Source organism: Haliotis rufescens, unplaced genomic scaffold (assembly GCF_023055435.1).
Source record: "Haliotis rufescens isolate VD_foot unplaced genomic scaffold, xgHalRufe1.0.p SCAF_47, whole genome shotgun sequence".
In the NCBI taxonomy this organism is placed as follows: Eukaryota; Metazoa; Mollusca; class Gastropoda; order Lepetellida; family Haliotidae; genus Haliotis; species Haliotis rufescens.
Window position 1 is genome coordinate 971271 of NW_025964190.1, and position 71557 is coordinate 1042827.

The 71557-nt window shown below is 40.6% G+C and overlaps 6 protein-coding genes across 11 annotated transcripts; all 6 read right to left on the reverse strand.

Moving 5' to 3' along the window:
• Positions 1–832: 832 nt before the first annotated feature.
• On the reverse strand, positions 833–5324 carry LOC124121501 (uncharacterized S-adenosylmethionine-dependent methyltransferase Rv2258c-like). 3 transcript variants are annotated; one of them, XM_046484511.2, is made up of 5 exons: positions 5205–5324; positions 4621–4828; positions 3210–3403; positions 2082–2204; positions 833–1736 (listed from the first exon to the last, which is right to left on the reverse strand). In XM_046484511.2, exons 2-5 carry the CDS (start codon positions 4779–4781, stop codon positions 1174–1176), a joined length of 1041 nt encoding a protein of 346 aa, XP_046340467.1. In that variant the 5' UTR covers positions 4782–4828; positions 5205–5324; the 3' UTR covers positions 833–1173. The 3 variants fall into 3 exon arrangements, with proteins under 3 accessions (XP_046340467.1, XP_046340469.1, XP_046340468.1); XM_046484513.2 differs by having other exon boundaries at positions 4621–4812; positions 5205–5309; XM_046484512.2 differs by having other exon boundaries at positions 4621–4851; positions 5205–5309.
• Positions 5325–12225: 6901 nt separating this feature from the next.
• Positions 12226–18097, reverse strand: LOC125372747 (laccase-2-like). The gene is made up of 5 exons (XM_048383321.1): positions 18092–18097; positions 17287–17568; positions 14818–15003; positions 14507–14654; positions 12226–12901 (listed from the first exon to the last, which is right to left on the reverse strand). The coding sequence occupies exons 1-5, from the start codon at positions 18095–18097 to the stop codon at positions 12645–12647; spliced, it is 879 nt and encodes a 292-aa protein (XP_048239278.1). The 3' UTR covers positions 12226–12644.
• Positions 18098–26452: 8355 nt separating this feature from the next.
• On the reverse strand, positions 26453–30813 carry LOC125372758 (uncharacterized S-adenosylmethionine-dependent methyltransferase Rv2258c-like). 2 transcript variants are annotated; one of them, XM_048383353.1, is made up of 5 exons: positions 30777–30813; positions 30279–30486; positions 28852–29045; positions 27724–27846; positions 26453–27355 (listed from the first exon to the last, which is right to left on the reverse strand). In XM_048383353.1, the coding sequence occupies exons 2-5, from the start codon at positions 30437–30439 to the stop codon at positions 26793–26795; spliced, it is 1041 nt and encodes a 346-aa protein (XP_048239310.1). In that variant the 5' UTR covers positions 30440–30486; positions 30777–30813; the 3' UTR covers positions 26453–26792. The 2 variants fall into 2 exon arrangements, with proteins under 2 accessions (XP_048239310.1, XP_048239309.1); XM_048383352.1 differs by lacking the exon at positions 30777–30813 and having other exon boundaries at positions 26454–27355; positions 30279–30754.
• A 7382-nt stretch (positions 30814–38195) lies between these two features.
• Positions 38196–43631, reverse strand: LOC125372748 (laccase-23-like). The gene is made up of 5 exons (XM_048383322.1): positions 43626–43631; positions 42983–43264; positions 40511–40696; positions 40200–40347; positions 38196–38871 (listed from the first exon to the last, which is right to left on the reverse strand). Exons 1-5 carry the CDS (start codon positions 43629–43631, stop codon positions 38615–38617), a joined length of 879 nt encoding a protein of 292 aa, XP_048239279.1. The 3' UTR covers positions 38196–38614.
• Positions 43632–51917: 8286 nt separating this feature from the next.
• Positions 51918–56409, reverse strand: LOC124121500 (uncharacterized S-adenosylmethionine-dependent methyltransferase Rv2258c-like). Of its 3 annotated transcripts, none has more exons than XM_048383342.1 (5): positions 56290–56409; positions 55706–55913; positions 54295–54488; positions 53167–53289; positions 51918–52821 (listed from the first exon to the last, which is right to left on the reverse strand). In XM_048383342.1, exons 2-5 carry the CDS (start codon positions 55864–55866, stop codon positions 52259–52261), a joined length of 1041 nt encoding a protein of 346 aa, XP_048239299.1. In that variant the 5' UTR covers positions 55867–55913; positions 56290–56409; the 3' UTR covers positions 51918–52258. The 3 variants fall into 3 exon arrangements, with proteins under 3 accessions (XP_048239299.1, XP_048239300.1, XP_048239298.1); XM_048383343.1 differs by having other exon boundaries at positions 55706–55897; positions 56290–56394; XM_048383341.1 differs by having other exon boundaries at positions 55706–55936; positions 56290–56394.
• An 8419-nt stretch (positions 56410–64828) lies between these two features.
• Positions 64829–69276, reverse strand: LOC125372755 (uncharacterized S-adenosylmethionine-dependent methyltransferase Rv2258c-like). The gene is made up of 5 exons (XM_048383345.1): positions 69172–69276; positions 68588–68779; positions 67195–67388; positions 66066–66188; positions 64829–65697 (listed from the first exon to the last, which is right to left on the reverse strand). The coding sequence occupies exons 2-5, from the start codon at positions 68746–68748 to the stop codon at positions 65135–65137; spliced, it is 1041 nt and encodes a 346-aa protein (XP_048239302.1). The 5' UTR covers positions 68749–68779; positions 69172–69276; the 3' UTR covers positions 64829–65134.
• Between the last annotated feature and the right edge of the window lie 2281 nt (positions 69277–71557).

Sequence of the window (71557 nt, forward strand, 5' to 3'; positions counted from 1 at the left end):
AATGTTGCATATTATAAAAAAGCTCATTGTCCATATCTCTAAAACTCGATGTTAAAAAGAAAGTACTTGAATAACGATACTGATAAAACATGTACTTGTTGTTCATATTTAATGCTTTTTCTCTCCATGTCAGATGACACTTTCCTTGAAGACAAAACTCCTAACATAAAAACTGTTATACCAAATAACACTTCATATAACATTAGGCGCCACAACTACACTGTGAATTGCAGATGAAAAGAGTAAAAGCAAACGGAATGAAAGTTGTGGAGCATCGGTCTTTCACTTTGGAATTTCATCAATGGCGAATGTATCAGTCAAAGTAAACATTTACAGTAAACTACATTTATAACGAACAGGTTTATAACAAACTGATGGATACAACAAACTTGTCTTTTCGGTCCCGGCCATTTGTTGTATATACGTTGCATATATGCTTAAAACGAAGGAAGGTTATAACGAACTAAAATTAGCGGTTCCTTTGAGTTCTTTATAACCGTAGTTTACTGTACCAATATTGAGGTGATCAATCGGCATGTGATATTTGTAATTTTCTGTCTTAACCAGACCAACAAAATATGGCAGAGTCGTGTGGCCATACCTCATAGGTCCAACATCAAAGAAAGTTAAAGGTTTGCATCCATGTGGATATTAGTGAGTGAGTGAGTGAGTTGGGTTTGACGCCGCTTTTAACAGTATTCCAGTTATATCACAGCGTGTCAGCTTAATGTTGGAGGAAAGCCCGAAGGGATGCAGGTCTCAGACGTTTACCACTTCGGTGAAACCCACGAGCACGGGTATGGTGCTGACAAACCTAGAAACATATTTGGGTTGAACCGGGATTCGAACCCACAATCATAGGTTTCTGACGTGTCCAAGGGACGCAACTCTGCACAGCGAAACGCGGCGCCTCAGGCGACTGGGTCACCCGTGCCCCCCGAGGATATTAGATGCTTATTACCCGGAGTTACAAGAATTTCAAACTCGTTGTCTATCAGGTCCTCACATGCATTATTAATACTTAATCTTTTTACACAATCTCAAATAATTATGATATCCTGATATACTAGTATTAAATGCTGCACTGATCTATCTGAAAAAAACTTTCCTTGAACCTCTTCTAAATAGCTTAAAGTTTTAAAGATTTATGTCACTGTACAATACAACTGAAATCTACTTCTGACAGACAAAGTGTATCTCATGCTCATCTGTGTGACTCACAGACTCGTTGATGATGGTGAAACCGGCTTTAGCAACCATCTCTCTTGCCAAAGATGCACCCCATGTAGCCCCAAGTGCTGCAGAGTCAGGCCTGCGCAAGCTTTCCGGAATACACAAGAATGTGCTCGCCGAGTAGTAGAACATAGCTGAAGCATTAGCAATGTTGCCAGTTATGCCTCCCTCTATTCCAACCTCAATCATGCTGAAAATACCCCCTGGTTTCAGACACTGGTAAATCTCGTTTAAGGCTTTCTGTGGATATGTTAAGTCATGAATAACTAGACGGGTAAGTATCCAATCAAAACTCTCCTTGTAGCTTTCAGATATAGTTTCAATATTGTCTGTGTCATAAGTGACATTCTGAAGGCCCTGGTTGCTTGCTTCCTCTCTGGCTTGAACCAATGGCACGCTTGCTACATCAGAACCAAGGAAGGTGCTGTTCTTGAATCGCGAAGCTAATTTGTTTAAAATTATCCCAGTTGCACAACCAAATTCCGCAACCTTGATTCCGGATTCTGTATTAAAAAACAAACAAGTTAAGTAAGACATAAGACAGAAACCTTGAAATACTTCAGAATTAGCACTCAAAAGTAAAATATCAAACACAATTCCTACCATCAACATATAGTCGAGTTGTATCAATATTAAATCATGTTAAGTTAAAACATATCAGTGCGATATGCCTTCATTTGGTTTCCCTTGTAAAGTACATAGTTAGAAGATAGGTACGTGGCACAAAAGCATATAACCTTTGAGCTCTTATAAATTTATTAATAAACTATTGCATAATTGTGATCAAAATTGGTCGTTAACGCGGGAATTGTTGTATTGTGCGCCTACTCGTCTATTCGTTTACCCACCTAACTTTGGCAGCAACAGAGGAATGGCAGACAGGATATCTGTATCAATCATATCTTTCTTGACTACGACCAAAATGTCTGTCAATGTTTCAAAAAGCCCAGGGGTTTGACTGTAGACTATTCCTGTAAATATAAGAAAACCATACCAACGCCAACGCAACTGAGAGAAAGCGTCAGGTACACAAGATCACTTCGTTATACAAAAACATGCGTAGAGATAAAAGCTGAAAGTATGTATGAATTTGCACAGTTTATCAAATAGGGATGATACCAAGTGTTCGCGAAAATTTGAGTGTATCCTCCCCTACCAGTGGCACCCATCACAAACACATGCAAAGGCAAATGAATTGTTCACCTGACCCCTGAAGATCCGGGGTAAAATAGGTATTCAGCAACCCATGCTTGCCGTAAGAGGCGACTAACGGGATCGGGTGGTCAGGCTCGCTGACTTGGTTGATGCATGTCATCGTATCCCAATTGCGTGGCTCGATGCTCATTATATCAATCACTGAATTGTCTGGTCCACACTCGATTATTGAGACATTTGAGATACAAAGGTAACTGAAACTGTACATTTGACATCCTTTATTTGACAAGGAAATGGGGACACAGAAATGAACCTTATAAGTCATATACCATCTTTGTATCTGCGTCACATCCTTTAAGGTGTGATTAAACATTGTTTAATGAATTGTATTGAATTGAATAAGGAAGATCATGCATAGATGGACAATATGTCAATGAGTGAAACTTGGTTATTTGTTCCTGATAAAGGACTAGATATTATTATTTTGTCATATTATTGATTCTAAGAGTACCTTTTCTAACAACAGTTACCATTGTTTCATAAAGTTGAATCACTTTCTACATGATGATTAACTTATGATCAACTTCAAAGCATAAATACCCCTGTTTTTCATGATCAATACCATATCGGATTCCTCATTGGAAGAACTGATAATACTTATGTTCCAGACGTGTGTGTCAATTGAAAACTCTACTTGAACGTAACTGTGTTTCTGCATGTTCACTCTCAACAGGATTACAACTCATGTCGAGAAATAGGAATGTAAATAAGTGTCTGAGTATTATATTGATGAAATCCATGTGAATGTACAATGTCCTTACCACCAGTGTTCCGTTGTTGAGCACAGTCCTTGATACTGGCATGTCTCAAACCAAACTGTGGCAAAAATCTGGAAAACACGGATATTGCATTGAATGTGGCCTTGCGGTCATCTGGAACATGGAACTGGGTGGACGAGTCGTCCACGCTGATGACCTCCCCGACAGCGAGTGAACCAAGTATCTCACGCACATACCTGTGGAAATATAATATAATTATAATTAAAACATTTATTTATCAAAAACTTGTTCAAAGCTCATAATGATACGAGGGCTGGTCAAAACGTTCTACGCCTGACTAACTTGCAACTATGGGCCATAACAAAGTGAACTAGTCGAGATAGAACATTATTTGAGTATTGAAACTAGTATTCACAAACATTTACAGACGAATAAGATATCTGCTCGTTGGGTACCAAAAGGTTTCTAAATTCTGATCTAAAGGAAAAGGAACTGACATTGACAGAGAAAATTAAAAGCTAATTGGGGAGGGTTTCGTCAAATTCCAAAAGATTAGTAACGGGGGATGAAACATATGTCTACCACTATGATGGCGCCATTCCACTTCTCTGGCACCAAAGAAATTCAAGTCTTCATGATCAGTGAAGAAAGTTATGGCCACTGTATTCTGAGATGCACAGGGTGTGATCCTTGTTAATTACCTTAGAAAGTCAAAAGACGATTACCGGTGGTCACTATGCTGATTTGCATTTATCGCCTGAGAGATTCTGTCAAAAAAAAGCAGTGAGGAATACTGACTGCTGGAGTTCTACTACTTCATGACAATGCATGCCTCTTCTTACACCTCTCGACTTGCAAAGGCTTCTGTGCGACAGGATGGTTTCGAAGAACCTTCTCATCCTCCATACTCGCCAACCTGGCACCAATGATTTCTAATCTATGACGACAACAACGACCGCAAAGCTGTCGTGAATCGGTTTCTTTAGGGTGGTTTCAGAAAACATCTTCCTGACTGGAATTAAAAAGCTTCACTATCGATTTGAGAAGTCTTTTGAAAACCTGGGAGATTATGTTGAAAAACACAATTAACCAAATCTCCTCACAATTATTGCTTTTGTTTGTTAGGCTTACAACTTTTTGACCAGCCCACGTATATAACTCTTACAATATAAACTCAATCGAGTGGACGGTCCCCATTGGTATGGAGCAATGTCACTTTGTTTGTAGGAGAAGTTCTGGGCAGTATTCAGGTTCTTAAACTTTCAGGGTCCCGGACGTAAATGGCGGCATAACAGAATATGTATGAGATGCCCTCCGCGTCTCCCCCCCCCCCCCCTCCTTATCAATCTATGCCTGCTATGTCTATCTACAGAATATGTATGAGATGGGTCCCCTCTATCAATCTATGTCTATCAATGTTCTTACCAGTTCTTCATCATGAAACGGTATTTACCTTTCTCTGAGGTTCAGCTTGTCAGCCACCTGCTGTGATGTGAGAGGGACTTTGGCTTCCATCAACATCTTCACCACGCCCAACTCCCTTGCCAGGGACAAGCTTAACATGACACCACCGGCGCCGAAATAGTTCATCATCTTCTTGTGGTAGTCCGACATCGTCTCAAGTGTAGTAGTACTTGAGTTTAGCCTGCCAGCAAGTGTAACTAGAACAATTCCCACACTAAACCTATCACAAAATAGGCCAGTTACAGCAATGTGATATTTTATTGTAAGTTTGTGAAGCATTTTTAATGTCAAATTTCGCTTTCAAATCTGTCGTAAGCTGTTCTTACAGTTAAGATCTCGCAGCGTCTCGCAACAAACATCTCCGCACACAAACACGCTTCCTTTCGCACTCACGAACAGTTCAGTCTTTGCTTCACACAACGTTTTAGCTGAGGGGACTATTTGACCTACTCCTCTTTGATATCCACAAAGACACAATAAGAAAACTGTCGTTTCTGTCAAGCCTGTGGTTTATCTCACAATGGTTTGCTAGCCATACTTCACAGACATTCTGTTCACTTCTCTAACGCTCACCTGAATTTCTGTCAAATGTAGGTTCACTGTTAAATCTTCCACTAACACAGCACCAGCACACGTCTGTGTGCTACTTGACGCTCTCTATTTAGGTCAAGTGGGTCAAGTCTCCCAGGCGATGTGTGTTTTCTGCTGTTAAGTAATAAGAAAACCACTTGTAAATCTATCGTTGACATAAGGTTTCATTAAAAAAATATTCAGTATATACACGCATTAGTGAAAATTAACTTTGATAGGTGTTTTGTTGTTGAGATTTAACCATCTTGCAGCTGTCTGTTATAGTTTTCGTATTCACTCACATGAAATCAAGACGAAAATAGATTTAAGTACCGAAATAATGAATGTTTTTTCATTAAATATTTTGTTTACCTCAATGCACAATAAGAGTGAAAGTATTGTTTTAAGAATAGCAACAAATAACACTAAACTGTGCCCAAACAAGTCCATGGTCAACCAGTGTTTGGGGCTCAGGGACGTCTGCTACATAAAATTGGGATATTTCTTAAAAACTTTTAATGAACGTCTTGGTCTTCATTACACGATGGCCTCCGAAGATTAGTATTTCGAGTTATATCCCGTTACTTTCTTGACAACTTATGTCATAGCAGTTCATTCTGTGTGCACCTTTTTATATACTAGTACCTACATTACCCTTCGCTGAATACCTCTGCCCCGTACTCCCACCCCCTGTCATAAATGGCCGGGCCCTTAGCTGCAACGAGAGGTCATACCCAATACCCTAAAGTCAAATACCCCGATTAAGACTCGCTAAGTTTCAGTGAAAGTCCTTGACATCCAGTCCCAACGATTTTTTTCAGTGCTTGTGGCATGCCGATATTTAATGCTAAAGTACAGCCGCCCACCAACTGTAATCTTGGGGTGATTACCCACACATCGCAGATACAGGGTGCAACCGGTGTAAAATGATAAGGGTTAATGGGGGAGCTATGAAGTTGAACCAATGAACCAATTATTGGTTGGAGTGAGCTGTTCACACCGCACCTGTTAGGAGGGCCGACCCTTCATGACCTTATTACTACACTACTGCCCAAAAGTTCATTCCCCTTACACGCATGGGTAATGCGTGACGCAACCCGTGTGCACCGCGTTGGTCACTCGTACAGAACCTGTCCGCTTCGCGGCTGACACCCGTGTGCGACGCGTTGAACACTGGTGTGCACCCCCTTCGCCACCCGTGTGCAACGCGTGACACTCTCATTTCATAAGGCACAAACGTTTGACTAAAGGAGGACCCATGTTAAGTTGAAACTAGAATTAGTAACAAGTAGAACATTTTTTTATATCCTGACGAAAAATGTTCAGACACATTTTATGATATATACTTGCTGGTGTCTCCTTTTTAGATGTGATTTTGTAGGAAAATATGAGTAGCGTTGTGATCAATCAGTTCTTATCTATAAGACCATTGGCTTCTTCATGATCGTTTGCTTTTGTGAGAACGAATGATCCTGGAAAATTTGTCATTATCATATATTGAAAAGTTTGTGTGATTTGATATTAAATGTCTGTAGTGCGACTTCCAGTGATTATATTTATGAGGTTTGGCGGAGCATTGTTTTCATTGGACACTAATCACCTTGTGATGGCTGGGTCTCCTTGTCTCAGCTCAGTAGCCGTGAGAAAGTGCAGCAGTTACTTATTGAGAGTAGGTTATATCATGGAGGATACATTTGAGGGAGAGGGTTCTACTATTGCCTTGCCGCAGGAAGAGACTAGCAGATGTGCGCGCGTGGTTGTGAATAAGGTAACTGTGGCGTAGTGGCCACCGACAGAGGTATAAATAGAGGTAAAATATGAAAGTATAATACTTACCCGACCTGCATTTACTTATCTCTCTGTCGTTATCAATGTTAACACCTGTCTGTTTTAAAGTGTATGTACGTATACTAGAACATCGTACTGATTACGGAATGGTACATCATCTTAACACATTTACTATTATGTGCTGCATATACCACGATATTTTGATTTTGTAGTCAAAAAGAATTGTTACCCCGATTATTACTGTATGATGGTTCACTCCTGTTCAGACGTGACATTCTGACAATTAGGTCATGTGTAATAGTCATCACAATCTCACCGGTTGTGGAGAAGTCTTGCGATAGTTGAGACTGATAGGCTGAGATATAAAGCAACTTATTTTCACATAGACGCTAACGCTTGCCATTTCATAATCCATTATCTTGGTGTTGTGGTATAACTATTGTATTGACAAGACCGCTTGTGTGGTGTGGTGTTTGTTTATTTGTTGTTTAACGCCGCACTCAGCAGTATTCCAGCTGTATGACGGCGATCTGTAAATAATTGAGTCTGGACCACACAATCCAGTGATTGACATTTTGAGCATCGATCCACGCAATTTGCATACGATGACATGCATGAACCAGGTCAGCGAGCTTGACCACCTGATCCTGTTTGTCGCCTCTTACGACAAGCATAGTCGCCTTTTACGGCAAGCATAGGTTGCTCTGTTCTACACTGGAATCTTCACGGGTCTGATATTGGATAAAGAATGAGTTAAAATTTAACGTTGCATCGTCATAAATACATCTATATAGCGGTTAGAACAAGTTGATATACTATACAACTGAGTCATGAATACAAAGAGATATTTGAATACAGATTTGTCAAACATGTCATGACAATAATATTTACAACTGTTTACAACAAGGACCATAAGCTTCCTGCACAATATCCCAGCAGGATTTACGTCATCACCTTTAGCTACTTGTGGTTGTACTCAATTCTAGCCAATTCTAAAAAGTACTCAACAATTAGTTGGCTGGTTGATGAGCGCTATGTTATGATAGGAATAAGGGGGCAATACGTTTACAGTACTTTAACCTCCTTGACAGAGCTTTGAATAATCTTTGTTGATGCAAGCATCACACCAATTTTATAAACAAGCAATTAGTGACACACATGCATATTTTTTTTCATTCATGATACAGAACAATTTCTTTCAAGTTGCTGAGAATGAGATGCCCGCTTACACGGGAATTCATTTTTCAGATTTACTGTTGGGTAATTTGAATCACTTTGCAAGTCCACACAGTGAAGCAAAGTAGGCTTGACGGTGAACCTTTCATCACAAGGAATACACTCGGATGGTTCGTCCTCTTCTGTTTTAAGCAGATATTCGCGGGTAAACCGACTGTGGCCAATACGACATCGTTGCAAAACGACCACATCATGTCTAGACGGACAAACCAAGTAGGTATGACTGAGTGTTGGTTTAAATTCGTGAAGTTTATTGATTCCTACCTGACTGTCCCACCTTTTTTTGCATTAGATCACGAGAATAACTCCTTATGGTTGGTTTGAAATCACTGTATGGGATAAGAAGTGGAGATAGCGGTTCGTCAAGATCGGCTTTAGCTGCAGCATCGGCTATTGAGTTAACTATTTTTTCAACATGACGAGCAAAAGACGGAAGGAAGACCATTAAAAGATCAGACTCTCTTACAACAAAGTTCTGTTCACATGTCAGACATGACTTGTTGGAACAAGACACCTCATCCAGTCCGTCATGATAATTTGTTATACTTTTACAATTATATTCTTAATGGACTCAGTGCCGATATTGTGTCTTAACGTCAGTCTCTCGTTTCTGAGTAAAGAAATCAGTAACATTCACAACGTGATCGGATTTGTACACTTGTCAAAGATTTTAAGTGTTTATGCCAGCGTGTGACCGATGCATTGTGATTGTATGGGCGCTTTCGTATGTGGCCTTTTTTCAAAATATTACTTGTTATCACCTTGAATGCTTACCTAAGAAAACATTGACAGTGAAATCGATCAGCCAGATGATATCCAGTCTCGGTTATCTGCCGAAGCAAATTCCATTGGGCATGAAACTCAAAGTAGTGATGAAAGTTATATGAAATCAACTGGATAGGTCCTTACTATTTCATACGTGTTTCGATGATCCGCTAAAACCGAACAAATGTAGGACGAAATTAACATTTTGAGTCAAACGGCAAAGTAATTTAAAAAACATTTTTGAGAATTGTTTCGTAAATATTCATAAAAGATTACCCGAAAAGGTATTTCTTTTAACTGATACATTTCCATGACAGCCAAAGACCCTATGGTTATAGACAAACAAATCTCGAACATTTTTTATTCTTTCCAATCACCTGTTTGTATTAAGTAATCGCGATACAAGCCGGTAGTTGTGGACCCTCTTGCCAATCCCAGCAAACATTCCGAGTAATATAAAAAAGCTGGAAACAAGGAAGGAAGCTGAGAAATATCTCGCAGGCATCCATAATGTTAATGGGTCATGGCTGTGTGGACACTCAATCCCCTTTCTCCCAAGGAGGAAAGCTGAGAAATATTTTCGCCAACATCCATAATGTTAAAGGGTCATGGCTGTCCGGAATCGCAGTCTTCTTTGTAAATAGGTATGTCTTTCTCAGACCGTTCATTGTCAGTTGAGCAGTCTGTCGTAGATACGTAAATAATAAAATAGTTTTCAGCCATTAGTCTTTGTTCTGTGATACAAAATAGAAAATCAAATTCAATAAGAAGAGCGTAAAGGGCCACCTGATATTTCACACTTCTAAGAAATTTATGAAAATATAATGTCACCTTTATCTTTGTCGCTCACTGAACCCTTCTATTCATTCAAAATTCAAATAACTGACTCCTTTACAAGTCATTAGTTAGGGTTCATTGGGACTACACCACGTTATAAAGCACAGGTTCTGCATCAATCACAACATTCTACAAAATGATGTTTCTTGGCTTGGAGCTGGTGTTCCTTTTGTCAGCTGGTATTCCTTATATTAGGATGTATGGTAATACTGAAGAATCACCAAACCACCCTACCCCGTACAATCTACAAGACACACTGGATCGTCAGTGTCGACTTCTGATAACTGAAAGCTGTAAACTTGGACCATGGATAATACAAATGTGCCAAGGCAATATGCCACACATAAATGCAAAGAACAAAGAACGACCAAAGACAACAACACTTCCAAGAACGAAATGGACAGAAGAGGATAAACGATCGGTGTTCAATTCCTCTTCACTTCGGCAGGACACACATCACTTCACGACCCTTGACACTGCGGCCTCAAATGGCAGCTCCATAAACTGCCAGTGTCAGGGTAACAATTGTTCAGGGCCAAAGTTCATGATTGTTTTGTTCAAAGGGCGATCTGTGTACTTCAAGGCGTATGATAGTTTGACAAACACATTTTATAAGTGGGCTTCGTTAACTATACGTAAAGCTGACGCTCAAGCTGGAGTGCAGGTGGACTCTTCTAGGTGTCACATCTATTTAGTGTTAAAGGGGAGATCAGAACTGTGGCAATATGGGATAAAAAATGGACGAGTAGTTTCCAAAGGAAGAATTTATTCAGATGTTACAGCTTTTGCTCTTGATCGAATCAGGAACGAAATGTTTATTCTGACGCGTCGCCGTCATCAGTTCGAGTTGATAACAATGCCTCTACAGGAGCCAAAGAAGCGAAAGACCCTAACTGCACATACCCTAGATCAGAAGGTTCCCATTATGTGGTGTGACGCAGACATCACGAGTGTGTACTGGTGGTGCCCTTCTGTTCTCTGCAGATACGACCACAGCACGAACAGAGTCACAACACTGGATTTTGTCCGGTCTCGTAGACGTCATGTCATGGCAGTTGGCTCAGGGAAAGTATACTTCATGAACAATGGCTTACAAATATATGACATAATCATCAATAAAGTCCACAGAGTGAAGCAAATGTATACCATGAAAAGATATTCCTTCCTAGACGTGACAAAAGGAACTGTTATCTTTACCCGTGAAATACAGCAGCACATAAAAGTCATGTTATATAAGAAAGGACACCGTAAAATGATGCATATGAGAAAGGGTCTTAAAGGTTTAGATCACTTTGAGGTAACAGTTGGATAAGAAGCCTGGTATATTTTAGAACATTAACAATTATACTGTGTTTTAAAACCACCTGATTTTAACTCCACAGACATAGTTGTCAGGTTTGATAAATGGCAAGTCATCCCAAAGCCCAAGCGTATGATGAGGTTGCTTGGATTGATTTAAAACATTATTGTTTTCCAGAAAAATACTGGAACATCATTATGTCCCCAGGTTTTGCAAAAATGCGAATTGTCTGCTGGACATTCTGAATGTCCTTAACTGTGAAACTGTTGTATTTTGTGTGTGTTGAACAAGTGTCTGAGTCAATATCCCGTCTCTAATCATATTGGTTAGAGGGATGGGAGAACAGAACGTAAGTAATAAAAAACACCAAGCATCAAAGACCTGCATTATTGTCATCCCTATTAAGCTGACATGCCCTGTACAACTGAAATATTGTTCAAACCCACGTTAACTCACTCACCTACTGGCTTACCCTATCGTTACCCCAGAGTCACAAACTATTTATCATCCTTCGAGAATATTGTCACATACTGCTTTCTAAATGTGTAGTTCGATAGTTTCCAGCTGTGTGTGCCTCTTCCTGGCCACTTTGAGGAAAATAGAAAATAATATCTATATATGACGCCTTTGGCTAATATCTTCAAGTTAACTTAATAGCCAAGTGAAACCAGATGAGCTGAGGTGAGTTAAAATGGGGTCTAAGGTTGCCTTCAAGATTATTGCACTTATATAACGTGTGTGTGGCGACTTGTACAACTCGGGACTCTTAACATGTATATCCCACTGTGCCACATCTATAATTACAACGACTTGGGACGTCCTGTCCTGACTTCCACCCATGGCATACACAGTCGAACCTCGTTGTGTCGAACTTGGATATGTCGATTTCGCTGTTGTGTCGAACTCATTTCGGAGTTCCAAGTATTAAAAAAACACATGAAATGTCTGGAACCAAAGATTACTCGAACTTTATTCCAGGCTCGAACGATTTCGACACAACGAGGTTCGGCTGTTCTTATGTCCCTTCATCATCAGCAAAGAGACAAACACTCGGCCACTTCAGACGGACAGGTACATTATCGTAACTAAACACGGATGTAGTGATATGAAATATTTTATTAGAAATATATATTTGTGATATAAAGACGCTATATTGATGATGTATTGCCGATGTGAAGAGGTACATTGTGACTCTCATTCCTTTATGTATTTATGTGTTCAGTGTATGATCAAAACAAGACTTTCTCGTAACCTATCACGATTCTAAGACAACCTTTTTGATATGATCTGCTGCACATCGAGCACTGGATTTAAAATCTCTTTCCTCTTACATCGAGTGCTCGGATTCAACCATCAATACTTTGTCCACATGATTACTTAGCTGAACATCTTTAGTAATGTAGCAAACAAAAAATGTTGGTGTCAATAAAATTTTGATCTTCTCCAAAAAGACATGCACCAATGTCTATGCACGACACGACGCCCCGTTGAGTGTAATTATATGAATATCGTTCTATTCACATGGATTTGATGCACAAGATGCTTAAAATGGCAGCATACATCAACAGCCAGGACTCTCTGTGGTTGCGTCCTGCTCCATTGACGGGGCACCGGGGCTTCTCCTCCAAATCGACCTCCTCTTTGTACTGCCAGTTCCCACACTTGGGGAAGTGTTCGGGGGGTCGGGGCATCTGGTTCAACTCCCCAACCTGCACGATGAGGCCCATCCCGATTGACTGATGGAAGTCAATGTGGCAGTGCATCAGCCAGAAACCTGATAATATTAAAAGCAAGAGTGAGTGAGTGTATGTTTAAGTGAGTGTTTAAGTGAGTGAGCGAGTGAGTCAGTCAGTCAGTCTTGTTTTAGGCCGAACTCAGCAATATTCCAGCTATATTACGGCAGTCTGTAAATAACCCTGTCTGGATCACACAAATCAGTGACTGACATCTTGAACATCGATCTACGCAAATGAGATACGATGACGTGCATCAACCAAGTCACCAAGCTTGATCACCCGATCCCGTTAGTCGCCTCTTACGACAAGCATAGTCGCCTTTTACGGCACGCCTGGGTTACTGAACACTTCCATAAACCTGGTATCACTATCCAGTATATATGTAAATGAGGGTACTAAGCATGAACTATATTCAATACATCTAAATGATGCGATGGCAAATTTGTCAAAAACCTTTACATAACATTCCACAAAAGTCAATTTTTGAGTCCCGATTGATGAGAGCTCAAGTAAGCCAACGTCGCCGCAAGTCCCTCTGGCACGGTAAAAAAATTTGGACCCTACATAGCAAAAAACGAGTTCTGAACACTGAAGTGACATAAAAAGATATTTCAAATACATAGCTTATGCAAAATCGCTTGTAGGAACATATGTGGTTTGTCATTCAGGAATATTTCAGTTCTGTCGCGGCTGTTTGAAAATAAATCAGGTACTCAGAAACTAATCAGAACCCCTGTAATCTACATTTAATCTGAAGATCGTGTACCATCAACTCCCGTAATCCGCATTTATTCTGATGATCGTGTACCATCAACTCGCGTAATCCACATTTAGTCTGATGATCGTGTACCATCAACTCGCGTAATCCACATTTAGTCTGATGATCGTGTACCATCAACTCGCGTAATCCACATTTAGTCTGATGATCGTGTACCATCAACTCGCGTAATCCACATTTAGTCTGATGATCGTGTACCATCAACTCGCGTAATCCACATTTAGTCTGATGATCGTGTACCATCAACTCGCGTAATCCGCATTTAGTCTGATGATCGTGTACCATCAACTCGCGTAATCCACATTTAGTCTGGTGATCATGTACTACCAACTCGCGTAATCCACATTTAGTCTGATGATCATGTACTACCAACTCGCGTAATCCACATTTAGTCTGATGATCGTGTACTACCAACTCGCGTAATCCACATTTAGTCTGATGATCGTGTACCATCAACTCGCGTAATCCGCATTTACTCTGATGATCGTGTACCACCATGAATCACATATTAAGATTTCAAACCTTCAGTCTGATCATGTGCATTTGTTTGTCTGTTTAACGCCGCACTCAGCAATTTTCCAGCTATATGAAGGCTGTCCGTAAATCGAGTCTGGACCAGACAATCAAGTGATTGATATCCTGAGTATCGGTCTACTCATTTGTGATATGATGACATGCATCAACTTGCTCAGCGAGCCTGACCACCCGATCCCGTTAGTCGCCTCTTACGACAAGCAAAGTCGCCTTTCAATCATAGGGTTTTCATGGCAAAACATGATGATCGTGTCACCTACTCGGGTTATCATGTTGAATAGTGTTGTCAGGAAACATGCCTACGTAATCATCGTACAAAGTGATGACCTACCCGGGTTATCAGCATGAAACCTGATGATTGTGTAACCCCCATCAGCAACCGTGACAGTATCTTTAGCTATGGGTGTTTCTAGATTCCTCTCTATCAGACCAGCTTCATCCATCATTTTTATCTCTTCTAAAGAGGTTGATTGGTTGACCTGGTAAATAAGAACTTTTTACTAGGAGAGCATCGCAATGTTTGACAGTGAGAAACGTTTACAGTGTACTCGACGTTAAAAGTCAACGCTTTAACTAGGCTACTCAGACAATCTCATTTACAAATGGTGCAATGGATATGACTAGTAATAAGTGACGCCTCACCCTGTCCATCGCAACTACCCGGAAGTGATGGCCATGCAGATGTATCGGGTGGTTGGCGTTGAAGGTCACGCCCTCATCAATGAGCACCATCTCCACGGTGTCGTCCAGGTCGACCTTGATGACGTGGATACACTCACAGTATTGATGCGTGCAGTTCCTGGTGTTGTGGGAGCCGCAGAACATGTCCTGAGAGGAGAAGGTATCTGGTCATGCGTGTTTGAATATCTGCATAGCCTTTTGTTTCAGTGTTGATCTCACTTACCGCCTCCGTGGTCTAGTGGTAGAGCGTCCGCCAAGAGAGCGGAAGTTCCGGGGTGCGATCCCCGGCCGCGTCAAACCAAAAGACGTTATAAGATGGCACTTGTTGTTACCCTGCCTGGTGCGCGGCATGAAGGGGCTAATCGAGGACTGGTGGGTGTCTTAGTGGGGTATTTATGTTAAACTGTGGCATGGTATCTTAGTGCGAGAGCACTATAAAATTGGCATTGGTCCGGCCCACGTGTAATCAGCCAATCTAACACACACACACACACACACACACACACACACACACACACACACACACACACACACACACACACACACACACACACACACACACGAGTATGGTTTTACGCCGCTTTTAGCAATATTCCAGCAATATCACGGCGGGGGACACCAGAAATGGGCTTCACACATTGTACCCATGTCGGGAATCGAACCTGGGTCTTCGGCGTGACGAGCGAACGCTTTAACCACTAGGCTACCCGACCGCCCCTATGTATGCACGTAGCTAAAAGGGGGCAATAATCTTGAATGTGACATCAAACCCCATTTCACCTAACATCCTTCTTAGCAGGAAAAAACACTACCAACACAATTGCACTGAAAAGGTTATGTTTTTGTTTGTCCTATTTCCAGATTATGTGGTTTTATTTCATTAATTAACAAAGTGACATATTTCTCTCTTTTTTGCCGGGGGCTGCTAGCGGGTATAAACAGCAGTATTTCAGCTGCATGTCGCCCCCTTGTCTTGGAATTTGTTCAATTACATTTCATCAGTTCATAAATTGCATGAAACCTCTGCATTTACAGCGTAAGTATGACCTCGTTTTACGGTTCCACGGTCGCGACGTTTGACCCCACTTCACCCGATGTTATTAACCCAGTACAGTACCCATCCATTCGTCAAATGCGAGTAATTTAGTAAGTATTGTATTCCATTTTGTTCATTAATAGATCTCAACATCCTGACTAGATATCGGTTTATTATGATTCCATCTTTGACGAATATCGTCAGAATGTAAAAGGAAGTTAAAACTAGTTTCCATGACTGGTTGGTATCAATTATGACTTTGTTGATTGCCCATTTGTCATAGACAAAAAAGAGGTACAATGATTGTTATGTTGGTACAAGAAACAGCTGAACTTGTTTCTAAACATCTCAGCTGAACCATCATGTTTACACACAAATTGCCTCCGATTCACAGATGGCAGAAAACGTTGTTGGCGACGGAGCGGCGAGCGGTATGCCAGGGCAACAATTCTTGACCATTATCGATATTGGGGCGGTAGTGTCACGGTGTAGGGCGGTATATATCACACATGGAAGGCGACTAATTTGTTTTTTGTGAATGGACATTTGACTGGCCAGCAATATGTTGACGAAATTGGAACTGCAAGATGACATTGCTAGACCACATCGTGCCCGACGAGAAGGCACATGAACATTGGACTGGGCCGCTATTTCCCCAATAGATAATCTGAGAGATGTTCTCGGGCGGAGAGTGTACGCCAGAGACCTAGCTAGTAGTCAAGCTTTGGATAGCTCTTCAGGCGGATGACGGCCAATACCATGGCCAATCATACGACAGTTAATCAACAGTTTGCCGCCAAGGTGTCGTGCATGTATCACCCAACATGGTGGACACAACAGATATTGATCTCCACGCCCGAAATAAATTGTGAAGACATATATGGTCATTACACCTTCAAAATCATTTAATCAGTTCCCTTATTATATCTAAGAGGATGTGCGTGCATATTAGTTGATTACTCCCGCCACAAAGAGCGCCGAGGTTATAGAGAGGGGGATGTAAATCGGTTGCAAGATAAATGGAAAACGGTTATAACGAATTAAGTTATAATTTATATAATTAACAAAATACATTTCTCTAATCTTCCATATTGTGGAGGTTACATTTCTCAGGACAGCAACATATGTTCCACTGATATATATCATGACGCTTCATCAAGCTGTTGTTTTTTTGTTGTTGTTTTTTTGGGGGGGCGGTCGGGTAGCCTAATGGTTAAAGTGTTCGATGGTCACGCCGAAGACCCAGGTTCGATTACCGACACGGGTACAATGAAGCCCCCCGCCGTGATACTGCTGGAATATTGCTAAAAGCGGCGTAAAACCATTCTCACTCACTCACTCACTGTTTTGGGGGTAAGGTTAACTCCGGTTAACACATGCTTGTTTGAACTCACCTTGGGAATATCATCATACGGAGACAACGGGGGTGACGGAGGTGCAATGTTGGTGATGTGGTTCATCTGTGGCAAATATAGTCTCTTGTTCCGGTTGACGGCAGCCAAGGGGTATAACTCTTCGTGATTGAAAACGTAGTTGTCTACCTTGTTGAAGTCCATTGCAAAGTAGAACTTCTTATCGGGCACCTGTTTCATGTGAAGGGGGTCTGCCAGGGTGGTGTTCAGCCACGACACGGGGGTCAGGTCAGGGGTGCCCTTCTTGTTCCAGGGGTTCAAAAGCTTTAACAAGGATTAGTTAGTGTTACAACACACAAGCTGCCCGACAAAAGACAGTACACATTTGAAAACTACCAAAATATTACAAACGCTATCAAAAGGTTGATGTCTGAAAACAGACACAGCAAACTAAAGGTCCAAAACACAACTATGATACCCGTATCAAAATACATCAGCATCTAATAAGAAATGACTGTGGGTGTGCTATTAGGTAAAGATATATAGATACGCATCTGGAAACGTGCCACAGAGATTGGCAAATGAGGAATGTAAAACATGACTCTGACGGATTGTTATGACCTTGTGAAGCCAACTCTCTTAGTCTGTAGGTCTACCTGGCTGGGTCACCTGTCATGCATATCACCTCCATGCTTAACTTCCCTCCCTCCGCCCCCTCTCATAGTCTGTAGGTCCACTGGGCTGGGTCACCTGTCATGCATATCACGTTCATGCTTAACTTCCCTCCCTCCGCCCCCTCTCTTAGTCTGTAGGTCCACTAGGCTGTGTTTCCTGTCATGCAAATCACCTCCATCCTTACCTTCCCTCCCTCCGCCCACTCTCATAGTCTGTAGGTCCACTAGGCTGTGTCTAATGTCGTGTATATCACGTCCATGCTTACCTTCCCTCTGCCTACTCACCTCGTATGCAGGTCCACTTGGCTGTGTCTAATGTCGGGTATATCACGTCCATGCTTGCCTTCCCTCTGCCTACTCACTTCGTATGTAGGCCCACAAGGTTGTGTTTCCTGTCGTGTATATCACCTCCATGCTTACCTTCCATCTGCCTACTCACTTCCTATGTAGGTCCACTTGGCTGTGTCTAATGTCGTGTATATCACCTCCATACTTACCTTCCCTCTGCCTAGTCACTTCGTATGTAGGCCCACAAGGTTGTGTTTCCTGTCATGTATATCACCTCCATGCTTACCTTCCCTCTGCCTACTCACTTCCTATGTAGGTCCACTTGGCTGTGTCTAATGTCGTGTACATAACCTCCATGCCTACCTTCCCTCTGCCTACTCACTTCGTATGTAGGTCCACTTGGCTGTGTCTAATGTCATGTATATCACCTCCATGCCTGTTACAGGTGACCGAGATTGACCACCCGATGTTCAAGTCGCCTCTTACGGGTGACCGAGATTTTAACCCGATCTATAGTGTGGCCTCTTACAGGTGAGCGAGACTGACCATCCGATCCTCGCCTCTTACAGCTGACCGAGACTGACCACCCGACCCACGCCTCTTACAGGTAACCGAGACTGACCAACCGAACCATGCCTGTTACAGATGACCGAGACTGACCACCCGATGTTCAAGTCGCCTCTTACGGGTGACCGAGACTTAAACCCGATCTATAGTGTGGCCTCTTACAGGTGAGCGAGACTGACCATCCGATCCACGCCTCTTACAGGTAACCGAGACTGACCACCCGGCCCACGCCTCTTACAGGTAATCGAGACTGACCAACCGAACCATGCCTCTTACAGATGACCGAGACTGACGAACCGATCCGCGCCTCCTACAGGTAACCGAGACTGACCACCCGATCAACGGCTCTAACAGGCAACTGAGACTGACCACCCGATGTTCAAGTCGCCTCTTACGGGTGACCGAGACTTAAACCCGATCTATAGTGTCGCCTCTTACAGGTAACCGAGACTGACCAACCGATCCACGTCTCTTAGAGGTAAGCGAGACTGACCACCCGATCCACGCCTCTTATTGGTGACCGAGACTGACCAACCGATCCACGCCTCTTAAAGGTATTCGAGACTGGCCGACCGAGCTGATCAGTCTCCTCTGACGACAAAAATAAATTTCTGGCCAGGGGTCCTATTCTAGCCCTATATTTCGTAACTACTTCCCTTCTCAACCCCAACTGCCATATTTATTCTGATACATCATACAGCGATGGCTGTTCTCTTGTTCTATAGTGTCTGTATCATTATCGCCGCTCGTACAAGGCATTACTGAAAACACGGTCGCTTTTGTTTGTAAATTAACAATCTCTACTGTCTTATCGTGTCTACATCAAAGGACGCACGGAATCCAATTGCCTGATTTTAAACGACATATGTTTGTTTTTTAAATGTCCACCTATAGGGTTGGAGAAACATGAAAGACATTGATTAAGTTTAATGCTTCTTTTGATATAAAAAAATAGGTAACTTTAATTAAATACCATGATAGATTACGAGTTTACGATGTTTTTGTATTTAACTGTGAAATAGGTTTGTAGTAGGTTGATCAAAGTCATTAGGAATGATTTATATTTCGTGAAATGTGATTTTTTATTGTTTCTACTTGACCCATTCCCAATCAAACCTCGGATGTTTCTGGTTGAAATCAATAATTTATAGATGAGTGAAAATAATTATGTATTTTTTATTTCAATTTCACAAATACTCTTACCGACATTGACATGAAGAGTGTGTCAATGTGGCCATTCAAAGTCAAATTTCGGAAGGCAAACTTTTTACAGAACAGAACAAAAACAAGAACAAAAACATTAAAGTTAAACAATAAATTGTCGGTAGGTAAAACAATACAAGACCTCATCTAACAACTGAACATCTGAATCATATTGATATATTGTTCGTTGTTTACGTGTTGTTTTACGCCGTACTCAACAATATTCCTTCCAGAGGAAGGCGGCCTGTAATGATGGGAATGATCCGTCGGTGCCAACCATATGACTGACCACCCGATCCATGATGCTATCTTAATGACAAGCAGTATCATTTAATTTTTTTTTTGATTGTTGTTTAACGCCGCACTCAGCAACATTCCAGCTATATGACGGCGGTCTGTAAATAATCGAGTCTGGACCAGACAATCCAGGGGTTGACATCATGAGCATCGTACCACGCAATTGGGATCGATGACATGCATCAACCAAGTCAGCGAGCCTGACCACCCGATCCCGTTAGTCGCCTCTTACGACAAGCATAGTCGCTTTTTACGACAAGCATGGGTTGCTGAAGATCTATCCTACCCCGGATCTTCACGGGTTTCATTTCAAATTGGTGCCTCTGAACCAAGTTGCTGAGAGCTTGGGAATGTGTATTGCTTCTGTCATCGTGTGGGTAACAAATTTATTTTAAATGAAATAGAGCTTGTCGTGTATGGTTCTCGTGGATTTGCGCTATGGAGTTATTGAGGGCGAGTTCATCAACAGGCCGAGAATATACACATGATTGTAGCCTGTTCCAAATGAATCAATAAATTTTATATATATCTCAGATGTTTACCACTTTGATGAAACCCATGAACACGAGTGTGGTTCTGGCAAACCTAGACACATTATCGGGGCGAACCGGGATTCGAACCCACAATCATAGGTTTCTTGCGTGCCCAAGGAATGCAATACTGAGTGAGCAACAAGGAGCAGGTCTAAGGGTTTGTTTTTCTCTTCAGATATCATTGTCCACTCCACGCCTGTGGGGACACGGGTGGCCCAGTCGTCTAAGGCGCCGCGATTCGCTGTGCAGAGTTGCGTCCCTTGGGCACGCCAGAAACCTATGATTGTGGGTTCGAATCCCGGTTCGCCCTGATTATGTTTCTAGGTTTGTCAGCACCATACCCGTGCTCGTGGGTTTCACCGAAGTGGTAAACGTCTGAGACCTGCATCACTTCGAGCTTTCCTCCCACATTAAGCTGACACGCCGGGATATTACTGGAATACTGTTAAAAGCGGCGTTAAACCAAACTCACTCACTCGCTGACGCCTGTACATGAACATACAACTGCAACGCAAGAGCGATGAGAGCGATGAATCAGACTCTCTTACAACAAAGTTCTGTTCACATATCACACATCACTTGTTCGAACAAGACACCTCATTCAGTCCGTCATGAACATTTGTAATACTCTTTACAATTATATTCTTAATGAACTCGGTGCCGATACTGTCTTAACGTTAGTCTCTCGTTTCTGAGAAAAGAAATCCGTAACAGCGACAACGTCATCGGACTGGTTCACTTGCCAAAGATTTTAAGTGATTATGTTTGTGTGCCGCCGATGCATTGTGATTTTATGAGCGCTTCCATATATATGGCCTTTTTTTCAAAATATTAGTTGTTATTGTCTTTAATGCATACCAATGAAAACCTTGACAGTGAAATCAATCTGCCAGATGATATCCAGTCTCAGTTATCTGCCGAAGAAGATTCCACTGGGCATAAAACTGAAAGTAGTGATAATAGTTATATGAATGGATGACTAAAATCAGAAATTCAACTCATTGAAAACAGTCAAGGCAAATTTTGATAGGTCCCTACTATTTCATACCTGTTTCGATGATTCGCCAACCCTGAACAGATATAGAACAAAATTATCATTTTGAGTCTGTTATGAAGAAATACCCTTCAGAGTATACAAAACGGCCAAATAATTTAAAAACATTTTGAAAAGTATTTCGTAACTATTCATTAAATATCACTCTAAAAAGTTTTTCTTTTTACTGATGCATTTTCATGACAGCCAAAGACCCTATGGTTATTGAAGACAAACAAACATCGAAACGTTTTTATTCTTTCCAATCACCTGTTTGTATTCAGTAATCGCGATACAAGCCGGTAGTTGTGGACCCTCTTGCCAATCCCAGCAACAATTCTGATTCATATAAAAAAGCTGGAAACAAAGGAAGGAAGCTGAGAAACATCTCGTAGACATCCATAATGTTAATGGGTCATGGCTGTGTGGACACTCAGTCTCCTTTCTCCCAAGGAAGAAAGCTGAGAATTATTTTCGCCGACATCCATAATGTTAAAGGGTCATGACTGTCTGGAATCGCAGTCCTCTTTTTAAATAGATATGCGTTTCTCAGACCGTTCATTGTCAGTTGAGCAGCCTGTCGTAGATACGTAAATAATAGAACGGTTTTCAGCTATTGTTTTTTGTTCTGTGATACAAAATAGAAAATCAAATTCTATAAGGAGAGCGTAAACTGCCACCTGATATTTCACACTTCTAAGACATTTATGAAAATATAATGTCACCTTTAACATTGTCGCTGACTGAACCCTTCTATCCATTCAAAATTAAAATTACTGACTCTTTTTCAGGTCATTAGTTCGAGTTCATTGGGACTACACCACGTTATAAAGCACAGGTTCTGTATCAATCTCAACATTGAACAAAATGATGTTTCTTGGCTTGGAGCTGGTGTTCCTTTTGTCAGCTTGTATTCCTTATATTAGGATGTATGGTAATACTGAAGACTCACCAAACCAACCTACCCCACACAATCTACAAGACACACTGGATCGTCAGTGTCGACTAATGAGATCTGAAAGCTGTAAGCATGGACCATGGATACTACAAATTTGCCAACGCAATGCGTCACACGTACATCTAAAGAACAAAGAACGACCAAAGACAACAACACTCCCAAGAACGAAATGGACAGAAGAGGATAAACGATCGGTGTTCAATTCCTCTTCACTTCGGCAGGACATACTTCAATCAACGACCCTTGACACTGCGGCCTCAAATGGCAGCTCCATAAACTGCCAGTGTCAGGGTAACAATTGTTCAGAGCCAAAGTTCATGATTGTTTTGTTCAAAGGGCAATCTGTGTACTTCAAGGCGTATGATAGTTCGAAAAACACGTTTTATAAGTGGGCTTCGTTAACTATCCGTATTGCTGACGCTCGAGCTAGAATGCAGGTGGATTATTCTAGGTGTTACATCTATGTAGTGTTAAAGGGGAGATCAGTTTTGTTGCAATATGGAATAAGAAATGGACGAGCAGTTTCCAAAAGAAGAATTTGTTCAGATGTTACAGCTTTCGCTCTTGATCGAATCAGGAACGACTTGTTTATTCTGAAGCGCCGCCGTCATCGGTTCGAGTTGACAACAGTGCCTCTACAGGAGCCAAAGAAACGAATGACAATACCAGCACAGACCCTAGATCAGAGGGTTCCCATTTTGTGGTGTGACGCAGACATCACGAGTGTGTACTGGTGGTGCCCTTCTGTGCTCTGCAGATACGACCACAGCACGAACAGAGTCACAACACTGGATTTTGTCCGGTCTCATAGACATCATGTCATGGCAGTTGGCTCAGGGAAAGTATACTTCATGAACAATGGCTTACAAATATATGACATAATCATCAATAAAGTCCACAGAGTGAAGCAAATGTATGCCATGAAAAGATATTCCTTCCTAGAAGTGACACAAGGAACTGTTATCTTTACCCGTGAAATACAGCAGCACATAAAAGTCATGTTATATAAGAAAGGACACCGTAAAATGATGCATATGAGAAAGGGTCTTAAAGGTTTAGATCACTTTGAGGTAACAGTTGGATAAGAAGCCTGGTATATTTTAGAACATTAACAATTATACTGTGTTTTAAAACCACCTGATTTTAACTCCACAGACATAGTTGTCAGGTTTGATAAATGGCAAGTCATCCCAAAGCCCAAGCGTATGATGTGGTTGCTTGGATTGTTTTAAAACATTATTGTTTTCCAGAAAAATACTGGAACATCATTATGTCCTCAGGTTTTGCAAAAATGCGAATTGTCTGCTGGACATTCTGAATGTCCTTAACTGTGAAACTGTTGTATTTTGTGTGTGTTGAACCAGTGTCTGAGTAAATATCCCGTCTCTAATCATATTGGTTAGAGGGATGGGAGAACAGAACCTAAGTAATAAAAAGCTTTAAACGCCAACGACCTGCATTATTGTCATCCTTATTAAGCTGACATGCCCTGTATAACTGAAATATTGTTCAAACCCACGTCAACTCACTCACTCACTCACTCGCTTACGCTTTCCTTGCTCCAGAGTCACAAACTATGTATAATCCTTTGAGAATATTGTAACATACTGCTTCCTAAATGTGTAGTTCCATAGTTTCCAGCTATGTGTGCCTCTTCCAGGCCACCTTGTGAAAAATGGAAACTATTTTCTATATATGACGCCTTTGGCTACTGTCTAATATCTACAGGTTAACTTAATAGCTAAGTGAAATCAGATGAACTGAGGTGAGTTGAAATGGGGTTAAAGGTTGCCTTCAAGATTATTGCACTTATATAATATGGGTGTGTTGCGGCTTGTACTACTCCGGACTCATGCGGCAGCTTAATATGTATATCCCACTGTGTCATATCTCTAATTTACACCGACTCGGGACGTCCTGTCCTGGACTAACACCATGGCATATACAATTGAACCTCGTTGTGTCGAACTTGGATATGTCGAATTCGCTGTTGTGTCAAACTCATTTCGGAGTCCTCAGAATTAAAATATATCATATAATTCCCCTGATGTCTGGAACGAAAGATAACCCGAACTTTATTCCAGGTCCCAACGATTTCGACACACCGAGGTTCGTCTGTTTTTATGTCCCTTCACCATCAGCAAAGAGACAAACACTCGGCCTCTTCAGACTCACATGTTCAATATCGTAATTAAATACGGATGGAGTGATATAAACTATTTTATTAGAAATAATTATTTGTGATAAAAAGACGCCATGTTGATGATTAAATCTGGTTGGAATATAGTACTTCGAATAATGTCTCACATACCCTTTCGGGGCTTTTTAACAACAAACAAACAATTTATTTATTGCCTCATTAAATGGAGATCTAAACAAACAGAAGGAACTGGAGTTTGTCAGGGAAACATATTTCAACTCCAAACAGCAATGCGTAAAACATACAAAGGAATATACAACGAGGGTAGTTCGTGGCTTCACATAAACCATAAATATTAGTCACACATCAGTAAAACCTCCTTTGAATTTCAGCCATGCACCAGCTTTGTAATCGCTGCCCTGTAGCTGGCGTAGACAGGCAGTCAACACGTCTTAACTGGAAACAACTCTACAGAAGTGATTTGAGTTTTGGGAAGAAATGCTGGGGGCACTCATAAGTAATTCAAATCTACAACTGCACCTCCTGCCTTGCGTAACGTGTGCATTCACACTGGCTAATAGGTCATATATTGAAAAGTAAGGAGCGTTGAAACATCTGATCTGATCACTCATTATCATTTATTCTGTTATTTTGATTACGTCACACAATGTTACATTCAATGTTGCATATTATAAAAAAGCTCATTGTCCATATCTCTAAAACTCGATGTTAAAAAGAAAGTACTTGAATAACGATACTGATAAAACATGTACTTAGTTGTTCATATTTAATGCTTTTTCTCTCCATGTCAGATGACACTTTCCTTGAAGACAAAACTCTTAACATGAAAACTGTTATACCAAATGACACTTCATATAACATTAGGCGCCACAACTACACTGTGAATTGCAGATGAAAAGAGTAAAAGCAAACGGAATGAAAGTTGTGGAGCATCGGTCTTTCACTTTGGAATTTCATCAATGGCGAATGTATCAGTCAAAGTAAACATTTACAGTAAACTACATTTATAACGAACAGGTTTATAACAAACTGATGGATACAACAAACTTGTCTTTTCGGTCCCGGCCATTTGTTGTATATACGTTGCATATATGCTTAAAACGAAGGAAGGTTATAACGAACTAAAATTAGCGGTTCCTTTGAGTTCTTTATAACCGTAGTTTACTGTACAAATATTGAGGTGATCAATCGGCATGTGATATTTGTAATTTTCTGTCTTAACCAGACCAACAAAATATGGCAGAGTCGTGTGGCCATACCTCAAAGGTCCAACATCAAAGAAAGTTAAAAGTTTGCATCCATGTGGATATTAGTGAGTGAGTGAGTGAGTTGGGTTTAACGCCGCTTTTAACAGTATTCCAGTTATATCACGGCGTGTCAGCTTAATGTGGGAGGAAAGCCCGAAGGGATGCAGGTCTCAGACGTTTACCACTTCGGTGAAACCCACGAGCACGGGTATGGTGCTGACAAACCTAGAAACATAATTGGGGCGAACCGGGATTCGAACCAACAATCATAGGTTTCTGACGTGTCCAAGGGACGCAACTCTGCACAGCGAAACGCGGCGCCTTAGGTGACTGGGTCACCCGTGCCCCCTGAAGATATTAGATGTTTATTACCCGAAGTTACAAGAATTTCAGACACGTTGTCTATCAGGTCCTCACATGTATTATCAATACTTAATCTTTTTACACGATCTCAAATAATTATGATATCCTGATATACTAGTATTAAATGCTGCACTGAACTATCTGAAAAAAAACTTTCCTGGAACTAAACTCCTTAATAGCTGAAAGTTTTACAGATTTATGTCACTGTACAATACAACTGAAATCTACTTCTGACAGACAAAGTGTATCTCATGCTCATCTGTGTGACTCACAGACTCGTTGATGATGGTGAAACCGGCTTTAGCAACCATCTCTCTTGCCAAAGATGCACCCCATGTAGCCCCAAGTGCTGCAGAGTCAGGCCTGCGCAAGCTTTCCGGAATACACAAGAATGTGCTCGCCGAGTAGTAGAACATAGCTGAAGCATTAGCAATGTTGCCAGTTATGCCTCCCTCTATTCCAACCTCAATCATGCTGAAAATACCCCCTGGTTTCAGACACTGGTAAATCTCGTTTAAGGCTTTCTGTGGATATGTTAAGTCATGAATAACTAGACGGGTTAGTATCCAATCAAAACTCTCCTTGTAGCTTTCAGATATAGTTTCAATATTGTCTGTGTCATAAGTGACATTCTGAAGGCCCTGGTTGCTTGCTTCCTCTCTGGCTTGAACCAATGGCACGCTTGCTACATCAGAACCAAGGAAGGTGCTGTTCTTGAATCGCGAAGCTAATTTGTTTAAAATTATCCCAGTTGCACAACCAAATTCCGCAACCTTGATTCCGGATTCTGTATTAAAAAACAAACAAGTTAAGTAAGACATAAGACAGAAACCTTGAAATACTTTAGAATTAGCACTCACAAGTAAAGTATCAAACACAATTCCTAACATCAACATATAGTCGAGTTGTATCAATATTAAATCATGTTAAGTTAAAACATATCAGTGCGATACCTGCGTCCATTTTATGCATATATGCCTTTATTTGGTTTCCCTTGTAAAGTGCATAGTTAGAAGATAGGTACGTGGCACAAAAGCATATAACCTTTGAGCTCTTATAAATTTATTAATAAACTATTGCATAATTGTGATCAAAATTGGTCGTTAACGCGGGAATTGTTGTATTGTGCTCCAACTCGTCTATTCGTTTACCCACCTAACTTCGGCAGGAACAGAGGAATGGCAGACAGGATATCTGTATCAATCATATCTTTCTTGACTACGACCAAAATGTCTGTCAACGTTTCAAAAAGCCCAGGGGTTTGACTGTAGACTATTCCTGTAAATATAAGAAAACCATACCAACGCCAACGCAACTGAGAGAAAGCGTCAGGTACACAAGATCACTTCGTTATACAAAAACATGCGCAGAGATAAAAGCTGAAAGTATGTATGAATTTGCACAGTTTATCAAATAGTGATGATACCAAGTGTTCGCGAAAATTTGAGTGTATCCTCCCCTACCAGTGGCACCCATCACAAACACATGCAAAGGCAAATGAATTGTTCACCTGACCCGTGAAGATCCGGGGTAAAATAGGTATTCAGCAACCCATGCTTGCCGTAAGAGGCGACTAACGGGATCGGGTGGTCAGGCTCGCTGACTTGGTTGATGCATGTTATCGTATCCCAATTGCGTGGATCGATGCTCATTATATCAATTACTGAATTGTCTGGTCCACACTCGATTATTGAGACATTTGAGATACAAAGGTAACTGAAACTGTACATTTGACATCCTTTATTTGACAAGGAAATGGGGACACAGAAATGAACCTTATAAGTCATATACCATCTTTGTATCTGCCTCACATCCTTTAAGGTGTGATTAAACAGTGTTTAATGAATTGTATTGAATTGAATAAGGAAGATCATGCATAGATGGACAATATGTCAATGAGTGAAACTTGGTTATTTGTTCCTGATAAAGGACTAGATATTATTATTTTGTCATATTATTGATTCTAAGAGTACCTTTTCTAACAACAGTTACCATTGTTTCATAAAGTTGAATCACTTTCTACATGATGATTAACTTATGATCAACTTCAAAGCATAAATACCCCTGTTTTTCATGATCAATACCATATCGGATTCCTCATTTGAAGAACTGATAATACTTATGTTCCAGACATGTGTGTCAATTGAAAACTCTACTTGAACGTAACTGTGATTCTGCATGTTCACTCTCAACAGGATTACAACTTATGTCGAGAAATAGGAATGTAAATAAGTGTCTGAGTATTATATTGATGAAATCCATGTGAATGTACAATGTCCTTACCACCAGTGTTCCGTTGTTGAGCACAGTCCTTGATACTGGCATGTCTCAAACCAAACTGTGGCAAAAATCTGGAAAACACAGATATTGCATTGAATGTGGCCTTGCGGTCATCTGGAACATGGAACTGGGTGGACGAGTCGTCCACGCTGATGACCTCCCCGACAGCGAGTGAACCAAGTATCTCACGCACATACCTGTGGAAATATATAATTATTATTAAAACATTTATTTATCAAAAACTTGTTCAAAGCTCATAATAATACGAGGGCTGGTAAAAACGTTCTACGCCTGACTAACTTGCAACTATGGGCCATAACAAAGTGAACTAGTCGAGATAGAACATTATTTGAGTATTGAAACTAGTATTCACAAACATTTACAGACGAATAAGATATCTGCTCGTTGGGTACCAAAAGGTTTCTAAATTCTGATCTAAAGGAAAAGGAACTGACATTGACAGAGAAAATTAAAAGCTAATTGGGGAGGGTTTCGTCAAATTCCAAAAGATTAGTAACGGGGGATGAAACATAGGTCTACCACTATGATGGCGCCATTCCACTTCTCTGGCACCAAAGAAATTCAAGTCTTCATGATCAGTGAAGACAGTTATGGCCACTGTATTCTGAGATGCACAGGGTGTGATCCTTGTTAATTACCTTAGAAAGTCAAAAGACGATTACCGGTGGTCACTATGCTGATTTGCATTTATCGCCTGAGAGATTCTGTCAAAAAAAAGCAGTGAGGAATGCTGACTGCTGGAGTTCTACTACTTCATGACAATGCCTCTTCTTACACCTCTCGACTTGCAAAGGCTTCTGTGCGACAGGATGGTTTCGAAGAACCTTCTCATCCTCCATACTCGCCAACCTGGCACCAATGATTTCTAATCTATGACGACAACAACGACCGCAAAGCTGTCGTGAATCGGTTTCTTTAGGGTGGTTTCAGAAAACATCTTCCTGACTGGAATTAAAAAGCTTCACTATCGATTTGAGAAGTCTATTGAAAACCTGGGAGATTATGTTGAAAAATACAATTAACAAAATCTCCTCACAATTATTGCTTTTGTTTGTTAGGCTTACAACTTTTTGACCAGCCCACGTATATCACTCTTACAATATAAACTCAATCGACTGGACGGTCCCCATTGGTATGGAGCAATGTCAATTTGTTTGTAGGAGAAGTTCTGGGCAGTATTCAGGTTCTTAAACTTTCAGGGTCCCGGACTTCTTGAGTAAAACGTAAATGGCGGCATAACAGAATATGTATGAGATGCCCTCCGCGTCTCCCCCCCCCCCCCCCCCCCCCCCTCCTTATCAATATATGCCTGCTATGTCTATCTACAGAATATGTATGAGATGGGTCCCCTCTATCAATCTATGTCTATCAATGTTCTTACCAGTTCTTCATCATGAAACGGTATTTACCTTTCTCTGAGGTTCAGCTTGTCAGCCACCTGCTTTGATGTTAGAGGGACTTTGGCTTCCATCAAAATCTGCACCACGCCCAACTCCCTTGCCAGGGACAAGCTCAACATAACACCACCGGCGCCGAAATAGTTCATCATCTTCTTGTGGTAGTCCGACATCGTCTCAAGTGTAGTAGTGCTTGAGTTTAGCCTGCCAGCAAGTGTAACTAGAACAATTCCCACACTAAACCTGTCGCAAGCTGTTCTTACAGTTAAGATCTCGCAGCGTCTCGCAACAAACATCTCCGCACACAAACACGCTTCCTTTCGCACTCACGAACAGTTCAGTCTTTGCTTCACACAACGTTTTAGCTGACGGGACTATTTGACCTACTCCTCTTTGATATCCACAAAGACACAATAAGAAAACTGTCGTTTCTGTCAAGCCTGTGGTTTATCTCACAATGGTTTGCTAGCCATACTTCACAGACATTCTGTTCACTTCACTAACGCTCACCTGAATTTCTGTCAAATGTAGGTTCACTGTTAAATCTTCCACTTACACAGCACCAGCACACGTCTGTGTGCTACTTGACGCTCTCTATTTAGGTCAAGTGGGTCAAGTCTCCCAGGCGATTGTGTAATGTTTTCTGCTGTTGAGTAATAAGAAAACCACTTGTAAATCTATCGTTGACATAAGGTTTCATTAAAAAAAATATTCAGTATATACACGCATTAGTGAAAATTTACTTTGATAGGTGTTTTGTTGTTGAGATTTAACCGTCTTGCAGCTGTCTGTTTTCGTATTCACTCACCTGAAATCAAGACGAAAATAGATTTAAGTATCAAAATAATGAATGTTTTTTCATTAAATATTTTGTTTACCTCAATGCACAATAAGAGTGAAAGTATTGTTTTAAGAATAGCAACAAATAAAACTAAACAGTGCCCAAACAAGTCCATGGTCAACCATTGTTTGGGGCTCAGGGGCGTCTGCTTCATAAAATTGGGATATTTCTTAACAACTTTTAATGAACGACTTGGTCTTCATTACACGGGGGCCTCCGAAGATTAGTATTTCGAGTTATATCCCGTTACTTTCTTGACAACTTATGTCATAGCAGTTCATTCTGTGTGCACCATTTTATATACTTGTACCTACATTACCCATCGCTGAATACGTCTGCCCCGTACTCCCACCCCCTGTCATAAATGGCCGGGCCCTTAGCTGCAACGAGAGGTCATACCCAATACCCTAAAGTCAAATACCCCGATTAAGACTCGCTAAGTTTCAGTGAAAGTCCTTGACATCCAGTCCCAACGATTTTTTTCAGTGCTTGTGGCATGCCGATATTTAATGCTAAAGTACAGCCGCCCACCAACTGTAATCTTGGGGTGATTACCCACACATCGCAGGTACAGGGTGCAACCGGTGTAAAATGATAAGGGTTAATGGGGGAGCTATGAAGTTGAACCAATGAACCAATTATTGGTTGGAGTGAGCTGTTCACACCGCACCTGTTAGGAGGGCCGACCCTTCATGAACTTATTACTACACTACTGCCCAAAAGTTCATTCCCCTTACACGCATGGGCAATGCGTGACGCAACCCGTGTGCACCGCGTTGGTCACTCGTACAGAACCTGTCTGCTTCGCGGCTGACACCCGTGTGCAACGCGTGACACTCTCATTTCATAAGGCACAAACGTTTGACTAAAGGAGGACCCATGTTAAGTTGAAACTAGAATTAGTAACAAGTAGAATATTTTTTTATATCCTGACGAAAAATGTTCAGACACATTTTATGATATATACTTGCTGGTGTCTCCTTTTTAGATGTGATTTTGTAGGAAAATATGAGTAGCGTTGTGATCAATCAGTTCTTATCTATAAGACCATTGGCTTCTTCATGATCGTTTGCTTTTGTGAGAACAAATGATCCTGGAAAATTTGTCATTATCATATATTGAAAAGTTTGTGAGATTTGATATTAAATGTCTGTAGTGCGACTTCCAGTGATTATATTTATGAGGTTTGGCGGAGCATTGTTTTCATTGGACACTAATAACTTTATGATGGCTGGGTCTCTTTGTCTCAGCTCAGTAGCCGTGATAAAGTGCAGCAGTTACTTATTGAGAGTAGGTTATATCATGGAGGATACATTTGAGGGAGAGGGTTCTACTATTGCCTTGCCGCAGGAAGAGACTAGCAGATGTGCGCGCGTGGTTGTGAATAAGGTAACTGTGGCGTAGTGGCCACCGACAGAGGTATAAATAGAGGTAAAATATGAAAGTATATATATATATATATATATATATGCTGGAACCCATTGACAAAACACGGACAAATCATAATTTGTGACATCAAGTACTATTTTTCATTTTTCAATTTTTATATGAAAAATAAAATACATTATTTGATATAATATTTGTTTTACTGATATCTGAAACTCGATTTTGCCATATCAATAAATATTTCATTATTATTAATTTGTGATATAAATTCATTCTTTGGAATCAACAAACGAACTACAGATGTCATAAAATGAGGAATAAATAGTAAAGAACGGCGACTTATATATAGTTCCTTTTGGGTTGTTTTGAGTAACCCGATTGCATCGAGTTATAGTGTTAATTGCTTGTCTGTTTCTGCACCAATATTTCTTTCATCTTATGAAAATCTGTTAAAACAATATCAACTTAAAATTTACTATTAACTGTAACCAAGGAAATAATACTTACCCGACCTGCATTTACTTATCTCTCTGTCGTTATCAATGTTAACACCTGTCTGTTTTAAAGTGTATGTACGTATACTAGAACATCGTACTGATTACGGAATGGTACATCATCTTAACACATTTACTATTATGTGCTGCATATACCACGATATTTTGATTTTGTAGTCAAAAAGAATTGTTACCCCGATTATTACTGTATGATGGTTCACTCCTGTTCAGACGTGACATTCTGACAATTAGGTCATGTGTAATAGTCATCACAATCTCACCGGTTGTGGAGAAGTCTTGCCATAGTTGAGACTGATAGGCTGAGATATAAAGCAATTTATTTTCACATAGACGCTAACGCTTGCCATTTCATAATCCATTATCTTGGTGTTGTGGTATAACTTTTGTATTGACAAGACCGCTTGTGTGGTGTGGTGTTTGTTTATTTGTTGTTTAACGCCGCACTCAGCAGTATTCCAGCTGTATGACGGCGATCTGTAAATAATTGAGTCTGGACCACACAATCCAGTGATTGACATTTTGAGCATCGATCCACGCAATTTGCATACGATGACATGCATGAACCAGGTCAGCGAGCTTGACCATCTGATCCTGTTTGTCGCCTCTTACGACAAGCATAGTCGCCTTTTACGGCAAGCATAGGTTGCTCTGTTCTACACTGGAATCTTCACGGGTCTGATATTGGATAAAGAATGAGTTAAAATTTAACGTTGCATCGTCATAAATACATCTATATAGCGGTTAGAACAAGTTGATATACTATACAACTGAGTCATGAATACAAAGAGATATTTGAATACAGATTTGTCAAACATGTCATGACAATAATATTTACAACTGTTTACAACAAGGACCATAAGCTTCCTGCACAATATCCCAGCAGGATTTACATCATCACCTTTAGGTACTTGTGGTTGTACTCAATTCTAGCCAATTCTAAAAAGTACTCAACAATTAGTTGGCTGGTTGATGAGCGCTATGTTATGATAGGAATAAGGGGGCAATACGTTTACAGTACTTTAACCTCCTTGACAGAGCTTTGAATAATCTTTGTTGATGCAAGCATCACACCAATTTTATAAACAAGCAAATAGTGACACACATGCATATTTTATTTCATTCATGATACAGAACAATTTCTTTCAAGTTGCTGAGAATGAGATGCCCGCTTACACGGGAATTCTTTTTTCAGATTTACTGTTGGGTAATTTGAATCACTTTGCAAGTTCACACAGTGAAGCAAAGTAGGCTTGACGGTGAACCTTTCATCACAAGGAATACACTTGGATGGTTCGTCCTCTTCTGTTTTAAGCAGATATTCGCGGGTAAACCGACTTTGGCCAATACGACATCGTTGCAAAACGACCACATCATGTCTAGACGGACAAACCAAGTAATTATGACTGAGTGTAGGTTTAAATTCGTGAAGTTTATTGATTCCTACCTGACTGTCCCACCTTTTTTTGCATTAGATCACGAGAATAACTCCTTATGGTTGGTTTGAAATCACTGTATGGGATAAGAAGTGGAGATAGCGGTTCGTCAAGATCGGCTTTAGCTGCAGCATCGGCTATTGAGTTAACTATTTTTTCAACATGACGAGCAAAAGACGATGTCACATTAGCCAGAAGGAAGAACATTAAAAGATCAGACTCTCTTACAACAAAGTTCTGTTCACATATCAGACATGACTTGTTGGAACAAGACACCTCATCCAGTCCGTCATGATAATTTATTATACTTTTACAATAATATTCTTAATGGACTCAGTGCCAATATTGTGTCTTAACGTCAGTCTCTCGTTTCTGAGTAAAGAAATCAGTAACATTCACAACGTGATCGGATTTGTACACTTGTCAAAGATTTTAAGTGTTTATGCCAGCGTGTGACCGATGCATTGTGATTGTATGGGCGCTTTGGTATGTGGCCTTTTTTCAAAATATTACTTGTTATCACCTTGAATGCTTACCTAAGAAAACATTGACAGTGAAATCGATCAGCCAGATGATATCCAGTCTCGGTTATCTGCCGAAGCAAATTCCATTGGGCATGAAACTCAAAGTAGTGATAAAAGTTATATGAAATCAACTGGATAGGTCCTTACTATTTCATACGTGTTTCGATGATCCGCTAAAACCGAACAAATGTAGAACGAAATTAACATTTTGAGTCAAACGGCAAAGTAATTTAAAAAACATTTTTGAGAATTGTTTCGTAAATATTCATAAAAGATTACCCGAAAAGGTATTTCTTTTAACTGATACATTTCCATGAAAGCCAAAGACCCTATGGTTATAGACAAACAAATCTCGAACAATTTTTATTCTTTCCAATCACCTGTTTGTATTCAGTAATCGCGATACAAGCCGGTAGTTGTGGACCCTCTTGCCAATCCCAGCAAACATTCCGAGTAATATAAAAAAGCTGGAAACAAAGGAAGGAAGCTGAGAAATATCTCGCAGGCATCCATAATGTTAATGGGTCATGGCTGTGTGGACACTCAATCTCCTTTCTCCCAAGGAGGAAAGCTGAGAAATATTTTCGGCGACATCCATAATGTTAAAGGGTCATGGCTGTCCGGAATCGCAGTCTTCTTTGTAAATAGGTATGTCTTTCTCAGACCGTTCATTGTCAGTTGAGCAGTCTGTCGTAGAAACGTAAATAATAAAACAGTTTTCAGCCATTAGTCTTTGTTCTGTGATACAAAATAGAAAATCAAATTCAATAAGAAGAGCGTAAAGGGCCACCTTATATTTCACACTTCTAAGAAATTTATGAAAATATAATGTCACCTTTATCTTTGTCGCTCACTGAACCCTTCTATTCATTCAAAATTCAAATAACTGACTCCTTTTCAAGTCATTAGTTCGGGTTCATTGGGACTACACCACGTCATAAAGCACAGGTTCTGCATCAATCACAACATTCTACAAAATGATGTTTCTTGGCTACGAGCTGGTGTTCCTTTTGTCAGCTGGTATTCCTTATATTTGGATGTATGGTAATACTGAAGAATCACCAAACCAACCTACCCCGTACAATCTACAAGACACACTGGATCGTCAGTGTCGACTTCTGATAACTGAAAGCTGTAAACTTGGACCATGGATAATACAAATGTGCCAAGGCAATATGCCACACATACATGCAAATAACAATGAACGACCAAAAACAACAACAATTCCAAGAACGAAATGGACAGAAGAGGATAAACGATCGGTGTTCAATTCCTCTTCACTTCGGCAGGACACACATCACTTCACGACCCTTGACACTGCGGCCTCAAAAGGCAGCTCCATAAACTGCCAGTGTCAGGGTAACAATTGTTCAGAGCCAAAGTTCATGATTGTTTTGTTCAAAGGGCAATCTGTGTACTTCAAGGCGTATGATAGTTTGACAAACACATTTTATAAGTGGGCTTCGTTAACTATACGTAAAGCTGACGCTCAAGCTGGAATGCAGGTGGACTCTTCTAGGTGTTACATCTATGTAGTGTTAAAGGAGAGATCAGATCTGTGGCAATTGGGGATAAAAAATGGACGAGTAGTTTCCAAAGGAAGAATTTATTCAGATGTTACAGCTTTTGCTCTTGATCGAATCAGGGACGAAATGTTTATTCTGACGCGTCGCCGTCATCAGTTCGAGTTGATAACAATGCCTCTACAGGAGCCAAAGAAACGAAAGACCCTAACTGCACATACCCTAGATCAGAAGGTTCCCATTATGTGGTGTGACGCAGACATCACGAGTGTGTACTGGTGGTGCCCTTCTGTGCTCTGCAGATACGACCACAGCACCAACAGAGTCACAACACTGGCTTTTGTCCGGTCTCGTAGACGCCATTTCATGGCAGTTGGCTCAGGGAAAGTATACTTCATGAACTTTGGCTTAAAAATATATGACGTAATCATCAATAAAGTCCACACAGTGAAGCAAATGTATGCCATGAAAATATATTCCTTCCTAGAAGTGACACAAGGAACTGTTATCTTTGCCCTTGAAATACGACAGCACATAAAAGTCATGTTATATAAGAAAGGACACCAAAAAATGACGTACATGAGAAAGGGTCTTAAAGGTTTAGATCACTTTGAGGTAACAGTTGGATAAGAAGCCTGGTATATTTTGGAATATTAACAATTGTACTGTGTTTTACAACCTCTTGATTTTAACTTCACAGACATAGTTGTCAGGTTTGATAAATGGCAAGTCATTCCAAAGCCCAAGCGTATGATGTGGTTTCTTTGATTGTTTTAAAACATTATTGTTTTCCAGAGAAATACTGGAACATCATTATGTCCTCAGGTTTTGCAAACATGCGAATTGGCTGCTGGATGCCCTTAACTGTGAAACTGTTGTGTTTTGTGTGTGTTGAACAAGTGTCTGAGTCAATATCCCGTCTCTAATCATATTGGTTAGAGGGATGGGAGAACAGAACGTAAGTAATAAAAAGCACCAAGCATCAAAGACCTGCATTATTGTCATCCCTATTAAGCTGACATGCCCTGTACAACTGAAATATTGTTCAAACCCACGTTAACTCACTCACCTACTGGCTTACCCTATCGTTACCCCAGAGTCACAAACTATTTATCATCCTTCGAGAATATTGTCACATACTGCTTTCTAAATGTGTAGTTCGATAGTTTCCAGCTGTGTGTGCCTCTTCCTGGCCACTTTGAGGAAAATAGAAAATAATATCTATATATGACGCCTTTGGCTAATATCTTCAAGTTAACTTAATAGCCAAGTGAAACCAGATGAGCTGAGTTGAGTTAAAATGGGGTCTAAGGTTGCCTTCAAGATTATTGCACTTATATAACGTGTGTGTGGCGACTTGTACAACTCGGGACTCTTAACATGTATATCCCACTGTGCCACATCTATAATTACAACGACTTGGGACGTCCTGTCCTGACTTCCACCCATGGCATACACAGTCGAACCTCGTTGTGTCGAACTTGGATATGTCGATTTCGCTGTTGTGTCGAACTCATTTCGGAGTTCCAAGTATTAAAAAAACACATGAAATGTCTGGAACCAAAGGTTACTCGAACTTTATTCCAGGCTCGAACGATTTCGACACAACGAGGTTCGGCTGTTCTTATGTCCCTTCATCATCAGCAAAGAGACAAACACTCGGCCACTTCAGACGGACAGGTACATTATCGTAACTAAACACGGATGTAGTGATATGAAATATTTTATTAGAAATATATATTTGTGATATAAAGACGCTATATTGATGATGTATTGCCGATGTGAAGAGGTACATTGTGACTCTCATTCCTTTATGTATTTATGTGTTCAGTGTATGATCAAAACAAGACTTTCTCGTAACCTATCACGATTCTAAGACAACCTTTTTGATATGATCTGCTGCACATCGAGCACTGGATTTAAAATCTCTTTCCTCTTACATCGAGTGCTCGGATTCAACCATCAATACTTTGTCCACATGATCACTTAGCTGAACATCTTTAGTAATGTAGCAAACAAAAAATGTCGGTGTCAATAAAATTTTGATCTTCTCCAAAAAGACATGCACCAATGTCTATGCACGACACGACGCCCCGTTGAGTGTAATTATATGAATATCGTTCATTTCACATGGATTTGATGCACAAGATGCTTAAAATGGCAGCATACATCAACAGCCAGGACTCTCTGTGGTTGCGTCCTGCTCCATTGACGGGGCACCGGGGCTTCTCCTCCACATCGACCTCCTCTTTGTACTGCCAGTTCCCACACTTGGGGAAGTGTTTGGGGGGTCGGGGCATCTGGTTCAACTCCCCAACCTGCACGATGAGGCCCATCCCGATTGACTGATGGAAGTCAATGTGGCAGTGCATCAGCCAGAAACCTGATAATATTAAAAGCAAGAGTGAGTGAGTGTATGTTTAAGTGAGTGTTTAAGTGAGTGAGCGAGTGAGTGAGTCAGTCAGTCTTGTTTTAGGCCGAACTCAGCAATATTCCAGCTATATTACGGCAGTCTGTAAATAACCCTGTCTGGATCACACAAATCAGTGACTGACATCTTGAACATCGATCTACGCAAATGAGATACGATGACGTGCATCAACCAAGTCACCAAGCTTGATCACCCGATCCCGTTAGTCGCCTCTTACGACAAGCATAGTCGCCTTTTACGGCACGCCTGGGTTACTGAACACTTCCATAAACCTGGTATCACTATCCAGTATATATGTAAATGAGGGTGCTAAGCATGAACTATATTCAATACATCTAAATGATGCGATGGCAAATTTGTCAAAAACCTTTACATAACATTCCACAAAAGTCAATTTTTGAGTCCCGATTGATGAGAGCTCAAGTAAGCCAACGTCGCCGTGTACCATCAACTCGCGTAATCCACATTTAGTCTGATGATCGTGTACCATCAACTCGCGTAATCCACATTTAGTCTGATGATCGTGTACCATCAACTCGCGTAATCCACATTTAGTCTGATGATCATGTACCATCAACTCGCGTAATCCACATTTAGTCTGATGATCATGTACTACCAACTCGCGTAATCCACATTTAGTCTGATGATCGTGTACCATCAACTCGCGTAATCCACATTTAGTCTGATGATCATGTACCATCAACTCGCGTAATCCACATTTAGTCTGATGATCATGTACTACCAACTCGCGTAATCCACATTTAGTCTGATGATCATGTACCATCAACTCGCGTAATCCACATTTAGTCTGATGATCATGTACTACCAACTCGCGTAATCCACATTTAGTCTGATGATCGTGTACCATCAACTCGCGTAATCCGCATTTACTCTGATGATCGTGCACCACCATGAATCACATATTAAGATTTCAAACCTTCAGTCTGATCATGTGCATTTGTTTGTCTGTTTAACGCCGCACTCAGCAATTTTCAAGCTATATGAAGGCTGTCCGTAAATCGAGTCTGGACCAGACAATCAAGTGATTGATATCCTGAGTATCGGTCTACTCATTTGTGATATGATGACATGCATCAACTTGCTCAGCGAGCCTGACCACCCGATCCCGTTAGTCGCCTCTTACGACAAGCAAAGCCGCCTTTCAATCATAGGGTTTTCATGGCAAAACATGATGATCGTGTCACCTACTCGGGTTATCATGTTGAATAGTGTTGTCAGGAAACATGCCTACGTAATCATCGTACAAAGTGATGACCTACCCGGGTTATCAGCATGAAACCTGATGATTGTGTAACCCCCATCAGCAACCGTGACAGTATCTTTAGCTATGGGTGTTTCTAGATTCCTCTCTATCAGACCAGCTTCATCCATCATTTTTATCTCTTCTAAAGAGGTTGATTGGTTGACCTGGTAAATAAGAACTTTTTACTAGGAGAGCATCGCAATGTTTGACAGTGAGAAACGTTTACAGTGTACTCGACGTTAAAAGTCAACGCTTTAACTAGGCTACTCAGACAATCTCATTTACAAATGGTGCAATGGATATGACTAGTAATAAGTGACGCCTCACCCTGTCCATCGCAACTACCCGGAAGTGATGGCCATGCAGATGTATCGGGTGGTTGGCGTTGAAGGTCACGCCCTCATCAATGAGCACCATCTCCACGGTGTCGTCCAGGTCGACCTTGATGACGTGGATACACTCACAGTATTGATGCGTGCAGTTCCTGGTGTTGTGGGAGCCGCAGAACATGTCCTGAGAGGAGAAGGTATCTGGTCATGCGTGTTTGAATATCTGCATAGCCTTTTGTTTCAGTGTTGATCTCACTTACCGCCTCCGTGGTCTAGTGGTAGAGCGTCCGCCAAGAGAGCGGAAGTTCCGGGGTACGATCCCCGGCCGCGTCAAACCAAAAGACGTTATAAGATGGCACTTGTTGTTACCCTGCCTGGTGCGCGGCATGAAGGGGCTAATCGAGGACTGGTGGGTGTCTTAGTGGGGTATTTATGTTAAACTGTGGCATGGTATCTTAGTGCGAGAGAACTATAAAATTGGCATTGGTCCGGCCCACGTGTAATCAGCCAATCTAACACACACACACACACACACACACACACACACACACACACACACACACACGAGTATGGTTTTACGCCGCTTTTAGCAATATTCCAGCAATATCACGGCGGGGGACACCAGAAATGGGCTTCACACATTGTACCCATGTCGGGAATCGAACCTGGGTCTTCGGCGTGACGAGCGAACGCTTTAACCACTAGGCTACCCGACCGCCCCTATGTATGCACGTAGCTAAAAAGGGGGCAATAATCTTGAATGTGACATCAAACCCCATTTCACCTAACATCCTTCTTAGCAGGAAAAACCACTACCAACACAATTGCACTGAAAAGGTTATGTTTTTGTTTGTCCTATTTCCAGATTATGTGGTTTTATTTCATTAATTAACAAAGTGACATATTTCTCTCTTTTTTGCCGGGGGCTGCTAGCGGCTATTGGGTATAAACAGCAGTATTTCAGCTGCATGTCGCCCCCTTGTCTTGGAATTTGTTCAATTACATTTCATCAGTTCATAAATTGCATGAAACCGCTGCATTTACAGCGGAAGTATGACCTCGTTTTACGGTTCCACGGTCGCGACGTTTGACCCCACTTCACCCGATGTTATTAACCCAGTACAGTACCCATCCATTCGTCAAATGCGAGTAATTTAGTAATTATTGTATTCCATGTTGTTCATTAATAGATCTCAACATCCTGACTAGATATCGGTTTATTATGATTCCATCTTTGACGAATATCGTCAGAATGTAAAAGGAAGTTAAAACTAGTTTCCATGACTGGTTGGTATCAATTATGACTTTGTTGATTGCCCATTTGTCATAGACAAAAAAGAGGTACAATGATTGTTATGTTGGTACAAGAAACAGCTGAACTTGTTTCTAAACATCTCAGCTGAACCATCATGTTTACACACAAATTGCCTCCGATTCACAGATGGCAGAAAACGTTGTTGGCGACGGAGCGGCGAGCGGTATGCCAGGGCAACCATTCTTGACCATGATCGATATTGGGGCGGTAGTGTCATGGTGTGGGGCGGTATATATCACACATGGAAGGCGACTAATTTGGTTGTTGTGAATGGACATTTGACTGGCCAGCAATATGTTGACGAAATTGGAACTGCAAGATAACATTGCTGGACCACATCGTGCCCGGGTCGTCACCGATTATTACCGACGAGAAGGCAAACGAACATTGGACTGGGCCGCTAGGTCCCCTTATGTACATGTCCCCAATAGATGATCTGAGAGATGTTCTCGCCAGAGACCCAGCTAGTAGCCCAGCTTTGGATAGCTCTTCAGGCGGAATGACGGCCTATACCATGGCCAATCATACGACAGTTAATCAAAGGTGTCGTGCATGTATCACCCAACATGGTGGACACAACAGATATTGATCTCCACGCCCGAAATAAATTGTGAAGACATATATGGTCATTACACCTTCAAAATCATTTAATCAGTTCCCTTATTATATCTAAGAGGATGTGCGTGCATATTAGTTGATTACTCCCGCCACAAAGAGCGCCGAAGTTATAGGAAGGGGGATGTAAATCGGTTGCAAGATAAATGGAAAACGGTTATAACGAATTAAGTAATAATTTATATAATTTACAAAATACATTTCTCTAATCTTCCATATTGTGGAGGTTACATTTCTCAGGACATCAACATATGTTCCACTGATATATATCATGACGCTTCATCAAGCTGTTTTTTTTGTTTTTTGTTGTTGTTTTCTTTTTCTTTTGGGGGGGGGGGGGGGGGGGGGTAGCCTAATGGTTAAAGCGTTCGCTGGTCACGCCGAAGACCCAGGTTCGATTACCGACACGGGTACAATGAAGCCCCCCGCCGTGATACTGCTGGAATATTGCTAAAAGCGGCGTAAAACCATACTCACTCACTCACTCACTGTTTTGGGGGTAAGGTTAACTCCGGTTAACACATGCTTGTTTGAACTCACCTTGGGAATATCATCATACTGAGACAACGGGGGTGACGGTGGTGCAATGTTGGTGATGTGGTTCATCTGTGGCAAATATAGTCTCTTGTTCCGGTTGACGGCAGCCAAGGGGTATAACTCTTCGTGATTGAAAACGTAGTTGTCTACCTTGTTGAAGTCCATTGCAAAGTAGAACTTCTTATCGGGCACCTGTTTCATGTGAAGGGGGTCTGCCAGGGTGGTGTTCAGCCACGACACGGGGGTCAGGTCAGGGGTGCCCTTCTTGTTCCAGGGGTTCAAAAGCTTTAACAAGGATTAGTTAGTGTTACAACACACAAGCTGCCCGACAAAAGACAGTACACATTTGAAAACTACCAAAATATTACAAACGCTATCAAAAGGTTGATGTCTGAAAACAGACACAGCAAACTAAAGGTCCAAAACACAACTATGATACCCGTATCAAAATACATCAGCATCTAATAAGAAATGACTGTGGGTGTGCTATTAGGTAAAGATATATAGATACGCATCTGGAAACGTGCCACAGAGATTGGCAAATGAGGAATGTAAAACATGACTCTGACGGATTGTTATGACCTTGTGAAGCCAACTCTCTTAGTCTGTAGGTCTACCTGGCTGGGTCACCTGTCATGCATATTACCTCCATGCTTAACTTCCCTCCCTCCGCCCCCTCTCATAGTCTGTCGATCCACTGGGCTGGGTCACCTGTCATGCATATCACGTTCATGCTTAACTTCCCTCCCTCCGAGGGTGGTCTGGTAGCCTAGTGGTTAAAGCGTTCGCTCGTCACGCCGAAGACCCGGGTTCGATTCCCGACATGGGTAAAATGTGTGAAGCCCATTTCTGGTGTCCCCCGCCGTGATGTTGCTGGAATATTGCTAAAAGCGGCGTTAAACCATACTCACTCACTCCCTCCCTCCGCCCCCTCTCTTAGTCTGTAGGTCCACTAGGCTGTGTTTCCTGTCATGCAAATCACCTCCATCCTTACCTTCCCTCCCTCCGCCCACTCTCATAGTCTGTAGGTCCACTAGGCTGTGTCTAATGTCGTGTATATCACGTCCATGCTTACCTTCCCTCTGCCTACTCACCTCGTATGCAGGTCCACTTGGCTGTGTCTAATGTCGTGTATATCACGTCCATGCTTGCCTTCCCTCTGCCTACTCACTTCGTATGTAGGCCCACAAGGTTGTGTTTCCTGTCGTGTATATCACCTTCATGCTTACCTTCCATCTGCCTACTCACTTCCTATGTAGGTCCACTTGGCTGTGTCTAATGTCGTGTATATCACCTCCATACTTACCTTCCCTCTGCCTACTCACTTCGTATGTAGGCCCTCAAGGTTGTGTTTCCTGTCATGTATATCACCTCCATGCTTACCTTCCCTCTGCCTACTCACTTCCTATGTAGGTCCACTTGGCTGTGTCTAATGTCGTGTACATAACCTCCATGCCTACCTTCCCTCTGCCTACTCACTTCGTATGTAGGTCCACTTGGCTGTGTCTAATGTCATGTATATCACCTCCATGCCTGTTACAGGTGACCGAGATTGACCACCCGATGTTCAAGTCGCCTCTTACGGGTGACCGAGATTTTAACCCGATCTATAGTGTGGCCTCTTACAGGTGAGCGAGACTGACCATCCGATCCTCGCCTCTTACAGCTGACCGAGACTGACCACCCGACCCACGCCTCTTACAGGTAACCGAGACTGACCAACCGATCCACGTCTCTTAGAGGTAAGCGAGACTGACCACCCGATCCACGCCTCTTATTGGTGACCGAGACTGACCAACCGATCCACGCCTCTTAAAGGTATTCGAGACTGGCCGACCGAGCTGATCAGTCTCCTCTGACGACAAAAATAAATTTCTGGCCAGGGGTCCTATTCTAGCCCTATATTTCGTAACTACTTCCCTTCTCAACCCCAACTGCCATATTTATTCTGATACATCATACAGCGATGGCTGTTCTCTTGTTCTATAGTGTCTGTATCATTATCGCCGCTCGTACAAGGCATTACTAAAAACACGGTCGCTTTTGTTTGTAAATTAACGATCTCTACTGTCTTATCGTGTCTACATCAAAGGACGCACGGAATCCAATTGCCTGATTTTAAACGACATATGTTTGTTTTTTAAATGTCCACCTATAGGGTTGGAGAAACATGAAAGACATTGATTAAGTTTAATGCTTCTTTTGATATAAAAAAATAGGTAACTTTAATTAAATACCATGATAGATTACGAGTTTACGATGTTTTTGTATTTAACTGTGAAATAGGTTTGTAGTAGGTTGATCAAAGTCATTAGGAATGATTTATATTTCGTGAAATGTGATTTTTTATTGTTTCTACTTGACCCATTCCCAATCAAACCTCGGATGTTTCTGGTTGAAATCAATAATTTATAGATGAGTGAAAATAATTATGTATTTTTTATTTCAATTTCACAAATACTCTTACCGACATTGACATGAAGAGTGTGTCAATGTGGCCATTCAAAGTCAAATTTCGGAAGGCAAACTTTTTACAGAACAGAACAAAAACAAGAACAAAAACATTAAAGTTAAACAATAAATTGTCGGTAGGTAAAACAATACAAGACCTCATCTAACAACTGAACATCTGAATCATATTGATATATTGTTCGTTGTTTACGTGTTGTTTTACGCCGTACTCAACAATATTCCTTCCAGAGGAAGGCGGCCTGTAATGATGGGAATGATCCGTCGGTGCCAACCATATGACTGACCACCCGATCCATGATGCTATCTTAATGACAAGCAGTATCATTTAATTTTTTTTTTGATTGTTGTTTAACGCCGCACTCAGCAACATTCCAGCTATATGACGGCGGTCTGTAAATAATCGAGTCTGGACCAGACAATCCAGGGGTTGACATCATGAGCATCGTACCACGCAATTGGGATCGATGACATGCATCAACCAAGTCAGCGAGCCTGACCACCCGATCCCGTTAGTCGCCTCTTACGACAAGCATAGTCGCTTTTTACGACAAGCATGGGTTGCTGAAGATCTATCCTACCCCGGATCTTCACGGGTTTCATTTCAAATTGGTGCCTCTGAACCAAGTTGCTGAGAGCTTGGGAATGTGTATTGCTTCTGTCATCGTGTGGGTAACAAATTTATTTTAAATGAAATAGAGCTTCTCGTGTATGGTTCTCGTGGATTTGCGCTATGGAGTTATTGAGGGCGAGTTCATCAACAAGCCGAGAATATACACATGATTGTAGCCTGTTCCAAATGAATCAATAAATTTTATATATATCTCAGATGTTTACCACTTTGATGAAACCCATGAACACGAGTGTGGTTCTGGCAAACCTAGACACATTATCGGGGCGAACCGGGATTCGAACCCACAATCATAGGTTTCTTGCGTGCCCAAGGAATGCAATACTGTGTGAGCATCAAGGAGCAGGTCTAAGGGTTTGTTTTTCTCTTCAGATATCATTGTCCACTCCACGCCTGTGGGGACACGGGTGGCCCAGTCGTCTAAGGCGCCGCGATTCGCTGTGCAGAGTTGCGTCCCTTGGGCACGCCAGAAACCTATGATTGTGGGTTCGAATCCCGGTTCGCCCTGATTATGTTTCTAGGTTTGTCAGCACCATACCCGTGCTCGTGGGTTTCACCGAAGTGGTAAACGTCTGAGACCTGCATCACTTCGAGCTTTCCTCCCACATTAAGCTGACACGCCGGGATATTACTGGAATACTGTTAAAAGCGGCGTTAAACCAAACTCACTCACTCGCTGACGCCTGTACATGAACATACAACTGCAACGCAAGAGCGATGAGAGCGATGAATCAGACTCTCTTACAACAAAGTTCTGTTCACATATCACACATCACTTGTTCGAACAAGACACCTCATTCAGTCCGTCATGAACATTTGTAATACTCTTTACAATTATATTCTTAATGAACTCGGTGCCGATACTGTCTTAACGTTAGTCTCTCGTTTCTGAGAAAAGAAATCCGTAACAGCGACAACGTCATCGGACTGGTTCACTTGCCAAAGATTTTAAGTGATTATGTTTGTGTGCCGCCGATGCATTGTGATTTTATGAGCGCTTCCATATATATGGCCTTTTTTTCAAAATATTAGTTGTTATTGTCTTTAATGCATACCAATGAAAACCTTGACAGTGAAATCAATCTGCCAGATGATATCCAGTCTCAGTTATCTGCCGAAGAAGATTCCACTGGGCATAAAACTGAAAGTAGTGATAATAGTTATATGAATGGATGACTAAAATCAGAAATTCAACTCATTGAAAACAGTCAAGGCAAATTTTGATAGGTCCCTACTATTTCATACGTGTTTCGATGATTCGCCAACCCTGAACAGATATAGAACAAAATTATCATTTTGAGTCTGTTATGAAGAAATACCCTTCAGAGTATACAAAACGGCCAAATAATTTAAAAACATTTTGAAAAGTATTTCGTAACTATTCATTAAATATCACTCTAAAAAGTTTTTCTTTTTACTGATGCATTTTCATGACAGCCAAAGACCCTATGGTTATTGAAGACAAACAAACATCGAAACGTTTTTATTCTTTCCAATCACCTGTTTGTATTCAGTAATCGCGATACAAGCCGGTAGTTGTGGACCCTCTTGCCAATCCCAGCAACAATTCCGATTCATATAAAAATGCTGGAAACAAAGGAAGGAAGCTGAGAAACATCTCGTAGACATCCATAATGTTAATGGGTCATGGCTGTGTGGACACTCAGTCTCCTTTCTCCCAAGGAAGAAAGCTGAGAATTATTTTCGCCGACATCCATAATGTTAAAGGGTCATGACTGTCTGGAATCGCAGTCCTCTTTTTAAATAGATATGCGTTTCTCAGACCGTTCATTGTCAGTTGAGCAGCCTGTCGTAGATACGTAAATAATAGAACGGTTTTCAGCTATTGTTTTTTGTTCTGTGATACAAAATAGAAAATCAAATTCTATAAGGAGAGCGTAAACTGCCACCTGATATTTCACACTTCTAAGACATTTATGAAAATATAATGTCACCTTTAACATTGTCGCTGACTGAACCCTTCTATCCATTCAAAATTAAAATTACTGACTCTTTTTCAGGTCATTAGTTCGAGTTCATTGGGACTACACCACGTTATAAAGCACAGGTTCTGTATCAATCTCAACATTGAACAAAATGATGTTTCTTGGCTTGGAGCTGGTGTTCCTTTTGTCAGCTGGTATTCCTTATATTAGGATGTATGGTAATACTGAAGACTCACCAAACCAACCTACCCCACACAATCTACAAGACACACTGGATCGTCAGTGTCGACTAATGAGAACTGAAAGCTGTAAGCATGGACCATGGATACTACAAATTTGCCAACGCAATGCGTCACACGTACATCTAAAGAACAAAGAACGACCAAAGACAACAACACTCCCAAGAACGAAATGGACAGAAGAGGATAAACGATCGGTGTTCAATTCCTCTTCACTTCGGCAGGACATACTTCAATCAACGACCCTTGACACTGCGGCCTCAAATGGCAGCTCCATAAACTGCCAGTGTCAGGGTAACAATTGTTCAGAGCCAAAGTTCATGATTGTTTTGTTCAAAGGGCGGTCTGTGTACTTCAAGGCGTATGATAGTTCGAAAAACACGTTTTATAAGTGGGCTTCGTTAACTATCCGTATTGCTGACGCTCGAGCTAGAATGCAGGTGGATTATTCTAGGTGTTACATCTATGTAGTGTTAAAGGGGAGATCAGTTTTGTTGCAATATGGAATAAGAAATGGACGAGCAGTTTCCAAAAGAAGAATTTGTTCAGATGTTACAGCTTTCGCTCTTGATCGAATCAGGAACGACTTGTTTATTCTGAAGCGCCGCCGTCATCAGTTCGAGTTGATAACAGTGCCTCTACAGGAGCCAAAGAAACGAATGACAATACCAGCACAGACCCTAGATCAGAGGGTTCCCATTTTGTGGTGTGACGCAGACATCACGAGTGTGTACTGGTGGTGCCCTTCTGTGCTCTGCAGATACGACCACAGCACGAACAGAGTCACAACACTGGATTTTGTCCGGTCTCATAGACATCATGTCATGGCAGTTGGCTCAGGGAAAGTATACTTCATGAACAATGGCTTACAAATATATGACATAATCATCAATAAAGTCCACAGAGTGAAGCAAATGTATGCCATGAAAAGATATTCCTTCCTAGACGTGACACAAGGAACTGTTATCTTTACCCGTGAAATACACCAGCACATAAAAGTCATGTTATATAAGAAAGGACACCGTAAAATGATGCATATGAGAAAGGGTCTTAAAGGTTTAGATCACTTTGAGGTAACAGTTGGATAAGAAGCCTCGTATATTTTAGAACATTAACAATTATACTGTGTTTTAAAACCACCTGATTTTAACTCCACAGACATAGTTGTCAGGTTTGATAAATGGCAAGTCATCCCAAAGCCCAAGCGTATGATGTGCTTGCTTGGATTGTTTTAAAACATTATTGTTTTCCAGAAAAATACTGGAACATCATTATGTCCTCAGGCTTTGCAAAAATGCGAATTGTCTGCTGGACATTCTGAATGTCCTTAACTGTGAAACTGTTGTATTTTGTGTGTGTTGAACCAGTGTCTGAGTAAATATCCCGTCTCTAATCATATTGGTTAGAGGGATGGGAGAACAGAACCTAAGTAATAAAAAGCTTTAAACGCCAACGACCTGCATTATTGTCATCCTTATTAAGCTGACATGCCCTGTATAACTGAAATATTGTTCAAACCCACGTCAACTCACTCACTCACTCACTCGCTTACGCTTTCCTTGCTCCAGAGTCACAAACTATGTATAATCCTTTGAGAATATTGTAACATACTGCTTCCTAAATGTGTAGTTCCATAGTTTCCAGCTGTGTGTGCCTCTTCCAGGCCACCTTGTGAAAAATGGAAACTATTTTCTATATATGACGCCTTTGGCTACTGTCTAATATCTACAGGTTAACTTAATAGCGAAGTGAAATCAGATGAACTGAGGTGAGTTGAAATGGGGTTAAAGGTTGCCTTCAAGATTATTGCACTTATATAATATGGGTGTGTTGCGGCTTGTACTACTCCGGACTCATGCGGCAGCTTAATATGTATATCCCACTGTGTCATATCTCTAATTTACACCGACTCGGGACGTCCTGTCCTGGACTAACACCATGGCATATACAATTGAACCTCGTTGTGTCGAACTTGGATATGTCGAATTCGCTGTTGTGTCAAACTCATTTCGGAGTCCTCAGAATTAAAATATATCATATAATTCCCCTGATGTCTGGAACGAAAGATAACCCGAACTTTATTCCAGGTCCCAACGATTTCGACACACCGAGGTTCGTCTGTTTTTATGTCCCTTCACCATCAGCAAAGAGACAAACACTCGGCCTCTTCAGACTCACATGTTCAATATCGTAATTAAATACGGATGGAGTGATATAAACTATTTTATTAGAAATAATTATTTGTGATAAAAAGACGCCATGTTGATGATTAAATCTGGTTGGAATATAGTACTTCGAATAATGTCTCACATACCCTTTCGGGGCTTTTTAACAACAAACAAACAATTTATTTATTGCCTCATTAAATGGAGATCTAAACAAACAGAAGGAACTGGAGTTTGTCAGGGAAACATATTTCAACTCCAAACAGCAATGCGTAAAACATACAAAGGAATATACAACGAGGGTAGTTCGTGGCTTCACATAAACCATAAATATTAGTCACACATCAGTAAAACCTCCTTTGAATTTCAGCCATGCACCAGCTTTGTAATCGCTGCCCTGTAGCTGGCGTAGACAGGCAGTCAACACGTCTTAACTGGAAACAACTCTACAGAAGTGATTTGAGTTTTGGGAAGAAATGCTGGGGGCATTCATAAGTAATTCAAATCTACAACTGCACCTCCTGCCTTGCGTAACGTGTGCATTCACACTGGCTAATAGATCATATATTGATAAGTAAGGAGCGTTGAAACATCTGATCTGATCACTCATTATCATTTATTCTGTTATTTTGATTACGTCACACAATGTTACATTCAATGTTGCATATTATAAAAAAGCTCATTGTCCATATCTCTAAAACTCGATGTTAAAAAGAAAGTACTTGAATAACGATACTGATAAAACATGTACTTGTTGTTCATATTTAATGCTTTTTCTCTCCATGTCAGATGACACTTTCCTTGAAGACAAAACTCCTAACATAAAAACTGTTATACCAAATAACACTTCATATAACATTAGGCGCCACAACTACACTGTGAATTGCAGATGAAAAGAGTAAAAGCAAACGGAATGAAAGTTGTGGAGCATCGGTCTTTCACTTTGGAATTTCATCAATGGCGAATGTATCAGTCAAAGTAAACATTTACAGTAAACTACATTTATAACGAACAGGTTTATAACCAACTGATGGATACAACAAACTTGTCTTTTCGGTCCCGGCCATTTGTTGTATATACGTTGCATATATGCTTAAAACGAAGGAAGGTTATAACGAACTAAAATTAGCGGTTCCTTTGAGTTCTTTATAACCGTAGTTTACTGTACCAATATTGAGGTGATCAATCGGCATGTGATATTTGTAATTTTCTGTCTTAACCAGACCAACAAAATATGGCAGAGTCGTGTGGCCATACCTCATAGGTCCAACATCAAAGAAAGTTAAAGGTTTGCATCCATGTGGATATTAGTGAGTGAGTGAGTGAGTTGGGTTTGACGCCGCTTTTAACAGTATTCCAGTTATATCACAGCGTGTCAGCTTAATGTTGGAGGAAAGCCCGAAGGGATGCAGGTCTCAGACGTTTACCACTTCGGTGAAACCCACGAGCACGGGTATGGTGCTGACAAACCTAGAAACATATTTGGGTTGAACCGGGATTCGAACCCACAATCATAGGTTTCTGACGTGTCCAAGGGACGCAACTCTGCACAGCGAAACGCGGCGCCTCAGGCGACTGGGTCACCCGTGCCCCCCGAGGATATTAGATGCTTATTACCCGGAGTTACAAGAATTTCAAACTCGTTGTCTATCAGGTCCTCACATGCATTATTAATACTTAATCTTTTTACACAATCTCAAATAATTATGATATCCTGATATACTAGTATTAAATGCTGCACTGATCTATCTGAAAAAAACTTTCCTTGAACCTCTTCTAAATAGCTTAAAGTTTTAAAGATTTATGTCACTGTACAATACAACTGAAATCTACTTCTGACAGACAAAGTGTATCTCATGCTCATCTGTGTGACTCACAGACTCGTTGATGATGGTGAAACCGGCTTTAGCAACCATCTCTCTTGCCAAAGATGCACCCCATGTAGCCCCAAGTGCTGCAGAGTCAGGCCTGCGCAAGCTTTCCGGAATACACAAGAATGTGCTCGCCGAGTAGTAGAACATAGCTGAAGCATTAGCAATGTTGCCAGTTATGCCTCCCTCTATTCCAACCTCAATCATGCTGAAAATACCCCCTGGTTTCAGACACTGGTAAATCTCGTTTAAGGCTTTCTGTGGATATGTTAAGTCATGAATAACTAGACGGGTTAGTATCCAATCAAAACTCTCCTTGTAGCTTTCAGATATAGTTTCAATATTGTCTGTGTCATAAGTGACATTCTGAAGGCCCTGGTTGCTTGCTTCCTCTCTGGCTTGAACCAATGGCACGCTTGCTACATCAGAACCAAGGAAGGTGCTGTTCTTGAATCGCGAAGCTAATTTGTTTAAAATTATCCCAGTTGCACAACCAAATTCCGCAACCTTGATTCCGGATTCTGTATTAAAAAACAAACAAGTTAAGTAAGACATAAGACAGAAACCTTGAAATACTTCAGAATTAGCACTCAAAAGTAAAATATCAAACACAATTCCTACCATCAACATATAGTCGAGTTGTATCAATATTAAATCATGTTAAGTTAAAACATATCAGTGCGATATGCCTTCATTTGGTTTCCCTTGTAAAGTACATAGTTAGAAGATAGGTACGTGGCACAAAAGCATATAACCTTTGAGCTCTTATAAATTTATTAATAAACTATTGCATAATTGTGATCAAAATTGGTCGTTAACGCGGGAATTGTTGTATTGTGCGCCTACTCGTCTATTCGTTTACCCACCTAACTTTGGCAGCAACAGAGGAATGGCAGACAGGATATCTGTATCAATCATATCTTTCTTGACTACGACCAAAATGTCTGTCAATGTTTCAAAAAGCCCAGGGGTTTGACTGTAGACTATTCCTGTAAATATAAGAAAACCATACCAACGCCAACGCAACTGAGAGAAAGCGTCAGGTACACAAGATCACTTCGTTATACAAAAACATGCGTAGAGATAAAAGCTGAAAGTATGTATGAATTTGCACAGTTTATCAAATAGGGATGATACCAAGTGTTCGCGAAAATTTGAGTGTATCCTCCCCTACCAGTGGCACCCATCACAAACACATGCAAAGGCAAATGAATTGTTCACCTGACCCCTGAAGATCCGGGGTAAAATAGGTATTCAGCAACCCATGCTTGCCGTAAGAGGCGACTAACGGGATCGGGTGGTCAGGCTCGCTGACTTGGTTGATGCATGTCATCGTATCCCAATTGCGTGGCTCGATGCTCATTATATCAATCACTGAATTGTCTGGTCCACACTCGATTATTGAGACATTTGAGATACAAAGGTAACTGAAACTGTACATTTGACATCCTTTATTTGACAAGGAAATGGGGACACAGAAATGAACCTTATAAGTCATATACCATCTTTGTATCTGCGTCACATCCTTAAAGGTGTGATTAAACATTGTTTAATGAATTGTATTGAATTGAATAAGGAAGATCATGCATAGATGGACAATATGTCAATGAGTGAAACTTGGTTATTTGTTCCTGATAAAGGACTAGATATTATTATTTTGTCATATTATTGATTCTAAGAGTACCTTTTCTAACAACAGTTACCATTGTTTCATAAAGTTGAATCACTTTCTACATGATGATTAACTTATGATCAACTTCAAAGCATAAATACCCCTGTTTTTCATGATCAATACCATATCGGATTCCTCATTGGAAGAACTGATAATACTTATGTTCCAGACGTGTGTGTCAATTGAAAACTCTACTTGAACGTAACTGTGTTTCTGCATGTTCACTCTCAACAGGATTACAACTCATGTCGAGAAATAGGAATGTAAATAAGTGTCTGAGTATTATATTGATGAAATCCATGTGAATGTACAATGTCCTTACCACCAGTGTTCCGTTGTTGAGCACAGTCCTTGATACTGGCATGTCTCAAACCAAACTGTGGCAAAAATCTGGAAAACACGGATATTGCATTGAATGTGGCCTTGCGGTCATCTGGAACATGGAACTGGGTGGACGAGTCGTCCACGCTGATGACCTCCCCGACAGCGAGTGAACCAAGTATCTCACGCACATACCTGTGGAAATATAATATAATTATAATTAAAACATTTATTTATCAAAAACTTGTTCAAAGCTCATAATGATACGAGGGCTGGTCAAAACGTTCTACGCCTGACTAACTTGCAACTATGGGCCATAACAAAGTGAACTAGTCGAGATAGAACATTATTTGAGTATTGAAACTAGTATTCACAAACATTTACAGACGAATAAGATATCTGCTCGTTGGGTACCAAAAGGTTTCTAAATTCTGATCTAAAGGAAAAGGAACTGACATTGACAGAGAAAATTAAAAGCTAATTGGGGAGGGTTTCGTCAAATTCCAAAAGATTAGTAACGGGGGATGAAACATATGTCTACCACTATGATGGCGCCATTCCACTTCTCTGGCACCAAAGAAATTCAAGTCTTCATGATCAGTGAAGAAAGTTATGGCCACTGTATTCTGAGATGCACAGGGTGTGATCCTTGTTAATTACCTTAGAAAGTCAAAAGACGATTACCGGTGGTCACTATGCTGATTTGCATTTATCGCCTGAGAGATTCTGTCAAAAAAAAGCAGTGAGGAATACTGACTGCTGGAGTTCTACTACTTCATGACAATGCATGCCTCTTCTTACACCTCTCGACTTGCAAAGGCTTCTGTGCGACAGGATGGTTTCGAAGAACCTTCTCATCCTCCATACTCGCCAACCTGGCACCAATGATTTCTAATCTATGACGACAACAACGACCGCAAAGCTGTCGTGAATCGGTTTCTTTAGGGTGGTTTCAGAAAACATCTTCCTGACTGGAATTAAAAAGCTTCACTATCGATTTGAGAAGTCTTTTGAAAACCTGGGAGATTATGTTGAAAAACACAATTAACCAAATCTCCTCACAATTATTGCTTTTGTTTGTTAGGCTTACAACTTTTTGACCAGCCCACGTATATAACTCTTACAATATAAACTCAATCGAGTGGACGGTCCCCATTGGTATGGAGCAATGTCACTTTGTTTGTAGGAGAAGTTCTGGGCAGTATTCAGGTTCTTAAACTTTCAGGGTCCCGGACGTAAATGGCGGCATAACAGAATATGTATGAGATGCCCTCCGCGTCTCCCCCCCCCCCCCCTCCTTATCAATCTATGCCTGCTATGTCTATCTACAGAATATGTATGAGATGGGTCCCCTCTATCAATCTATGTCTATCAATGTTCTTACCAGTTCTTCATCATGAAACGGTATTTACCTTTCTCTGAGGTTCAGCTTGTCAGCCACCTGCTGTGATGTGAGAGGGACTTTGGCTTCCATCAACATCTTCACCACGCCCAACTCCCTTGCCAGGGACAAGCTTAACATGACACCACCGGCGCCGAAATAGTTCATCATCTTCTTGTGGTAGTCCGACATCGTCTCAAGTGTAGTAGTACTTGAGTTTAGCCTGCCAGCAAGTGTAACTAGAACAATTCCCACACTAAACCTATCACAAAATAGGCCAGTTACAGCAATGTGATATTTTATTGTAAGTTTGTGAAGCATTTTTAATGTCAAATTTCGCTTTCAAATCTGTCGTAAGCTGTTCTTACAGTTAAGATCTCGCAGCGTCTCGCAACAAACATCTCCGCACACAAACACGCTTCCTTTCGCACTCACGAACAGTTCAGTCTTTGCTTCACACAACGTTTTAGCTGAGGGGACTATTTGACCTACTCCTCTTTGATATCCACAAAGACACAATAAGAAAACTGTCGTTTCTGTCAAGCCTGTGGTTTATCTCACAATGGTTTGCTAGCCATACTTCACAGACATTCTGTTCACTTCTCTAACGCTCACCTGAATTTCTGTCAAATGTAGGTTCACTGTTAAATCTTCCACTAACACAGCACCAGCACACGTCTGTGTGCTACTTGACGCTCTCTATTTAGGTCAAGTGGGTCAAGTCTCCCAGGCGATGTGTGTTTTCTGCTGTTAAGTAATAAGAAAACCACTTGTAAATCTATCGTTGACATAAGGTTTCATTAAAAAAATATTCAGTATATACACGCATTAGTGAAAATTAACTTTGATAGGTGTTTTGTTGTTGAGATTTAACCATCTTGCAGCTGTCTGTTATAGTTTTCGTATTCACTCACATGAAATCAAGACGAAAATAGATTTAAGTACCGAAATAATGAATGTTTTTTCATTAAATATTTTGTTTACCTCAATGCACAATAAGAGTGAAAGTATTGTTTTAAGAATAGCAACAAATAACACTAAACTGTGCCCAAACAAGTCCATGGTCAACCAGTGTTTGGGGCTCAGGGACGTCTGCTACATAAAATTGGGATATTTCTTAAAAACTTTTAATGAACGTCTTGGTCTTCATTACACGATGGCCTCCGAAGATTAGTATTTCGAGTTATATCCCGTTACTTTCTTGACAACTTATGTCATAGCAGTTCATTCTGTGTGCACCTTTTTATATACTAGTACCTACATTACCCTTCGCTGAATACCTCTGCCCCGTACTCCCACCCCCTGTCATAAATGGCCGGGCCCTTAGCTGCAACGAGAGGTCATACCCAATACCCTAAAGTCAAATACCCCGATTAAGACTCGCTAAGTTTCAGTGAAAGTCCTTGACATCCAGTCCCAACGATTTTTTTCAGTGCTTGTGGCATGCCGATATTTAATGCTAAAGTACAGCCGCCCACCAACTGTAATCTTGGGGTGATTACCCACACATCGCAGATACAGGGTGCAACCGGTGTAAAATGATAAGGGTTAATGGGGGAGCTATGAAGTTGAACCAATGAACCAATTATTGGTTGGAGTGAGCTGTTCACACCGCACCTGTTAGGAGGGCCGACCCTTCATGACCTTATTACTACACTACTGCCCAAAAGTTCATTCCCCTTACACGCATGGGTAATGCGTGACGCAACCCGTGTGCACCGCGTTGGTCACTCGTACAGAACCTGTCCGCTTCGCGGCTGACACCCGTGTGCGACGCGTTGAACACTGGTGTGCACCCCCTTCGCCACCCGTGTGCAACGCGTGACACTCTCATTTCATAAGGCACAAACGTTTGACTAAAGGAGGACCCATGTTAAGTTGAAACTAGAATTAGTAACAAGTAGAACATTTTTTTATATCCTGACGAAAAATGTTCAGACACATTTTATGATATATACTTGCTGGTGTCTCCTTTTTAGATGTGATTTTGTAGGAAAATATGAGTAGCGTTGTGATCAATCAGTTCTTATCTATAAGACCATTGGCTTCTTCATGATCGTTTGCTTTTGTGAGAACGAATGATCCTGGAAAATTTGTCATTATCATATATTGAAAAGTTTGTGTGATTTGATATTAAATGTCTGTAGTGCGACTTCCAGTGATTATATTTATGAGGTTTGGCGGAGCATTGTTTTCATTGGACACTAATCACCTTGTGATGGCTGGGTCTCCTTGTCTCAGCTCAGTAGCCGTGAGAAAGTGCAGCAGTTACTTATTGAGAGTAGGTTATATCATGGAGGATACATTTGAGGGAGAGGGTTCTACTATTGCCTTGCCGCAGGAAGAGACTAGCAGATGTGCGCGCGTGGTTGTGAATAAGGTAACTGTGGCGTAGTGGCCACCGACAGAGGTATAAATAGAGGTAAAATATGAAAGTATAATACTTACCCGACCTGCATTTACTTATCTCTCTGTCGTTATCAATGTTAACACCTGTCTGTTTTAAAGTGTATGTACGTATACTAGAACATCGTACTGATTACGGAATGGTACATCATCTTAACACATTTACTATTATGTGCTGCATATACCACGATATTTTGATTTTGTAGTCAAAAAGAATTGTTACCCCGATTATTACTGTATGATGGTTCACTCCTGTTCAGACGTGACATTCTGACAATTAGGTCATGTGTAATAGTCATCACAATCTCACCGGTTGTGGAGAAGTCTTGCGATAGTTGAGACTGATAGGCTGAGATATAAAGCAACTTATTTTCACATAGACGCTAACGCTTGCCATTTCATAATCCATTATCTTGGTGTTGTGGTATAACTATTGTATTGACAAGACCGCTTGTGTGGTGTGGTGTTTGTTTATTTGTTGTTTAACGCCGCACTCAGCAGTATTCCAGCTGTATGACGGCGATCTGTAAATAATTGAGTCTGGACCACACAATCCAGTGATTGACATTTTGAGCATCGATCCACGCAATTTGCATACGATGACATGCATGAACCAGGTCAGCGAGCTTGACCACCTGATCCTGTTTGTCGCCTCTTACGACAAGCATAGTCGCCTTTTACGGCAAGCATAGGTTGCTCTGTTCTACACTGGAATCTTCACGGGTCTGATATTGGATAAAGAATGAGTTAAAATTTAACGTTGCATCGTCATAAATACATCTATATAGCGGTTAGAACAAGTTGATATACTATACAACTGAGTCATGAATACAAAGAGATATTTGAATACAGATTTGTCAAACATGTCATGACAATAATATTTACAACTGTTTACAACAAGGACCATAAGCTTCCTGCACAATATCCCAGCAGGATTTACGTCATCACCTTTAGCTACTTGTGGTTGTACTCAATTCTAGCCAATTCTAAAAAGTACTCAACAATTAGTTGGCTGGTTGATGAGCGCTATGTTATGATAGGAATAAGGGGGCAATACGTTTACAGTACTTTAACCTCCTTGACAGAGCTTTGAATAATCTTTGTTGATGCAAGCATCACACCAATTTTATAAACAAGCAATTAGTGACACACATGCATATTTTTTTTCATTCATGATACAGAACAATTTCTTTCAAGTTGCTGAGAATGAGATGCCCGCTTACACGGGAATTCATTTTTCAGATTTACTGTTGGGTAATTTGAATCACTTTGCAAGTCCACACAGTGAAGCAAAGTAGGCTTGACGGTGAACCTTTCATCACAAGGAATACACTCGGATGGTTCGTCCTCTTCTGTTTTAAGCAGATATTCGCGGGTAAACCGACTGTGGCCAATACGACATCGTTGCAAAACGACCACATCATGTCTAGACGGACAAACCAAGTAGGTATGACTGAGTGTTGGTTTAAATTCGTGAAGTTTATTGATTCCTACCTGACTGTCCCACCTTTTTTTGCATTAGATCACGAGAATAACTCCTTATGGTTGGTTTGAAATCACTGTATGGGATAAGAAGTGGAGATAGCGGTTCGTCAAGATCGGCTTTAGCTGCAGCATCGGCTATTGAGTTAACTATTTTTTCAACATGACGAGCAAAAGACGGAAGGAAGACCATTAAAAGATCAGACTCTCTTACAACAAAGTTCTGTTCACATGTCAGACATGACTTGTTGGAACAAGACACCTCATCCAGTCCGTCATGATAATTTGTTATACTTTTACAATTATATTCTTAATGGACTCAGTGCCGATATTGTGTCTTAACGTCAGTCTCTCGTTTCTGAGTAAAGAAATCAGTAACATTCACAACGTGATCGGATTTGTACACTTGTCAAAGATTTTAAGTGTTTATGCCAGCGTGTGACCGATGCATTGTGATTGTATGGGCGCTTTCGTATGTGGCCTTTTTTCAAAATATTACTTGTTATCACCTTGAATGCTTACCTAAGAAAACATTGACAGTGAAATCGATCAGCCAGATGATATCCAGTCTCGGTTATCTGCCGAAGCAAATTCCATTGGGCATGAAACTCAAAGTAGTGATGAAAGTTATATGAAATCAACTGGATAGGTCCTTACTATTTCATACGTGTTTCGATGATCCGCTAAAACCGAACAAATGTAGGACGAAATTAACATTTTGAGTCAAACGGCAAAGTAATTTAAAAAACATTTTTGAGAATTGTTTCGTAAATATTCATAAAAGATTACCCGAAAAGGTATTTCTTTTAACTGATACATTTCCATGACAGCCAAAGACCCTATGGTTATAGACAAACAAATCTCGAACATTTTTTATTCTTTCCAATCACCTGTTTGTATTAAGTAATCGCGATACAAGCCGGTAGTTGTGGACCCTCTTGCCAATCCCAGCAAACATTCCGAGTAATATAAAAAAGCTGGAAACAAGGAAGGAAGCTGAGAAATATCTCGCAGGCATCCATAATGTTAATGGGTCATGGCTGTGTGGACACTCAATCCCCTTTCTCCCAAGGAGGAAAGCTGAGAAATATTTTCGCCAACATCCATAATGTTAAAGGGTCATGGCTGTCCGGAATCGCAGTCTTCTTTGTAAATAGGTATGTCTTTCTCAGACCGTTCATTGTCAGTTGAGCAGTCTGTCGTAGATACGTAAATAATAAAATAGTTTTCAGCCATTAGTCTTTGTTCTGTGATACAAAATAGAAAATCAAATTCAATAAGAAGAGCGTAAAGGGCCACCTGATATTTCACACTTCTAAGAAATTTATGAAAATATAATGTCACCTTTATCTTTGTCGCTCACTGAACCCTTCTATTCATTCAAAATTCAAATAACTGACTCCTTTACAAGTCATTAGTTAGGGTTCATTGGGACTACACCACGTTATAAAGCACAGGTTCTGCATCAATCACAACATTCTACAAAATGATGTTTCTTGGCTTGGAGCTGGTGTTCCTTTTGTCAGCTGGTATTCCTTATATTAGGATGTATGGTAATACTGAAGAATCACCAAACCACCCTACCCCGTACAATCTACAAGACACACTGGATCGTCAGTGTCGACTTCTGATAACTGAAAGCTGTAAACTTGGACCATGGATAATACAAATGTGCCAAGGCAATATGCCACACATAAATGCAAAGAACAAAGAACGACCAAAGACAACAACACTTCCAAGAACGAAATGGACAGAAGAGGATAAACGATCGGTGTTCAATTCCTCTTCACTTCGGCAGGACACACATCACTTCACGACCCTTGACACTGCGGCCTCAAATGGCAGCTCCATAAACTGCCAGTGTCAGGGTAACAATTGTTCAGGGCCAAAGTTCATGATTGTTTTGTTCAAAGGGCGATCTGTGTACTTCAAGGCGTATGATAGTTTGACAAACACATTTTATAAGTGGGCTTCGTTAACTATACGTAAAGCTGACGCTCAAGCTGGAGTGCAGGTGGACTCTTCTAGGTGTCACATCTATTTAGTGTTAAAGGCGAGATCAGAACTGTGGCAATATGGGATAAAAAATGGACGAGTAGTTTCCAAAGGAAGAATTTATTCAGATGTTACAGCTTTTGCTCTTGATCGAATCAGGAACGAAATGTTTATTCTGACGCCTCGCCGTCATCAGTTCGAGTTGATAACAATGCCTCTACAGGAGCCAAAGAAACGAAAGACCCTAACTGCACATACCCTAGATCAGAAGGTTCCCATTATGTGGTGTGACGCAGACATCACGAGTGTGTACTGGTGGTGCCCTTCTGTTCTCTGCAGATACGACCACAGCACGAACAGAGTCACAACACTGGATTTTGTCCGGTCTCGTAGACGTCATGTCATGGCAGTTGGCTCAGGGAAAGTATACTTCATGAACAATGGCTTACAAATATATGACATAATCATCAATAAAGTCCACAGAGTGAAGCAAATGTATACCATGAAAAGATATTCCTTCCTAGACGTGACAAAAGGAACTGTTATCTTTACCCGTGAAATACACCAGCACATAAAAGTCATGTTATATAAGAAAGGACACCGTAAAATGATGCATATGAGAAAGGGTCTTAAAGGTTTAGATCACTTTGAGGTAACAGTTGGATAAGAAGCCTGGTATATTTTAGAACATTAACAATTATACTGTGTTTTAAAACCACCTGATTTTAACTCCACAGACATAGTTGTCAGGTTTGATAAATGGCAAGTCATCCCAAAGCCCAAGCGTATGATGTGGTTGCTTGGATTGATTTAAAACATTATTGTTTTCCAGAAAAATACTGGAACATCATTATGTCCCCAGGTTTTGCAAAAATGCGAATTGTCTGCTGGACATTCTGAATGTCCTTAACTGTGAAACTGTTGTATTTTGTGTGTGTTGAACCAGTGTCTGAGTAAATATCCCGTCTCTAATCACATTGGTTAGAGGGATGGGAGAACAGAACCTAAGTAATAAAAAGCTTTAAACGCCAACGACCTGTATTATTGTCAACCTTATTAAGCTGACATGCCCTGTATAACTGAAATATTGTTCAAACCCACGTCAACTCACTCACTCACTCACTCGCTTACGCTTTCGTTGCTCCAGAGTCACAAACTATGTATAATCCTTTGAGAATATTGTCACATACTGCTTCCTAAATGTGTAGTTCGATAGTTTCCAGCTGTGTGTGCCTCTTCCAGGCCACCTTGTGAAAAATGGAAACTATTTTCTATATATGAAGCCTTTGGCTACTGTCTAATATCTACAGGTTAACTTAATAGCGAAGTGAAATCAGATGAACTGAGGTGAGTTGAAATGGGGTTAAAGGTTGCCTTCAAGATTATTGCACTTATATAATATGGGTGTGTTGCGGCTTGTACTACTCCGGACTCATGCGGCAGCTTAATATGTATATCCCACTGTGTCATATCTCTAATTTACACCGACTCGGGACGTCCTGTCCTGGACTAACACCATGGCATATACAATTGAACCTCGTTGTGTCGAACTTGGATATGTCGAATTCGCTGTTGTGTCAAACTCATTTCGGAGTCCTCAGAATTAAAATATATCATATAATTCCCCTGATGTCTGGAACCAAAGATAACCCGAACTTTATTCTAGGTCCCAACGATTTCGAAACACCGAGGTTCGTCTGTTTTTTGTCCCTTCACCATCAGCAAAGAGACAAACACTCGGCCTCTTCAGACTCACATGTTCAATATCGTAATTAAATACGGATGTAGTGATATAAAATATTTTATTAGAAATAATTATTTGTGATATAAAGACGCCATGTTGATGATTAAATCTGGTTGGAATATAGTACTTCGAATAATGTCTCACATACCCTTTCCGGGGCTTTTTAACAACAAACAAACAATTTATTTATTGCCTCATTAAATGGAGATCTAAACAAACAGAAGGAACTGGAGTTTGTCAGGGAAACATATTTCAACTCCAAACAGCAATGCGTAAAACATACAAAGGAATATACAACGAGGGTAGTTCGTGGCTTCACATAAACAATAAATATTAGTCACACATCAGTAAAACCTCCTTTGAATTTCAGCCATGCTCCAGCTTTGTAATCGCTGCCCTGTAGCCGGCGTAGACAGGCAGTCAACACGTCTTAACTGGAAACAACTCTACAGAAGTGATTTGAGTTTTGGGAAGAAATGCTGGGGGCACTCATAAGTAATTCAAATCTACAACTGCACCTCCTGCCTTGCGTAAAGTGTGCATTCACACTGGCTAATAGACCATATATTGATAAGTAAGGAGCGTTGAAACATCTGATCTGATCACTCATTATCATTTATTCTGTTATTTTGATTACGTCACACAATGTTACATTCAATGTTGCATATTATAAAAAAGCTCATTGTCCATATCTCTAAAACTCGATGTTAAAAAGAAAGTACTTGAATAACGATACTGAGAAAACATGTACTTAGTTGTTCATATTTAATGCTTTTTCTCTCCATGTCAGATGACACTTTTCTTGAAGACAAAACTCTTAACATGAAAACTGTTATACCAAATGACACTTCATATAACATTAGGCCCCACAACTACACTGTGAATTGCAGATGAAAAGAGTAAAAGCAAACGGAATGAAAGCTGTGGAGCATCGGTCTTTCACTTTGGAATTTCATCAATGGCGAATGTATCAGTCAAAGTTAACATTTACAGTAAACTACGTTTATAACGAACACGTTTATTACAAACTGATTGATACAACAAACTTGTCTTTTTGGTCCCGGCCATTTGCTGTATATACGTTGCATATATGCTTAAAACGAAGGAAGGTTATAACGAACTAAAATTAGCGGTCCCTTTGAGTTCGTTATAACCGTAGTTTACTGTACCAATATTGAGGTGATCAATCGGCATGTGATATTTGTAATTTTCTGTCTTAACCAGACCAACAAAATATGGCAGAGTCGTGTGGCCATACCTCATAGGTCCAACATCAAAGAAAGTTAAAAGTTTGCATCCATGTGGATATTAGTGAGTGAGTGAGTGAGTTGGGTTTAACGCCGCTTTTAACAGTATTCCAGTTATATCACGGCGTGTCAGCTTAATGTGGGAGGAAAGCCCGAAGTAATGCAGGTCTCAGACGTTTACCACTTCGGTGAAACCCACGAGCACGGGTATGGTGCTGACAAACCTAGAAACATAATTGGGTTGAACCGGGATTCGAACCAACAATCATAGGTTTCTGCCGTGTCCAAGGGACGCAACTCTGCACAGCGAAACGCGGCGCCTAAGGTGACTGGGTCACCCGTGCCCCCTGAAGATATTATATGCTTATTACCCGGAGTTACAAGAATTTCAGACTCGTTGTCTATCAGGTCCTCACATGCATTATCAATACTTAATCTTTTTACACGATCTCAAATAATTATGATATCCTGATATACTAGTATTAAATGCTGCACTGATCTATCTGAAAAAAAACTTTCCTGGAAATAAACTCCTTAATAGCTGAAAGTTTTACAGATTTATGTCACTGTACAATACAACTGAAATCTACTTCTGACAGACAAAGTGTATCTCATGCTCATCTGTGTGACTCACAGACTCGTTGATGATGGTGAAACCGGCTTTAGCAACCATCTCTCTTGCCAAAGATGCACCCCATGTAGCCCCAAGTGCTGCAGAGTCAGGCCTGCGCAAGCTTTCCGGAATACACAAGAATGTGCTCGCCGAGTAGTAGAACATAGCTGAAGCATTAGCAATGTTGCCAGTTATGCCTCCCTCTATTCCAACCTCAATCATGCTGAAAATACCCCCTGGTTTCAGACACTGGTAAATCTCGTTTAAGGCTTTCTGTGGATATGTTAAGTCATGATAAACTAGACGGGTTAGTATCCAATCAAAACTCTCCTTGTAGCTTTCAGATATAGTTTCAATATTGTCTGTGTCATAAGTGACATTCTGAAGGCCCTGGGTGCTTGCTTCCTCTCTGGCTTGAACCAATGGCACGCTTGCTACATCAGAACCAAGGAAGGTGCTGTTCTTGAATCGCGAAGCTAATTTGTTTAAAATTATCCCAGTTGCACAACCAAATTCCGCAACCTTGATTCCGGATTCTGTATTAAAAAACAAAAAAGTTAAGTTAGACATCAGACAGAAACCTTGAAATACTTCAGAATTAGCACTCACAAGTAAAATATCAAACACAATTCCTAACATCAACATATAGTCGAGTTGTATCAATATTAAATCATGTTAAGTTAAAACATATCAGTGCGATACCTGCGTCCATTTTATGCATATATGCCTTCATTTGGTTTCCCTTGTAAAGTACATAGTTAGAAGATAGGTACGTGGCACAAAAGCATATAACCTTTGAGCTCTTATAAATTTATTAATAAACTATTGCATAATTGTGATCAAAATTGGTCGTTAACGCGGGAATTGTTGTATTGTGCGCCTACTCGTCTATTCGTTTACCCACCTAACTTTGGAAGCAACAGAGGAATGGCAGACAGGATATCTGTATCAATCATATCTTTCTTGACTACGACCAAAATGTCTGTCAATGTTTCAAAAAGCCCAGGGGTTTGACTGTAGACTATTCCTGTAAATATAAGAAAACCATACCAACGCCAACGCAAATGAGAGAAAGCGTCAGGTACACAAGATCACTTCGTTATACAAAAACATGCGTAGAGATAAAAGCTGAAAGTATGTATGAATTTGCACAATTTATCAAATAGTGATGATACCAAGTGTTCGCGAAAATTTGAGTGTATCCTCCCCTACCAGTGGCACCCATCACAAACACATGCAAAGGCAAATGAATTGTTCACCTGACCCGTGAAGATCCGGGGTAAAATAGGTATTCAGCAACCCATGCTTGCCGTAAGAGGCGACTAACGGGATCGGGTGGTCAGGCTCGCTGACTTGGTTGATGCATGTCATCGTATCCCAATTGCGTGGCTCGATGCTCATTATATCAATCACTGAATTGTCTGGTCCACATTCGATTATTGAGACATTTGAGATACAAAGGTAACTGAAACTGTACATTTGATATCCTTTATTTGGCAAGGAAATGGGGACACAGAAATGAACCTTATAAGTCATATACCATCTTTGTATCTGCCTCACATCCTTTAAGGTGTGATTAAACAGTGTTTAATGAATTGTATTGAATTGAATAAGGAAGATCATGCATAGATGGACAATATGTCAATGAGTGAAACTTGGTTATGTGTTCCTGATAAAGGACTAGATATTATTATTTTGTCATATTATTTATTCTAAGAGTACCTTTTCTAACAACAGTTACCATTGTTTCATAAAGTTGAATAAACTTTCTACATGATGATTAACTTATGATCAACTTCAAAGCATAAATACCCCTGTTTTTCATGATCAATACCATATCGGATTCCTCATTGGAAGAACTGATAATACTTATGTTCCAGACATGTGTGTCAATTGAAAACTCTACTTGAACGTAACTGTGATTCTACATGTTCACTCTCAACAGGATTACAACTCATGTCAAGAAATAGGAATGTAAATAAGTGTCTGAGTATTATATTGATGAAATCCATGTAAATGTACAATGTCCTTACCACCAGTGTTCCGTTGTTGAGCACAGTCCTTGATACTGGCATGTCTCAAACCAAACTGTGGCAAAAATCTGGAAAACACAGATATTGCATTGAATGTGGCCTTGCGGTCATCTGGAACATGGAACTGGGTGGACGAGTCATCCACACTGATGACCTCCCCGACAGCGAGTGAACCAAGTATCTCACGCACATACCTGTGGAAATATATAATTATTATTAAAACATTTATTTATCAAAAACTTGTTCAAAGCTCATAATGATACGAGGGCTGGTCAAAACGTTCTACGCCTGACTAACTTGCAACTATGGGCCAAAACAAAGTGAACTAGTCGAGATAGAACATTATTTAAGTATTGAAACTAGTATTCACAAACATTTACAGACGAATAAGATATCTGCTCGTTGGGTCCCAAAGGTTTCTAAATTCTGATCTAAAGGAAAAGGCACTGACATTGACAGAGAAAATTAAAAGCTAATTGGGGAGGGTTTCGTCAAATTCCAAAAGATTAGTAACGGGGGATGAAACATAGGTCTACCACTATGATGGCGCCATTCCACTTCTCTGGCACCAAAGAAATTCAAGTCTTCATGATCAGTGAAGACAGTTATGGCCACTGTATTCTGAGATGCACAGGGTGTGATCCTTGTTAATTACCTTAGAAAGTCAAAAGACGATTACCGGTGGTCACTATGCTGATTTGAATTTATCGCCTGAGAGATTCTGTCAAAAAAAAGCAGTGAGGAATGCTGACTGCTGGAGTTCTACTACTTCATGACAATGCCTCTTCTTACACCTCTCGACTTGCAAAGGCTTCTGTGCGACAGAATGGTTTCGAAGAACCTTCTCATCCTCCATACTCGCCAACCTGGCACCAATGATTTCTAATCTATGACGACAACAACGACCGCAAAGCTGTCGTGAATCGGTTTCTTTAGGGTGGTTTCAGAAAACATCTTCCTGACTGGAATTAAAAAGCTTCACTATCGATTTGAGAAGTCTTTTGAAAACCTGGGAGATTATGTTGAAAAACACAATTAACCAAATCTCCTCACAATTATTGCTTTTGTTTGTTAGGCTTACAACTTTTTGACCAGCCCACGTATATAACTCTTACAATATAAACTCAATCGACTGGACGGTCCCCATTGGTATGGAGCAATGTCATTTTGTAGGAGAAGTTCTGGGCAGTATTCAGGTTCTTAAACTTTCAGGGTCCCGGACGTAAATGGCGGCATAACAGAATATGTATGAGATGCCCTCCGCGTCTCCCCCCCCTCCTTATCAATCTATGCCTGCTATGTCTATCTACAGAATATGTATGAGATGGGTCCCCTCTATCAATCTATGTCTATCAATGTTCTTACCAGTTCTTCATCATGAAACGGTATTTACCTTTCTCTGAGGTTCAGCTTGTCAGCCACCTGCTGTGATGTGAGAGGGACTTTGGCTTCCATCAACATCTGCACCACGCCCAACTCCCTTGCCAGGGACAAGCTTAACATGACACCACCGGCGCCGAAATAGTTCATCATCTTCTTGTGGTAGTCCGACATCGTCTCAAGTGTAGTAGTGCTTGAGTTTAGCCTGCCAGCGAGTGTAACTAGAACAATTCCCACACTAAACCTATCACAAAATAGGCCAGTTACAGCAATGTGATATTTTATTGTAAGTTTGTGAAGCATTTTTAATGTCAAATTTCGCTTTCAAATCTGTCGCAAGCTGTTCTTACAGTTAAGATCTCGCAGCGTCTCGCAACAAACATCTCCGCACACAAACACGCTTCCTTTCGCACTCACGAACAGTACAGTCTTTGCCTCACACAACGTTTTAGCTGACGGGACTATTTGACCTACTCCTCTTTGATATCCACAAAGACACAATAAGAAAACTGTCGTTTCTGTCAAGCCTGTGGTTTATCTCACAATGGTTTGCTAGCCATACTTCACAGACATTCTGTTCACTTCTCTAACGCTCACCTGAATTTCTGTCAAATGTAGGTTCACTGTTAAATCTTCCACTAACACAGCACCAGCACACGTCTGTGTGCTACTTGACGCTCTCTATTTAGGTCAAGTGGGTCAAGTCTCCCAGGCGATGTGTGTTTTCTGCTGTTAAGTAATAAGAAAACCACTTGTAAATCTATCGTTGACATAAGGTTTCATTAAAAAAATATTCAGTATATACACGCATTAGTGAAAATTAACTTTGATAGGTGTTTTGTTGTTGAGATTTAACCGTCCTGCAGCTGTCTATTATAGTTTTCGTATTCACTCACCTAAAATCAAGACGAAAATAGATTTAAGTACAGAAATAATGAATGTTTTTTCATTAAATATTTTGTTTACCTCAATGCACAATAAGAGTGAAAGTATTGTTTTAAGAATAGCAACAAATAACACTAAACTGTGCCCAAACAAGTCCATGGTCAACCATTGTTTGGGGCTCAGGGGCGTCTGCTACATAAAATTGGGATATTTCTTAACAACTTTTAATGAACGACTTGGTTTTCATTACACGGTGGCCTCCGAAGATTAGTATTTCGAGTTATATCCCGTTACTTTCTTGACAACTTATGTCATAGCAGTTCATTCTGTGTGCACCATTTTATATACTTGTACCTACATTACCCATCGCTGAATACGTCTGCCCCGTACTCCCACCCCCTGTCATAAATGGCCGGGCCCTTAGCTGCAACGAGAGGTCATACCCAATACCCTAAAGTCAAATACCCCGATTAAGACTCGCTAAGTTTCATTGAAAGTCCTTGACATCCAGTCCCAACGATTTTTTTCAGTGCTTGTGGCATGCCGATATTTAATGCTAAAGTACAGCCGCCCACCAACTGTAATCTTGGGGTGATTACCCACACATCGCAGATACAGGGTGCAACCGGTGTAAAATGATAAGGGTTAATGGGGGAGCTATGAAGTTGAACCAATGAACCAATTATTGGTTGGAGTGAGCTGTTCACACCTCACCTGTTAGGAGGGCCGACCCTTCATGAACTTATTACTACACTACTGCCCAAAAGTTCATTCCCCTTACACGCATGGGTAATGCGTGACGCAACCCGTGTGCACCATTGGCTTCTTCATGGCTTCTTCATGATCGTTTGCTTTGGTGAGAACAAATGATCCTGGAAAATTTGTCATTATCATATATTGAAAAGTTTGTGTGATTTGATATTAAATGTCTGTAGTGCGACTTCCAGTGATTATATTTATGAGGTTTGGCGGAGCATTGTTTTCATTGGACACTAATCACCTTGTGATGGCTGGGTCTCCTTGTCTCAGCTCAGTAGCCGTGAGAAAGTGCAGCAGTTACTTATTGAGAGTAGGTTATATCATGGAGGATACATTTGAGGGAGAGGGTTCTACTATTGCCTTGCCGCAGGAAGAGACTAGCAGATGTGCGCGCGTGGTTGTGAATAAGGTAACTGTGGCGTAGTGGCCACCGACAGAGGTATAAATAGAGGTAAAATATGAAAGTATATATATATATATATATATATGCTGGAACCCATTGACAAAACACGGGCAAATCATAATTTGTGACATGAAGTACTATTTTTCATTTTTCAATTTTTATATGAAAAATAAAATACATTATTTGATATAATATTTGTTTTACTGATATCTGAAACTCGATTTTGCCATATCAATAAATATTTCATAATTATCAATTTGTGATATAAATTCATTCTTTGGAATCAACAAACGAACTACAGATGTCATAAAATGCGGAATAAATAGTAAAGAACGGCGACTTATATATTGTTCCTTTTGGGTTGTTTTGAGTAACCCGATTGCATCGAGTGATAGTGTTAATTGCTTGTCTGTTTCTGCACCAATATTTCTTTCATCTTATGAAAATCTGTTAAAACAATATCAACTTAAAATTTACTATTAACTGTAACCAAGGATATCATACTTACCCGACCTGCATTTACTTATCTCTCTGTCGTTATCAATGTTATCACCTGTCTGTTTTAAAGTGTATGTACGTATACTAGAACATCGTACTGATTACGGAATGGTACATCATCTTAACACATTTACTATTATGTGCTGCATTTACCACGATATTTTGATTTTGTAGTCAAAAAGAATTGTTACCCCGATTATTACTGTATGATGGTTCACTCCTGTTCAGACGTGACATTCTGACAATTAGGTCATGTGTAATAGTCATCACAATCTCACCGGTTGTGGAGAAGTCTTGCGATAGTTGAGACTGATAGGCTGAGATATAAAGCAATTTATTTTCACATAGACGCTAACGCTTGCCATTTCATAATCCATTATCTTGGTGTTGAGGTATAACTATTGTATTGACAAGACCGCTTGTGTGGTGTGGTGTTTG

Bases quoted from the DNA above. Each gene is read 5' to 3' on its own strand.
- LOC124121501 (XM_046484511.2), bottom strand. From the start codon at position 4,781: ATGTCGGACTACCACAAGAAGATGATGAACTATTTCGGCGCCGGTGGT. The intron at 2,205-3,209 runs GTAAGGACATTG...TTATATTTACAG, and splicing joins TCAACAACGGAACACTGGTG to GAATAGTCTACAGTCAAACC. The intron at 1,737-2,081 runs GTGGGTAAACGA...TTTTTAATACAG, and splicing joins TCTGTTGCTGCCAAAGTTAG to AATCCGGAATCAAGGTTGCG.
- LOC125372748 (XM_048383322.1), bottom strand. The intron at 40,348-40,510 runs GTGAGGCGTCAC...CTTATTTACCAG, and splicing joins GGGTAGTTGCGATGGACAGG to GTCAACCAATCAACCTCTTT. The intron at 38,872-40,199 runs GTAGGTCATCAC...TAATATTATCAG, and splicing joins GTTTCATGCTGATAACCCGG to GTTTCTGGCTGATGCACTGC.
- LOC125372755 (XM_048383345.1), bottom strand. From the start codon at position 68,748: ATGTCGGACTACCACAAGAAGATGATGAACTATTTCGGCGCCGGTGGT. The intron at 66,189-67,194 runs GTAAGGACATTG...TTATATTTACAG, and splicing joins TCAACAACGGAACACTGGTG to GAATAGTCTACAGTCAAACC. The intron at 65,698-66,065 runs GTGGGTAAACGA...TTTTTAATACAG, and splicing joins TCTGTTGCTTCCAAAGTTAG to AATCCGGAATCAAGGTTGCG.
- LOC124121500 (XM_048383342.1), bottom strand. From the start codon at position 55,866: ATGTCGGACTACCACAAGAAGATGATGAACTATTTCGGCGCCGGTGGT. The intron at 54,489-55,705 runs GTAAATACCGTT...ATATTTCCACAG, and splicing joins AAGCTGAACCTCAGAGAAAG to GTATGTGCGTGAGATACTTG. The intron at 53,290-54,294 runs GTAAGGACATTG...TTATATTTACAG, and splicing joins TCAACAACGGAACACTGGTG to GAATAGTCTACAGTCAAACC.
- LOC125372747 (XM_048383321.1), bottom strand. The intron at 15,004-17,286 runs GTGAGTTCAAAC...TTCTCCTCTCAG, and splicing joins CGTATGATGATATTCCCAAG to GACATGTTCTGCGGCTCCCA. The intron at 12,902-14,506 runs GTAGGTCATCAC...TAATATTATCAG, and splicing joins GTTTCATGCTGATAACCCGG to GTTTCTGGCTGATGCACTGC.
- LOC125372758 (XM_048383352.1), bottom strand. From the start codon at position 30,562: ATGTTTGTTGCGAGACGCTGCGAGATCTTAACTGTAAGAACAGCTTGC. The intron at 27,847-28,851 runs GTAAGGACATTG...TTATATTTACAG, and splicing joins TCAACAACGGAACACTGGTG to GAATAGTCTACAGTCAAACC. The intron at 27,356-27,723 runs GTGGGTAAACGA...TTTTTAATACAG, and splicing joins TCTGTTCCTGCCGAAGTTAG to AATCCGGAATCAAGGTTGCG.